General features: G+C 44.1%; 3 protein-coding genes across 3 annotated transcripts; 1 reads left to right on the top strand and 2 right to left on the bottom strand.

Moving 5' to 3' along the window:
* Nucleotides 1-68: 68 nt before the first annotated feature.
* Nucleotides 69-8722, bottom strand: LOC121486385 (pepsin B-like). The gene is made up of 9 exons (XM_041747238.1): nt 8667-8722; nt 7940-8096; nt 6467-6584; nt 5860-5978; nt 5008-5207; nt 3327-3449; nt 1386-1533; nt 449-547; nt 69-221 (listed from the first exon to the last, which is right to left on the bottom strand). The coding sequence occupies exons 1-9, from the start codon at nt 8720-8722 to the stop codon at nt 69-71; spliced, it is 1173 nt and encodes a 390-aa protein (XP_041603172.1).
* An 11084-nt stretch (nt 8723-19806) lies between these two features.
* Nucleotides 19807-29114, bottom strand: WDR77 (WD repeat domain 77). Its single transcript, XM_041748813.1, has 10 exons — nt 28853-29114; nt 28486-28671; nt 27140-27281; nt 26798-26847; nt 23557-23627; nt 23376-23430; nt 22816-22887; nt 22134-22242; nt 21526-21594; nt 19807-20945 (listed from the first exon to the last, which is right to left on the bottom strand). The coding sequence occupies exons 1-10, from the start codon at nt 28965-28967 to the stop codon at nt 20786-20788; spliced, it is 1029 nt and encodes a 342-aa protein (XP_041604747.1). The 5' UTR covers nt 28968-29114; the 3' UTR covers nt 19807-20785.
* A 107-nt stretch (nt 29115-29221) lies between these two features.
* On the top strand, nt 29222-41567 carry LOC121487278 (ATP synthase F(0) complex subunit B1, mitochondrial). Its single transcript, XM_041748814.1, has 7 exons — nt 29222-29370; nt 29624-29660; nt 33530-33675; nt 35550-35713; nt 36114-36239; nt 39888-40067; nt 41273-41567. The coding sequence occupies exons 1-7, from the start codon at nt 29331-29333 to the stop codon at nt 41348-41350; spliced, it is 771 nt and encodes a 256-aa protein (XP_041604748.1). The 5' UTR covers nt 29222-29330; the 3' UTR covers nt 41351-41567.
* Nucleotides 41568-65168: the final 23601 nt, after the last annotated feature.

Below are 65168 nucleotides of genomic sequence, written 5' to 3'. Positions count from 1 at the left end.
GCCCAGAGAAACAGTAGGGCAACCCCAGAGTCCTGCTGGGAGGGTAGAGACAGCTGCCTCTTGCTAGTCTAGGCAGAGGGGGCAAAGCCCATCTTGTTGTTGGCAAGGTCATAGATAGTATAATATTCCTTGAGGAAGACATCTCCCAGAGTCCACAGGGGTTGCCCAGTGGGGGAGGGCAGGTAAGTGGCCTCAATCCCAAGTGTGCAGTAGCCATTGTTCTGAAAATACAAAGAACATGAGGATATAACCAGGTGAATGGAAAGGCCTTTTCCCACAGGAACTTCCCACCCTATATTCCATGACACCTATAGGGTCTCTGGCCTCTTGTTCACCCTCAGCCCTGCCACTGATGACTTCCCATAGGTGCCCAGATGTGAGCTGGGACACAGAATGGAATTTTGGGTCATCCAATCCCATATTCATGGGGCCTAGAATGCATACGTACGTTGAAGACATAAGCAGAGGGAGGCAGAGGTAAAGGTGACCCGCTGATGACAAAGGTGATGGTGGGCATGCTCTGTATGGAGTTGCAGTTGACCACAAACTGAGAGAGAAGAGAAACGGAACTGTAGAATGCCATTGGACTGTGGGCCCAGACAAAGGTCCTGATTTCCCCTTTCCCAGTGAGACTATCTTCCTGACCTTCCAGCAGAGGTTGGTTGAGAGCATGGAAGGCAAAACCCAATTCACAGGCACAACACTGACCAGATGCTTCCACTTTCCTGGGCCTCCTTGGACACATCTCAGCTCCAAGATTTTGCTTGTATTTATATGGCCATAATGAGTTAGGCTCATTTCAGATTGCAGGATTCTACTGCCAGAATGTACCACTTACAGAGAAGCATGGGCACACCCTGTGGAAGTGTGCTTTTGAAAATTCATACCCACACTTGTGTGCACCTGTCAATGTACTACACACACACACACACACACACCCTGAAGAACCAAGATTTAGTCTGACTATACTAGACTCTTGCATGCAGGGGGAGCAAACTACAGAAGTGTATATAAGGGGATCTGGGGTAGACACAGGAGGCTGCTCAGAGCAAAAGCAAAGAACTCCTAAACAAGAAAAAAAAAAACCCAAGTGGAATGGACAAATGGAATATGCCTCGCTCTGTTGCATATAGTCAAATGACAGTGGCCACATCAAGGTGAGATATACTCCTAGGACCTGGAAAGGAACAGCCACCTCTCCTGACAGCCATTCAGCCCATACTCAGAATTAGAGTTGGTATTTCTACCTTTCCTTACCCCTCCTTGCCTGAAAGGCATGTTGTATCCCTACCTGATCTGTCCTACCAGAGGCTCAGGTCCCTGCCCAAATCCTGTGCTAAGGCTGTGTGGATGTACAGAGAAACCCTTGGCTTCTGGTTACTCACATCACCATTCTGAGCCTCCTGGGCTCCAGTTTCTTGCAGGAAGGAGCCCATGAACTGCTGGGGAACAGCTAGCACATAAGTCCCTGTATCCACAATGGCCTGGCAGCCCTGGGAGCACAAACCAGTGGCCTGATTATTGACGAGGAACCTGAGGGGAACACCAATAGAAGAGAATTAGGTGCCTGTGACACAAACATGTCCATATCCCCTCTAATTGCCCTAACCTTGCAGCTTCAACATTCTGCCTTTTCCAGGAAACCAGGCCACCCCACGACACAGCTGTCCATGTAATGTTTTGTGTTTTCTTGTTCTGGTAACCCCCTCAGCTCTGACTGAAAGCTCTGAAGAGGCAAGACTGTGTCTTATCTTCTTTAATCTACCTACATGAGGCCTGGCACACAGTGTCAAAAGCTGCCAGATGGTAATCACTTCATAAACACACTTTGTGCACCTACTATATGCAAGACACTCTTACAACTATTATGGTGATACAAGGAGGACTAATTACATTATCTGTTTATAAAGAGTACATTCTAATAGGCATGAGACTACACGACTAATATATTAAGTCATGACTTATCGCTGTAGCTGGTGATTGCCATAATACGGTTCTTTGTGATGCACTCCCTGATTCCTCATTCAGCTTTTTCTGCAGCTCTACCCTTCCTCTTCAGTCCATGTATGTTTTGAGTACTGTTGGTGGATCAAGGCACTTGGATATAATGGTGAACAAAAAACAGACATGGCAGTGTGGTGGAACTGTCAGACACTTAATAGAAACACCCAATCAAACACAGGGTTTGATTGTAACCATGGTGAGTTCCATGAAAAAACTAAAGAGGCCAGAGAAGGGGGAACTTGATCTACTGTGGGGGTGAGAAGTAGTCAGTCAGACAAGGATTTTTCAGAGAAGAGATGCTTAAAGGGTGAGTGCCATTGGTCCAAGTGACAAGACCCCTCTATTAGGGGCACAGAAAACGACTTGCCAGATATTCAACTGCTTATCTCCCTGTCTATTCATGCACATTGGGCTGGTGTCCCTGTGGCTACCCTGAAATGAGGAGATACAAGTTGGGATACATGCCAGTAATACTATGGGACTGAAAGATTGAGCCCCTAAGAGACCTTTTCGAGGGAGAGAGGACTTCATCTGGGCTCAGAAGGATGCACCCAGGACATGAGGGGGGCACTTCAGGTGATATAGTCAAAAGAGAAGCAGCAGGAAAGTCATGGCGAGGTGCAAGGACATGGTGAAGTCTGTGCTGCACATCAGGAAGTGGTGGGAAGGCTGTACCCGTAGGAAGTGCCCTGCTGTTATATATGGTCTTGAGTAAAGGCCAAAGAAGTGTATCTTTAATTGGCAGTGATGGAGATTTCCTGAAGGCCTGGAGTGTAGAAGTAACTGAGTCATAGTCCTGAGCTATGGGATCAGATATCCCTGGGCTCAAATTTGGAAATTTGTGAAATGTATGACTTTGGATAAGTTACTTAGCCTCTGAGTCCTGATTTCTTTATCTGTGCAATGAAATATACTACTGACCACCTTATAGTGCTGCAGTGAAATACACATACAATAATATATATAAAATATTTAGCACAGTATCTGGCACATAGAAAACATCAATGACAGCTGTTACTCTTACTTATGAAGGACTTGGTAAAGATGGTGCTACTTGAGATAATGAAGCTTCAGGGAACAAAGACATGGGTTCACAGAAGTCTAGGAATGACCAACCTGCTGGCATGACAAGGCTCAATGACAAGTCAAAAAGTTTAGTCTAGAGCCTGATGCCAGAGTCTACTGAGCTCCTGGAATAATGAGCATGAGGATTTGCTGATTCTTTATGAAGTTTGTGCCAATGCAAGAACAGGAAATATTGTCACACTGGAGGAACACCCTAGGGGTATCCACAATCCATAGGAATTTTCCTCTGTACTTACTCATCGATGGCAACCTGCCAGTACATTTCCCGAGTGACTGGAGCCCAGACGATCTCACCAGAATAAAACTGTGTGTCCACACCTCCCAGGATGAGCTCTCCACCATACTCATAGGTTGGTTGGCTGGGGAGAAAAGGAGAAGAGCACAAGTTCTTCCCATAACTCACATAGTTTCAGGCAGGTCCTCCCTCCGCTTTAACTATCCCTCTGTCTTTCAGACACAGAGGAACCACAGCACAAGGGGTATCATCCTCTGACCTGCTCTCAGACTCCACCAGGCTCAAGGCACAAGGGAGAAGAGGCTCCTCAGAGGAACACCCAGAGTATCAGAGAACTGGAAACACAGACTATTCCCATAAAAGAGGAGATGGAATTGGAAACTAGGCCTGTGAAAACAAACTATCAAAGCATTCCAGAGAAACTCTCCTGGGGTCAGAGTGAGAAAAGAAGAAATACCTCAGGGACCACCTGGGATGGGGCCTGATAGAGAGAGAGAGATATCTACTGTGCAGTCAAGAGGATGTTCCTGCCATGCTCAGGTTGGTAATTAGACAGTGTTAAAGGGATTCAGACCACTTCTGTTCCCTATCCTAGGCCTGCTGGTCATTGAAGAACTCAGGTACCCTGAGTATCATGTGATTAGGAAGAAGAATCAGTACAGTTTGCCATAAAAGCTCAAAGCCAGGGGCACCTGGGTGGCTCAGTGGCTAAGCATCTACCTTTGGCTCAGGTCGTGACCCCAGGGTCCTGGGATTGAGTTCTGCATCAGGCTCCCTGGGAGGAGCCTCCTTCTCCCTCTGCCTGTGTCTCTGCCTCTCTCTGTGTGTTTCTCATGAATAAATAAATAAAATATTTTTTAAAAAGCTCAAAGCCAGTAGAGTAGGAAAAGTGTTAGATTTGTGCTCAAGATGTTTGCATTTGAGTCATGGCTTCATACCTACCAGACCCTGCTCAATTTTGAACACCTGTTTGAGCCTGCATTTCATCTGTGGAAAAATGAAGCTAATAACAAGATTTTTGAGATGTCATGTGAAGTAATAACTACAAGACCTCTTTATAGAGCCAGACACATTATAAATATCATTTATTATAGTCCTTTTTATTGTATATTTGTAATTATTTATATTAATAAGTAATCATATACCTTGTTCTAAAGCTTTATGGCTCTGTGAATCAAATACAACAATCTCCACATTTACTAATTAAAACTTGAGGGACTGTAGTTTGTTTTTAAGGAAAGAGTCATCTTATGTCTTTGCCTGAATTGAAAATTCTTCTAGTGCAGGGACACCTGGGTGGCTCAGTCAGTTGGGTGTCTGCCTTTGGCTCAGGTCGTGATCTCAGGATCCAGGGATCAAGCCCCCTGTTGGGCTTCTCTGCTCAGTGGGGAGTCTGTTTCTCCCTCTCCCTCTGTCCCTTCTCCTGCTCATACTCTCTTTCTGTCTCTCTCTCTCTCTGTCAAATGCATAAATAAAATCTTTTTATAAAACTCCTCTAGTGAAAAAAATATAATCCCTTCAAAAATGTAATTATGAATTTTCAGAAATACATGTAATGCATGTAGCAGGTTATACTCATTGTGTCAGGATATGTTAAAACCTCAGCCTTGTCTGATGTTGACTTGCTGAAAGCCCCCACAACACCTAATTTGCTAAGACCTACCCAGGACCCGTATGCTCACCGAGAGAAGTAGAAGCTGAAGATGGGCTGAGTGAGCTGGCCCTGCTGCACCATGCTCTGCATGACTGTGGGGCTATCCCCAACGGCCAGGTTGGGGTAGGCCATTCCCAGGATACCATCAAAGTTTGCATAGTAGAAGGGGTTGCTAGGTTCAATCTCACTCAGACCAAATTCCTGGTTATTGATGACGATATTCTGAACCTGGGACAAGCAGAAAGAAAATTCAGGTGGACAGATCCTTCCCAGACTTAAGTGCCCAGGGATAGACTCTATACTTTTCTAGGGGAGGAAGTTGGCTTTTTTCATGCTTAGCTCAATCATTAGATGGGGTATGGAAGATGAAGGGACAACAGTATCAACCAACCATGTGGGTGTTGGGGAAGCAGAGGCCATTGTGTTCTGGACTTAGAATTTCCACTTCCATAGATAGTGAAAGAACAGTGGCAGGTTTTATATTGAACAATCCATGTGCACAAATGACATAGGAACTGTGGGTGATTGATGTAAAGAAAAGAAAATAGTGAAAGGAAGGTCTTCAAATACCTAGAGTGAAATCATGTGGAAGAGAAAGCAGATATACTCCATGTGGCTGCAGAGGGCACATTACAACCAAGGAGCAAAGTCACAGGGAAGCACAATGTAAAGAGTCTGCTGCGATCAGGACTGCTTCGGGGAGAGGTGGCAAATTTGTTTTGGGAGAAAGGTTTAATTAGATGGCCTTTGGCATCCTTTCCCACAATTAGCTTCTGGGAATTTGTACCTATTTAGTAATCATGAGACTCTCTGATAGATGAAGGCTCTAGAAAAGGGGAACCAAAGAGCAGACCCACAGAAGTATGAGAACAGCACTTACAGTCACAGTGTCATATCCCAGGAGCACAGTCAGGCTGCCACTTCCATAATATAGTGTATAGGTTTGTCCATTGTTTCTGTAGGTAGAGGAACTGCTGGGGTTGAATGTGTTGTGATTGGCTGTGTAAGATTAGAATGGAATGTTAATGTTAGTACACTTTCCAAAAAACTTGGAGGACATCTATCCTTGATGGCCTAAGACCATCAGACCAAGCCTGAGATTGGGCCTCAGCCTCAAGATCCTTTATGCTGAAAACAATCTGTGGCCCCACAAAAGTCTGTCCCCTTGGCAAACAGATGCTGCCCCAATCCCTTCCATTTCCTAAGGGATTGCTCAACACAAAAGTGCCAGGAATTGGGGCCAATAGGAGAAAGCTGAGGAAAAGGAACAATGTAGAAAGGAATGGAAGCCTTGGTCTATTTCTGCTGTCTCTCTCCAGAACTGTAGTACTAGTGAAATCTAGACCAAGGCAAGATTTCCAGATGGTCTGAATTTAAGGAGGATGAGATCAAGGGTATGCACCGGGAACTTGGGACTTTGATGCTGAGTTTGTGATCAATTCTGACTCTGCCCCACCCTCTTCTCCTATCTATGGTGGTATACTCACAGCAGGCCTGGCTCTGGCAGTAGGTGGAGGGCACCCACAGGTTGGAGGAGCCCGTATCAAAGAGGACCAGGAAATTTTGTGGTGGTGTCCCAATGCTGATCTCTCCAAAGTAATAGGACTGCAAAGACAAAAGATTGTCACTCGGGATCCTTGGGTGGCGCAGCAGCTTAGCACCTGCCTTTGGCCCAGAGCGCGATCCTGGAGACCCAGGATCGAATCCCACGTCGGGCTCCCGGTGCATGGAGCCTGCTTCTCCCTCTGCCTATGTCTCTGCCTCTCTCTTTCTCTCTTTCTGTGTGATTATCATAAATAAATAAAAATTAAAAAAAAAAGATTGTCACTCTCATTCAGCTGCCAAGGCTCCTCCTAAAGACGGGGGGAACAAGTTGACTCACTAGAAACCACATTTTTTCCAAATAATATTCTCCTCTTTCCAGAAGTGCTCCTTCATATCTGGAACCAGATCCCCTCAATATTCCCATTTTTGTCCCTAATTGCAAGATTTTGACTAGGTGAGAATTAGTCTGGCAGACAATATCTTCTTCCAAAGCTTTTTGTACATTGTATCATGTAATACCTCCATGGATTTATCATTCTGTGCCAGAACATGCAAAGTTGGAGAAGCAATCACTTTTTTCTTCACTCCCAGTGTCCATCCATCCTCCCCTTCTCTCTCTCTCTCTCTCTCTCTCTCTCACACACACACACACACACACACACACACACACACACACCCCTCTTTCTCTTCCAGTGTTAGATATTTCCCCACCATTCTTCTCCTTCTGGTCACGTAGTAGCTAAGGCCCCAGGAAACCTAGAATGAGACGTAGCATGGAAAGCAAAAAGATAACTTCACTGAGACGCAGTTTCAGTTCCAAGTGAATTCGGGCCAGCCACGTCACTTACCTGCCTCTTCTTCTACATCTATAGAAAGGGGAAGTCCAAGTAGGAAATCCCTAGGGTGGCTTCTAGATCTGACACGCATGTAACACCTCACTAAAGACAGCCTATAGGACACCAGTATGATGAGATGCCCTGAGCAGACACTGTAGCCTAAAGAATGTTCAAATACTTGCTCTGAGTACCGGTGTATGTTTCCAAAAGGGAAGATATATAGCAGCTGGGACCACTGGAGATTTTGCCTGGCAGCTTTGCACGTGCTCTCCTTCTTTCCCCTGCAGCTCATCACTGGGACTTCCTTCCTGGCCCTCTCAACTGACTTGAATATGTCACTGTGAATCTCTTAACCATATAAAGAGAGCTTTAGAGTGAGCCAGTAATGAGAGGAAAGAAGGAAGGAAAGGAAATACTATAGTGTCAGGTGGTACCAACTCATTACCCAGATACTTTCCATAGGAAGGTGAGACATAGGTTTAGTAAAAAGACCAAAATCAGAGCTAATGGGAGGTCTAAATAGGTATCAAGAGTGCTTATTAGCCAAAGGTTATGGACATTACCTCCCCCTTCACTTACATTCAGGTAGTTGGTGAAGGGCTCATAAGCAACAGCATCATTATTGAAAAGATACTTGGCAGCTGGGTCAACCTTTGGGTGGTTCCTCAGAAATGTCTCGAGGACACCCCGCTCTTCCATCACCTGGCGGATAGACTTGCCTTTCTTCAGGATAATTCTGTGGAGAATAGCCAAACAAAAGGAGTGAGCTTCACCTTCCCCATTATAGCAATCCCTTCAATGACCTGATCTGGAGTTTTCAAACCTCCCTAGTCCTCTTAGAAGAGCCTCTTATAAGAAATCCTCCTGGATTCTAGTGAGTTCTGACCACTGCAGTCACTCCAGCATTTCCAGCAGCATTCCTAGCCTGAAAACCCACTACAAGGTATATTTGGGGTTTCCTGCTTGCATATTGTTTCCAAGGAATAAATTTCTGTTTATCCAAAGTCCCTCCTATAAACTTGAGACATGAGCCCTGTATGCCTCTTTCTTAGCCAACAAAACATCAACGTACCTTTAAAAACATACACACACACCACACACACACACCTACATACACTCATCATCATCATCATCATCATCATCATCCATTTTAAGTCTTTGGTCCCTGTGGTTTTGGGGTTCATGTACCAAGACACAATCTGCCCGCTTTTCCATGAGATCTGCAGGGGAAGGCCTTTGCTCTACCCCAGCTTCTGGTGCTGCCTTGGGGCTGAGTATCACTGTAAAGCTGAATCCCTATACACACCTTTCCACACCCTCTGAGAGGTGTAGGCAAACCAAAACCAAGACCAGGATCTTCATGGTGCTGATTTCAGTGGCCCACAGACACACAGGACACAGTGGCACACCCAAGAGTTGGAACAGACAGAGGGAGATTGAGTCTCTCTTTTATACCCTGATCTCCCTGCACTTTCCCCCTGTTGGCATGTGGGCTTCTTAGCCTTGTACCAGCTTGTGCTCCTACACATCCATGGGTTCTGTTTGTTTTTCCTTCTGGCAAACACCTTGGCCTTTAATATCCACTCTGCAGTCAATTTAAAAAGTGATTAGTGGCTTTGCTGATGGAATCCAAAGGATATGATAACAAATGTGAAATGCACTGGGGACGAAGGATCCTGGTGCCCGCATCTACTGGGAAATAGGTGCTGGCAACTTCTGCCAGAACAATCTGTTCTTTGGCTCCAAAGTCCATGTGCTTTCTGGAGATTTACAGTAGACTCTCCACTTCGGCTTCCCCTTTTCCTTCCTGTTCCTCTCATCAGACTCATCTATAGTCTTCTGCTGTGATTCTCATAGCCCATGGCACTCTGATCTGTATTTTCTGTTTCTTAGTTCTCAATTAGCCAACGCTGATGGAAGGTCTACTCCATCTTAGTGCTTAGTGCTCACTTCTGCACTAAGCTCTGGGGGTACAAAGAAATTTCAGAAATGGTCCTGCACACTGGTTTATTCCATCTTAGTGCTTAGTGCTCACTTCTGCATGAAGCTCTGTGAGTACAAAGAAATTTCAGAAATGGTCCTGCAAACTCGTTTAGAGCATAGATGGAAGGAGAAGGCAGAGAGTTACCCCTTTGAACTCAGCCAGGAGTGTGCCCATCAGGTGACTGATGTCTGCGAATGACCAAGAAGGTGCCACAAGCATTGATTTGGAGGCTGCAAATAAGGGTAAGTAGGTGAATTCACAAACTGAGGAACATGAATAATGAGGATTGACTGCACTCGTATTAACTGTTGGAAGATGTACACACAGAATCCCACACCTGCCCACACACAGCTCTGCAGCACTAGTGAGCGTGGGTCATCCGTAAAGACAAGCACGGAGAAGGCAGAAAAGGCTGGGGCCGGGGCCCTTTCGCAGAATTCAGCTCAGCCCACAGGATCAAGGTCTGGAAAACAAAAGTTTTCTAAAGGTCAGCTCAGGTGAGCCTCGCTCTCTGGCATCTTGATAAAGCCTGAGCTATGGCCACAAGAACTGGTTCCAGCAGCAGGTAGGAGCAAGCTTGCTCTGCAAGATTTTTGACCCACCAAGCCTCCATTTCCTTGTCTTCTAAATGGGTATAAATGATCCTACATAAAGTGTTGTTCAGATCAGCACAGTGCTTGGTAAACAGTAGTCGCTGCTCTGATCATTATTACCACTATCACCCAAGCTACTCTTATTAGTACTGTCAGTGTTCATTATTATAACGATTACTACCATCATTGGCATTTACTACCCGCCAGGCATCTGGCTTCTGGTCCATGACAGTCTTTGGTGGCGGGAGCAGATCCAGGTTTTGAGGAGTGAGAGGCTTATATGACTTCAGAGGATGTCTTTAAAAAAAAACACACACACACACAAAAAAAAATTGCAAATTAAAAATTAGATCCAGGGTCCTGGAGGGGGCCTTTTGGGTGAGAACCCCAAAGTTTAAGCTCTGTTAGCTCCAAAGTGAGCCCACCTTTTGGCTCTCATACCAGTATGTAAATTAAGTCCTCCGTCATATATTCCTTTTTTTAATTAATCAATTAAAATAGTTAAACATAAAAAAAAACGAAATGGTCCTGCAAAGTCGGCATCCTGCCTAATGACTGACACACAATCTAATTACAAGATGATGTGAAAGCTCTAGCATTCAAACATGTGTTGAATGATTGAGAGTGATAAGAACAGTATTCATGAAGCAAGCACAGACAAGAAGTGATAGCTCCTGGGGGGATGGAAAAGCTTCAGGGAAGAGGTCACATTTGAGTTAGGATCTTGCAGGATGGTAGATGAGAAAGTGAGGAAAATGGAAAAGCCGCTGGAGGCAGAAGCAAAGCCTGAGCAATGGCACCCAGGAGTGCAGTGTGTGTCACAAAGTCAGAGAACACTGTGACTAGTGTGGCCAGAAGAGCAATTCCCAACATGGCCTCTGCAAGCCAAGACCTACCCACAGGACCGGCACTGGGTTTGCTCAGTCCTCCTCATGCCAATTAGCTCTGGAAATTATTTTCTTTTTTTCCTTTGGAAATTATTTTCTACTCAGGATTCCCTTGCAATGGAAAGGACTGTAAAAATAAAAGGACAAATACCCACCATTTGCTTCGACATGGATGGAACTGGAGGGTATTATGCTGAGTGAAATAAGTCAATCGGAGAAGGACAAACATTATATGGTCTCATTCATTTGGGGAATATAAAAAATAGTGAAAGGGAATAAAGGGGAAAGGAGAAAAAATAAGTGGGAAATGTCAGAAAGGGAGACAGAACATGAAAGACTCCTAACTCTGGGAAACGAACCAGGGGTGGTGGAAGGGGAGGTGGGCAGGGGGTGGGGGTGACTGGGTGACAGGCACTGAGGTGGGCACTTCACGGGATGAGCACTGGGTGTTATTCTATATGTTGGCAAATTGAACACCAATAAAAAATAAATTTATTAAAAAATAAATAAATAAATAAATAAATAAATAAATAAATGGAAAACTCTTGATTCTACAAAACTACATGAAAGCAGAATATATTCAGCATCCACAGGGTTTTAACTTCTATTCCATCAAACTATTTATTATGCCTCATACTGGTGGAGCACACCCTGGAGCACCTGTGTAAACCTTCTGGAGCACAGCACTAGGTGTTCACAGGGGCGTGACTGGATGGTGAGGTGGACCTCGTACGTCAGGCCAAGCAACATGGACTTTATTCCTTAAGCAGTAAGGAGCCATTGATTTTTTTTTTAATCCCAGAAATGACACACTCAATGCCTTCTAGATACCCTATGTACTAGTTTCTAGATTGGAGCCTTTTAGAAGATGTGGTAAAAGAGGCCAGTTTACAAAATGATTCCCTAAGTAAAGTTGTCACGGGCATGAGAGAAGTAACTGGAACTTTGTCATGAATCTACCTTGAAGCCTTTGAGCTATGCACAAATCCAGAGGGTTTCTAATTTCATATATATGATTTAATGCTTCTTTATAGAAACAAATTATTAGAGAGAAACTGGAAGATCTACAGAGGATATGCTTATACAACCCCCACTTATCACCCTTGGACCAGGCAAATATTTCATTTAACCATTGTAACCAGCTTAGAAGCTGATTTAACTTCCCAATGATCACATAATCAAAGGCAGAGCTGGGACTTCAAGCCTGGTTTGCCTGAACTGAACCTGTATCTAAGCCTGGGGTACTCATGCTCTCTCTGCCTCAATGTGCTCCAGAGTATCAGCTTTAATGATAACGACTGAAATTTATATTCTATTTAATTTTCAGTAGAAAGATATTCCTTTTTTTTTTAAGATTTATTTATTTATTCATGAGAGAGAGAGAGAGAGGCAGAGACACAGGGAGAGGGAGAAGCAGGCTCCATGCCGGAGCCCGATGTGGGACTCCATTCCGGGTCTCCAGGATTCCGCCCTGGGCCAAAGGCAGGCGCCAAACCGCAGAGCACCCTCCCACCCCCCCATTTGCTCCCATTCTCCTTGTGGTCTGCTGCCTGCATAGAAGAATGCAACCCTGTGTGCTGCTGCCTCCTGGTGGCAACATTCCTAACTTAACAAAGACGGTGTTTGAGAAGCTTTCAGGTGACTCTTAAAAAAACAAGTAAGAAAGCTCCTAACATCGTGTCCACAGCTCACTTTCCCATGTGGAGATGACTGGTGCCTGCTCATTAGTCATACCCATTGAGCCTGTGTCCTGTCCCTGTCCACGCACATCCAACCTGCCAACCGTTCCTGGGATTTTTCCATCACCCATCTGTGCCTCTGACCTCTTGTCAATCCCTTAACACTGCAGGCTCTCTGACTGTATTTACCAAGTCTTCTTTGCAGCAACACATTGTTAGCACATAAGCTCTCTGAATCTGCTTCCTCAGCATGAGATGAGATGCTTGTGACTCACAATCGCTGGATTCTCTCAGAAGTGTATGATTTGACTACTTGTCTTCTCCCTCCCACTAGCATTTAAGGTCTTGTAGAAGCCTGGGTCCTGAAATATCACTCACTGTCCTCTGCACAGCAGCTTCCACTCAGAATTATCTACCAGTAAAGGAAAGAGGGAGCAGGAAACATAGGCTTCTATCCTCAGTTAGTCAAGGGGGTGCTCAGGGACCTTCTCTTCAAGGTACTGGTTCTGTTAGGATGTTATTACTCTAGCTCTTTCCAGTAGTGAAAGCAGGGAATATATTTATAGGTGCACATATTTCTATATCTACTGATTCATATATATTTTTACTTTTTATGAATAGTGATTAAACTCATTTAAATTTTTTGTGGGTTTTTTGTATATTTTTTTTATTGGAATTCGATTTGTCAACATATAGGATAACACCCAGTGCTCATCCTGTCAAGTGCCCTCTCCATGCCGGTCACCCAGTCACCCATCCCCCTGCCCGCCTCCCCTTCTACTACCCCTTGTTTCCCAGAGTTAGGAGTCTCTCTGCTTTGTCACCCTCTCTGATTTTTCGCACTCATTTTCATATATATTTTTGAAATCATGATTCCTTTCTAATACCTTTGAATCTGACACCACAGGGTTCATTCTAGCCTTTCCTTGTTTCCTATTTGTAACTGTTTCTTTGACTGTGAGAAGCATGGCTCTTCTTACCACCATATGTTTCCTTATGTGTTTAATTCTGGAATATACATAGAGCAGTTTCAGAATTGCTAGCTTATATACCTATAGACAGCAAACTTGGTAAGACTACCGTATTTGTCCATAGAGGCAAATGCTATTTTCCAAAGTTACTAAGGTTAGTTCTTCCCATCCCTAATTCCTTCAATGTGATTATGTTGTTGTATTTTCAGTACAGTTCATATATTTGTTACTCATTATATTTCAGTTTTGGCTTGATTTTATTTATTTTTGTGGACCATGTGAAGCATTTTCATGGTTCTAAAAGTCAGAATTAAGCAAATATGAGCATTCAGGTAAGTGTCAACCCCCTCCTTCCCTTGTACCTTCTCCCCAGTCTCCCATTCCTTTGACCCCATCCCCATTCAACTCCTACAGGTACCAATCTCATTATTTCCATGTTTATCCTTTCTGTATTACTCTGTGCATAAATGAGCAGGCACGCGTATTTTCTTATATCCTCTTTCTTCTTGCATGAAAGATAGCATGTTATAGATGTTCTTTTGTTCTCTTGACAATATTATTGCTGCTGTTTAAGTGATGTGCTTAGATGACATCACCAAGAGTATGAATATAAATATAGAAGAAAAGAGACCTAGAGGAAGACTTAGAGCTCCCCTACATTAAGCGATCAGGAATAAGAGGAGAAGTCAGTATGGAACACTGTGAACAAAACCTAGAAACACAGTGAAGAAGGTGTGTCAAGGAGGACAAAGTAACCAAGTGTGTCAATATTGCTCCTGCCTCAAGGAAGCAAGGAAGGTTGGAACTGAGACTTCGCCACTGCAATTAACAGCATGGGCATCACCAGTGACCTTGGTAACAGTAGTTCTGATATATTCATGGGAGCAGATGTTACACAGGAGTGAAATAAGAGGATTGTGGGAACTTCCCTGGAAGAGATTCTGGCTCTGACCACCACTGAGGGGAGTAGGTATTCAAGGCAGAGACGGAAGTACATAATCCACACTGGAAAACATCAGCATGGGCTAGACACACTCCCTCCTTCCAAAAAAACAGTAGGGGAAAGTGAACTTGAAAGGCAGACACTGACATTTACATTGCACAGTCATTTCAAGAAAAGAACTCCAGAGAACTCAGACGGATTATTGTGTTTTCAGTTTATTCAACAGAAAAGAGGTGAACTCACTAGGTTGGGGGCCTGCTCGTACCCATGAATGGTTTATGCATGTCTGGGTAAAAGCAGCTCCTATCAGGGACCTGCAAGAAAAGACAAGGGCTTTCCCCAGCTTCTGCCTTCGACAGACCTTAGGCTCCTGGACCCACAGCAGAGTTTTCTGGGTTTTTCTTTCTTTAGAGAGCACTTGTTGGGTCATTGAGTTGATAGAGAAATCGTTTCCTTTAATGGGAACACAGGGTTGTAAAAAAGCAGGAGGAATGTGTCCTGGGGCTAGATGACAAGGCCAGAGAATGGCCTCTTGCTTTTGGCTTCTCTCTAAAGATCAACGTAACCCAACAGGGGGTCAGTGTTCACCTTAGAAGTCAAATTCTCTCTTTTAAAAGTCTTGGTCTGCCTATCAGGAGTGACTTTCATCTTTCCAGAGGGGATAGTCATCATTTCAGGGGCTACTGCCCTCTTTACAAAGGTCTCATTCTTTACTGAGGTCAATAATTGCATGGAAATCATAGTCATTTTTCCAAGGGTCACAGTCTCTCCAACAGTCTGTCTTTCCTTCCAGAGCCACAGTGTGCTTTACAAAGGATGCAGTTTTGCTCGTAGGGACATAGTGGGTGTCTGCCAAGGGCCATGGCAAGGGCAGGGCAGTGCTCAGCCCTATTCCTGGGATTTGCCCCCCAGGGACTGAGTATGAAGAGTAAACACCGTATGGAGGCAGTAATTCCACTGTTAACCAGATTATTGGTTAGGGAAGCAGTGTAATATAAAGGATAAAAGTCAGCTTTGGACCTAGGCAGGCCAAGGTTTGAATTTCAGTGTCATCAGTTAGAAGTTTTATGGGATCCCTGGGTGGCGCCGCGGTTTGGCGCCTGCCTCTGGCCCAGGGCGCAATCCTGGAGACCCGGGATCGAATCCCACGTCGGGCTCCCGGTGCATGGAGCCTGCTTCTCCCTCTGCCTATGTCTCTGCCTCTCTCTCTCTCTGTGACTATCATAAAAAAAAAAAAAAAAAAAAAAAATTTTTTTTTAAAATATTAAAAAAAAAAGTAGTTTTATAATTGTGGGCACTACTTATATCTTTGAGTTGCAGCTTCCATGCTTATAAAATGGAGATAACAGTTCATATTCATTTCATAAGGTTTTATAGGAATTAGTAAGATAATGTGTGAAAAACTGTTAGTTCAGGACTTTGTGTGTCATAGGGTTCAGTAAATAGCTGTTACTAAGGATGCTAAAAGAGTTGCCCTGCAGAGTGGGGTTCTCAAACTCACGTGCTGACACTTTCCAGGGAGGTAATGTTTAGGTAATATAAATGGGTGAAGTGGACACAGTGGAGTAGCTCACTCTCCATTTCATTAGAACAATAGTTCAAGCCCAGTGATACACACCAATTAACATGAAGTCTCCTGGTCAGGAGACAGCAGAGCAGGGACTGTACTCCGAGTAGCCACTTAATGGTGGCCATGTAGTAGAATAGACCCCATGTTGGAAGATTCAACTTCTCAAGAAAAGACAAAAATCTAATTTTTTGTGAGTCGAGGATGTTTGAGTCAGTATATGAGCCAGGACTGAGAATGTGTTAGGAACCTAAGGAACATGAGGAGTATAATTCTGGATACCTGAGTCAATATTTTAAAAATAAAGCAACAATATGAAGAATAAACAAAATAGACCTGTAGCCAGATGCTTTTATGTGCCATCGGTGTTTTTCTGCTACAGAGGATCTCAGATCATGAGGAGGTCCCACATTTCATGGTTTGAGTCTCAATCGTGAAGGCTGGATGCCCATCTTCTCAGGAGACTGAGAGCTCACCTAGTCCACATGTCACTGAGAGACTAACCAGATGTCAATATAATAAATGACACAAGGAAATATAATGACTAGTGGTTGAATATGCATCACTTCCAGTATGAAGAAATCAGAAAAATCAGTTTTTTAAACAGACTGCTTGCATATCATGGGATAAGAGCACTAAATGGTATAGAATGGTTACACAAAGGATATTTCAGTAAAACCCTAGGCAAGCCTGATGGAATACCTCACCTAAAAGAGACTGTTTCCATTTGTTCATCCATCTTTGCTTCCTTTAAGTACTAAATGAATATTTTTTTTTAGCATATGCCAGGCCCTACTAGACACTCTAGATACAACGGTGAGCAAGACATAGTTTCTGCTCTCAAGCTTCCAGTGAACAGACTGATCATACACCCAAGAGCTAGTGTATGCGTCTCTTGTGGAGAAGTATGTCTCTCTCATCTCTCTTGGATAGGATAGGGGCAGTGGGGAAAACATGAGTTTTGTTGCTAACAGACTTGAGATCCAGCTTACTGTGCACCATCCACAGGGCCACTTGAGTCCCACTTGCATGCCCAGGGCCACGTTCCATTCCTTGGGCTGAGCACCTTGCATCAGGAGATGATCAAGCCTCTCGAGAGCAACAGTGGTTGGTCAGGCTGGGCAACAACTTGTACCACTGGTTACATTTCCCCTGGTATGGTTTCTAACACTAATGACCATGCTCTTACTGGGGTTTCCCCATTCCTAGCCTGAGTCACCTAATTCTTGTTAAATGAGTCTCTGCATTAATTTCCCTTCCTGTTCTGTAAAACATAGACACTACAGTTGTTCCCCACAGCCTGGGTCCTGACTCAGTCTTGCCAGGCACCTGGAGCCCTTGCTGCCTATTTTTAAGACCCCCTTGAAGTGAATGCCTGCCTCTCATAAGCTTACCCTCATGCTGCTTCCTGTCCCCCAAATTTCATATCGCTGAGATTTCCCACTAGGTTTGCACCCTTCCATCCCAACTCCTGCCAGCACTAGTTCTTACTGCTGTCCCCAGCACAGAGCTAAAGTTGCTTGCCAGTCTGAACCCTCATCTGCACCTGGGTCAGTTTTCTGGGATCCTACTCTGCTGCACTGGGTAAGGCTGGATCTCAGACCTAACCATTCCATGCCCTGGGATGATGAAGATAAAGAGAACACCACAATGTAACAATGGATGCCTAGGAGTGACCTCTACTTCGGTCAGCAATGACCATGCCAAGGATGGCAACTGTGATTCCATGTGTAAAGCAGATGAATAGTAAATGCTGAATGACGGTCATGTTCAAAGTCCTTTGCCAGATCACTCTGCTCTCAACCCTTGAGTTCTGTCAGAACCCACCCGGATACTTGAAAATACTCCTCCCTAGTGCTTAGCCTGTTCTCATGAGAAGACATTTACAAAGGTCTTTTATTTGGCTTCCTGAAGAAATGGCCTACAGCAGTGCACTCCCTGCCGCATTTCACAATACCCAACTAGATGGCAAGATCAGAGTTGAAATATTTTGGTTTTAACAAAGCATTTGGCCAAATCTTTCATGACACTCCTATGTAAATTGGACAAGTATGACCTGAGCAAAATCAATTGGTTGAATCTAGAGTCCAAAGACAGTTGACTATAGATTGGTAAAACTTGAAAGATCTTTACCATTTTACATCTTTAAAATGAATAGGATAGGGGCACCTGGCTGGCCCAATAGGTAGAATGTGAAACTCTTGGCCTCAGGGTTCTAAACTCAAGCCCCACATGTGATGTGCAAGTTATTTAAAATAAAAAAAATCTTTTAAAAAACCAAATGGGATAGATTTGGCAGTTTCCAATATTTGACATGAGACAATTTTTGGTTGTGCATGAGGATTTAAAAATTATTGTATATTAAAAAGTGTATATTATCCCTACATCCCTAACTTCATATTGCTTAAAAATTGAGGCAACTCAAAAAAGGATTATTTTAATAAATTAATATAGGTAGTACTATTTGGTTATTTTGCTGCTATGATGTGATGGTGAATCAGCAAGTAATGCCCATGTAGCTATTAATGACCTGGCCTCCTGCTGTTCTATGGGGCAGGAGACACCTTGGGAATCAGAGCAATGTCTGGTGCCACCTGAAACCATACAGAGCCTTCGTCAGCATTTGGTTCCAGGCACTACCCAAAAGTTGAGCCTCCTGTAACTGTGGTGACTGCAGACCAGCAGTGGACTAGTGGGTCAGGATGGTGGTCTTTAGAATAAGAACGATGAAGTTAGGGAAATGGATTTACTCCAGCATTAGACATTTGAACCAGTGAAATTAAATGCAGTATGAATGCCTGTAGTTTTAAGCAAAGTAAAATGAGTCCATTCCCAACTGTCACCACTAAGTTCATGCTCACACTACTCAAACTAGCGTCATCCCCAGGACTCACTGAACCACCCTACATGGGATACCTATTGCATTTCTCTCATTGAGAAGTCACTTTCTATTCTAAACCAACTTTTTTGCTCACTGTAACATACACATTCAACCCAAACTGGGATGGTCATTGCTACCTGGTATGGTGATTTTGATCAGATTTGCAAATGTCTTGGTGGCAATCATTAAACAATGTGATTATTCTCATTGGCAGAGATCTGAATCCAAACCAACTCTTTTTTTTTTTTTTTTAACAGTAAGAGAATTTTTCTAAAACTAAAATTTCCCTCTTTGCTGTCATTTTAACCACCTGGATACAAACATTTCCTTGGGTTCTCAACTTCACTGCTTTCCTCTCCATCGCTCAAGTGGAAGAAAAGAACTGCGTAAATTTAGTTCCTACCCACTTCATCCCTCCTCATTTTCTCTAAGCCTAAGAAGGCTAAGAAGTTTATCTAAGAAGCTTATCTCTGTGAAGAACTTAAGCATTTCTACCCACCCACTCTATTACCTTCCAAGAAGTTATTGTTAAGAATAGTGAAGGCTTTCTTCCCATCTTAACCCAAACCTAGTGACCACATGACTACAAATTCCAATGTTTTTACTTGGGGTCATTGTGACAACAGACCTTATGTTTGGCAAGGGTGAAACATGGAAGCTTTACTTAAAATATTGTCCGTATTCCTTCAAACTGCCCCGTTTCATGCAACTGTAGCTGAGCTAAACTTGCAAAGCACCAAAGTACATAACTGATTATATTTAGTTTCATAATCAGTAATTAACCAGGACTTCTGGCAGTAGCCAGTCCACCAACCCAAGTAACCCAATATTTAAATTCCAACTAGCTACTCTTAAGGGGCTAGGGAAGCACACACACAAATCCTGGGTCATGATATCCTGATGCCTCACATAGTGATATGTCTAACTTCCAAAGACAGGCCAACGAAGCCAACACTTTTTATTTCACCAACTGGTATTTCTGATTTTCTGATGCTGCACTTTAAAATCTTCGGAGTCCACAAAAACAGCATTCAGACCTCCTATGTCCAGAGAATGGGATCCAGAGGCCAGGAGAGATCAGGCCTCAAGCTGTTTTTCAGTGGGAATCATGGCAGACATTTTTCTCCAAGTCTGTGTCAGTTTTTAACTTAACTGAAATGCCTTTAAGCTCTCCATCATCCCAACTTTTTTCCATGGGATCTATGACAGGAAAACATTCATCTTTCACATATACAATTCCATGGGCCGGGGTTGGAGGTGTGTGTGGGGTGGGGGAGGCAGAGGGGAGCATAATATAGGCACCAGCCAAAAAATGCATTTTTTACTCCGTTTAATGGCAAAGAGATGTGCAAAACTATGATGAGTGTCCTGGCTCTTCCTGGAGATGAGCTGGGCGGGATTTTTGTGAATGAAGCACTGCCGTGAAAAAGGCAGACTAAGTTCTATAAAAAATAAAGTTGCTCCCATCTCCATGAGTAGTATATAAGCTGCTTCCAAGAATCCAGGGATGCCCCACATCCCGTACCTCATCTAGTCATGGCCACTTCCTCATGCACAGCTACATAGGAAGCATAAAACCCTTTTGTGAACTTTGTGGGGTTTTTTTTTTTTTTTTTTTTTTCTGGTGGGGGGAGAGCTTGGAAAGACATTAAGATGGACTTAATTCCCTCCCACCACCAATAACCATGTATCTACAGACACACACTCAGACATACCTACATATCCAATTTTAAGAACGCTGGTCTTCCCTATGACTACAGGATCCCAGAATCCAGCGTCCCTCAGGCAAAGAGACAATGCCTATTAACTGCCCAGATCTGGTGTAGAGCATACTGTAAGGCTCCTGTGTGGTCTCACAGGCTGAGAGGGCAGGGGCAAAGGGATACTCATGGGGGATTCGCTTTTTGTCTTAAATCCAATCTACTCGGCAACACTCTTAGGTCCAAGGGCTGGGAGAGGCTCTGTGGGCAGGATATGGTGGATGACCTGATGGTCCCAGCCTACTGTGGTAAGGAGGGAGTGATTGAGCGGGGACCACGTAGCGTCTCTCACAAAGTCTCTGTGGGCTCGGCTTCTAAACCTAAAAGAGAAAAAAGGAAAGTTTGGGCATGGTGAGAGACAAGAGGAAAATGCAAAGGTGGAGAAGAGAGAGAATCCAACACAACCAGGACACCTTTCTGGATGTGTTACATAAACTTCACCATATGTGTGGCAATGCGGTTATCCATAGAGAACCTCATCTATCACTCGATCCCGCGCCCTAATTCCATATAAAAGTGGTGGCTAAAGAAGGGTAGTAACATGGGCCAGGATCAGAAAGTAAATCCTGGCAAAGAAGAAAGTATAATTCCAGTACTCTGCTGCCTTTCACCCCACAGCAGGCCCATTTCATGTACGTGCCTTGTATGTGAAGAGTGCAGACTGCCCCTTTCTGGGGGACAGCTGGAACACCAGGCTGGGAAATCCCACCTGCCACCACACCCCTCCTTGACCAGGGATGGAGCTGGCTGTGAGTCAGCCCCAGGAAGAGGGAGACAGTCGTGTCAGCCGGTTGCCATTACCTAGTCCCCTTGAGTGAGACAGCGTACTCAGTGCACTTTAATGAAAACAGAAAGGACCCAGCCAACCACAGCTCTTCTCCCCGATTCCTGATGACTTACACCTCAGAAAGGCCAGAGTCCAGCACAGCGAGTGAGCAGTCCTCACTGACAGCAGCCAGGAAGGGAACACTAGGAGAGCAAGGGGAGGGTTATGACAGGTAAAGCCATGGTTCCAAGATGAATCCTGCCCAGTCTAGTTCCCAGCCCCCACCCTAAAGGGACCCAGAGGAGGTGGCTTGATCCTCACTTTGGGTTAAGGTCTGGCTACCACTCAACTCCACGTTACAAGTTCCCGGGAAAGATGAGGGAAATGGAACAAGCCAGGTTTACAATTATCCTGGCAACTAACTATCCCATCTGGTCCCTCCCTGCAGCTTTAGCAATAATCCAAAAACACAGTTTTCCCACCCAACAGTCTCAGAAGCCCACAATACTCATCATCTTGGGTGTTTAGCAGGAACAAGACCAGCTTTCAGCCATGTGCAGACAGACACTACATCACCCAAAAAAAGACTACAGTCTTAAGAGATCTTTAGCATTCTGAAACCTCAGCTAGGGCACTGTCTGCTTTAAGGAATGACCTAATTGGCTAATGCTCTGCAAACATAAGCATGCCCCTGCACTGTCCCATTCATACCCAGCAAGCCCCTGGGGACAAAGGACAGTACCTGTGTGGGGAGAACACCAGCCCAGTGACACACTGGGAGTGCACGGCTGAGCTGAGGGCACAACTTGCACTCTTGGTGTCCACCAGGGAGACGGTCCCATTCTCATCACCTAGAGAAAGCAGGGAGCCCATCACAGTGGGTAAGAGCATGGGCCCTGGAGTCAGCCAGACCTGGATTTGAATGTTAGTCCCTCAGCCTTACACAAGCTAACCACTCTGTGCATCAGTTTCTTCTTTTGCAAAGTGGGGATAATTAGTCACTGGTGGTTGTGAAAATTAATGAACGAGGTAGTTATTATTTTAACCACAAACTATGTCATCACAGGTACAGCCTCATCGCTGTGAGAGCATGAGAGCTACCCCAACTCTACAACAGAATTCTCTACATAGCAATCCACTTGTTCTGTTGTGATCCACTGACTTCTGGCTGCACCCAAAACATAGGAGCTGAAGCACATACTCAGGAATCCAATCTACCAGGAAAAAAGTCATCATATTTTGCAAAGTCAAACTAAAATCACTTTTGGATCATTCCACCTTCCCACCTCACCACTGGCAGAATTTACATAATGCTCAGGTGTGCTGGTGAGACTGAGCGGCCAGAGCTTTGTGCTTTACAGGGTCAGCGTGCTCTCATCCTCCCCCTTACCAGAGTCAAAACGCTGTGTGACAGGCCACCTTACCAAAAACAAAGACTTCATTCTGCTGAGGATGCCAAGCCAGGGAGGTAGGAAGGTAGCCAGAGGCAGTGCAGCCTGCAAAGAGAGAAGAGGGATCTGAAACAAGACTTAGAGCCCAGCTCTGGGAAGGAGCTTCTCAAACAAAATTCACTCCAAATCCCAGAAGCACCTTAATTTGCCTTCTCAAACCCTGCTAAAGCAGTTGTGTCCTTGCCCTCGATCCTCATACCTTCATTTATCCTTCAGCCTCTCCCCTGTCCTTTCTGGACACTAGTCACAGGCAGGTTTCAGGTATAAAACATGAAGGCAACAATTCTGGCCCCTTTATCTACCCATCCCAGAAACGTAAAGTATATCAGCCACCCACAAACCAACCCATCATCTTGGTACCCACTGCACACAATGGAATCAACAGAGCTTCAATGGGAAAGAGAGTAAGTGATTATGTCTCTTATGCCACAATGACTGAGCATTTTGGTGACCTTGCCTTTGTCTCTGGCCCAGGAAGCCTCTTCCAGGTGGGTTCCTACTACCACCCTCCCACCACCGGCTCTCAGACTCACCCATCTGTGATGCTGGCTTGGGACAGCGGGTATCCCAGAGTAAAATTCTGTTGTCCTAGAAGAAGGAACAGGAAAAGAGCTTCACAATCCAAAAAGCAGCTGCAGGCCTCCACACTAGACTTGTGGCCAGAGGGTTCGAGTGTGGTTAGAAGTGAGGAGGGAAGGAAAGGCTGTATCTCACCTCACTGCATGAAAGGAACACGGAATCCTTGTGGGGAGAGGCTGCGACACAGGTGACCTGCCCAGAGTGAGCTGTGAAGGAGAGAGAGGCAAGCATGACAGAAAAGCTGCAGGCATCACTACCAAGCAGCCCAGATACCACCAAGGGACCCCTTATCTCATGATGCAATCTAACACATTTTGTGAGAGATTTTGGGTCAGACAAAACCTAAGAGAAAATGTTGATGGAGTTCTAAAGCTAAAAAGGAAAAAATAAATAAATAAATAAAAATAAAGCTAAAAAGGCATGGGGAAGCCAATGAATTAGTAAAGACAAGGGAAGAAAGATCAGGGGCTGGGCAAGAAGAGTGAAGGAATTTACATCCCAGAATAGCAATTTTCAGATTTTAGTACACACACCTCCAGACAACATACAGAAACTTTCAAGGGAGGTCCGGACACTGACACATTTAGGGAAATAAACTTTCCCAAAGTTCTGTTTCCTAAAACTGAACTGAGAAGCTTCCAGTCTCCCAGTGCCCCTTTCCTTCCTCCTCTTTTACATTGCCCTCCTCCCAGTTTTAGAAGAGACACGCACTTCTCAGCCACCCCACATCTCACCATGGTACAATGCCCAGGTGTCTGAAACCCTAAGGTATTAAACAAAAGGGGCTTTTCCCTGAGAGCCAAAGAGCATCTTGGCAAAATTCAGTGCAGGAGCTGGCCCTGTTTCAGCTACCACAAACCACAACACACCAAGAGCAACTAGAGTATTCTGGGACTCTATTTCTGCCTAACTATGAAAATTTTGAGAACTATGACAGATGATGTCCTGAGGACACATCTAACAAATTTAACTGAACTTAAAAATGAAGTCAGACCTTTTCTGATAGAAAGTTGAGTCTAGGGGCTCCTGGGTGGCTCAGTGGTTGAGTGTCGGCCTTTGGTTCAGGGTGTGATCCTGGGGACCCAGGATTGAGTCCCACATTGGGCTCCCTGCATGGAGCCTGCTTCTCCCTCTGCCTATGTCTCTGCCTCTCTGTGTCTCTCATGAATAAAGAAATAAAATCTTAAAAAAAAAAAAAATCACTGTAAAAATCAAAACCAAACTGACGCTATGGTTGCACGCCGGCACCATCAGTATCATTTGGGAGCTTCTTAGGAAATAGTCTCAGGGCCACTCCAGAGTTGCAGTTATGCAAGAGCCTCGGGTAATCCTTTGGTACATTAAAGTTTGAGATGTGGGAATTCCTGGATGGCTCAGCGGTTTGGTGCCTGCCTTCGGCCCAGGACGTGATCCCAGAGTCCCGGGATCGAGTCCCACATCAGGCTCCCTGCATGGAACCTGCTTCTCCCTCTGGCCTGTGTCTCTGCTTCTCTGCCTCTCTCTCATGAATAAACAAAATCTTAAAAAAAGGAAAAGAAAAAAAGAAGGTTGAGTCTAATTTGGCCAGCTGGCCTAACAAAACAGGTTGGTTTTTAGCCAGTTAGGTTATTTGGTAAACATTTGGCAGAAGTTACAGGGACTTAAACTGCAAATCCAAAATCTTGACCAACACGTGCTTGAAACCAGCGCACAATAAATGATATGGCCAGAAAGTACGTCCTTTGCAACTATTTAAATTTAAATTAGATGCCAATTTAAAAACGTGAGGGTAGTTTTTCAAAAAATTTTCAGGAGGGCTACATGCTAAAAACTTTAAAGATCACTGCTCTATGATGCATACAGGCTGTGGAAACCACCTACTCTGAAGGCATTTACCAGGCTACTGGAGATAGTCTGAATATGGCTCTGCCCAAGACAGGAGGATGTAATCCAACCACCTTTCATAGTTCTTTCCTAGCCCTTGAATCCATAAAAAGCCAACACAATGAAAAGGAATTGACCGCTCACTTGAAAGCAAAGTTCAGAGACAAGCACCATGGAAAAATACAAAAGATAAAGAGTTCCTCTGCCCTCAAGGGATTTGCAATTCAGTGGGGGGAGTAAGACAGAAATACAAAGAACTGATGAAATACGATGAATGGAAAAAGTGCTGAAGGAGTTAGTGCAGACCAGGAAAATCCCTCATAGACCTAAAAAACAAAAGGCATCAGTGTTTTATTTTTTTTTATTTATTTTTTTTAAAGATTTTATTTATCCATAGAGACAGAGAGACAGAGAGAGAGAGAATGAGAGAGAGAGGCAGAGACACAGGCAGAGGGAGAAGCAGGCACCACACAGAGAACCTGACATGGGACTCGATCCCGGGTCTCCAGGACCACGCCCCTGCAGGCGGTGCTAAACCCCTGCGCCACCGGGGCTGCCCGGCATCAGTGTTTTAACATTGACTATTTATAAATCTTGGACTCCCACTAGAGTCTAAGATTTATAAATAGTGAAGGTCCAGGATATGTAGGAGTTTCTAGTTTTTTGCTTTGGCACATATATGAATCATACACTTTGCAATTAGAATTGGCAGGGAATGGCACTTAGCTATTGAGTGAACCAGGTAACTACCTGTCATCTATATCTCTTAACCACACACACATTAATGCTCTAGGCATCATCTCCATAGAGAATGGCTCTCAGAATAAAGTCAGCTGCTACTGCTATTGATGAAAGTAAAAAAAAAAAAAAAAAGTAACATTAATAGAAAGTGATGGTTATCATTAGGAAAACAAATTTTATGGAAGTGAATATTCAAAAGTGCAAGATTCACAAGTTTCAGAGTGTATACGTGGAAAATGTCAAGGCTCTACTATGGCTGGGTTTGATTAGACCAGTTTTTATTTACAGGGCAAGAGACAGAAGGGCTCCACTGCCATAACAAGAAAATGAGATATTAATCCACAAGCCACGCAAATCATGAAAGGTGAAGGACTGCAGACGGAGAGATGAGGTGAGTGCCACTATCAGTGCGAAGTAAAACTTGGAAGCAAAAGGGAGCATCAGAAATGGAAAGGGAGATCACTGACCAGGTGGAAAAAAATGCCAAAGGACTTGGGAACCCACTGATGGTGAGGAAGCAGGAGGGGTGGAAAAGTTTGCCTTCGAGCTGAAGTCTCATGTGGCCAAAAGATGGGGAGGCCAGTACTAGAAACAGGAAAATTATTAAGAAAAAGCATGGAACAGATACTGGGGCCTGATATACTTTTTTGAAAAAAACTATAAAGCAGAAAGGGCAAGGAACTGCTGCCCCTAACACCCAAAGTTCAAAGAGCCCAAGGGGAGAATACAAACAAAACAGCTAAGGCCAGGATTAAAAAGAATGTGCACTTACCCCGGTATGAACTCAGTACCATCTGCTGGGCAAGGTCCCAAACCTTGATGCTAACAAGCAAAAGGAAACAGATCCTTAATTTTGACCTACAGTATCTACAAAAACACACGTGTTCAAACAAGAGCTTCCTTTAACTGACATTTCCTATGTCACTGCCTACTGGGCTTCTGGAAAGGCCCATTCACAATGAATTTCAGTATCTCTAAGGAAATGTTACAGACGTGTCATAATAAATCACTGTGTTCTTACAGTAAGCCCAAAACATTACTTGGTGAGGCTAATAGGATAGTAAAGACACCCAAAGGACGTCTCATTGCAGGAGCAATGAGCACAAGGACCCACCAGAAGTCTTTGCTACCGCTGACAGCCTGCATGCCAGAGCTCAGGACACTGACTGTAGACACGATGTCATCATGCTCATACTTGCAGAACTTGCTGACAATGAGTGTCTCGTTCTCGTCCAGCTCCCACAATTCAACAGCACCTGTTGGGAGTGGGGAGAAGGTTGAGGGAAATGAGTGTGGATATCACCAAGACAGTAATTCACTTTCAGGATTCAAGTGAGTCCACTGTCACTAAACTAACAAAGTAAGCTATCGCTATAAAAGCAAACTCCGGGGATCCCTGGGTGGCTCACCAGTTTAGCGCCTGCCTTCAGCCCAGGGTGTGATCCTGGAGATCCGGGATCGAGTCCCGCATCAGTCTCCCTGCATGGAGCCTGATTCTCCCTCTGCCTGCGTCTCTGCCTCTCTCTCTCTCTTTCTCTCTGTGTCTCATGAATAAATAAATAAAATCTTAAAAAAAAAAAAAAAAGCAAAATCCACTGTCACAAGAGGATTCAGCTAATTACCAAGCCAACTGGTTTTATTCTGGCATTACTGTTTTCTTAATAATAGTTCAATTTGGTGAGGAAAGCTTCCAGAAAGACAAGGAAAGATGGAATGGCTGGTAAAATCTGTTATCTGGCTTCCAGTGAGAAAACTCTAGAGAGTAAGTGCGAGGAGACATGGATAAAGTGTCAGCAATCTGTGTAGCACACAGTCCAGTGTGGTCAAATCTTCCCAATTACTTGGACATTAGTATTCGTTAAACAATTTGAATAAACACCTTATAACTCCTTTAAAAATATTGTGAATAACTGAACGTCTTGCACTGTGACAGAGTAAGTACAGAGAACCCCCCAAGTTATCTTGGATATGTGGTGCTCAAGCTCAATTGTCCAAGGCTCCATCTGTAATGTCCCACTTTTATCCTTCCATGCAACGCCTGCCAATCTTCAAATTCTGATTTTTTTCATTCCAAAGACTCTATTGCTGAACTTGACTTTCAAAGCAAACAAAGCAGAATAAAGACATTTAAAGAGAAGAAAATGGGAAGAAATGGAAAGAGCACAGACTGCTTACGCATGCATCATCTTTAAGACCAAGATTATCCTTGGTCTGGGTTGAGAGGCGATGCCGGGAAGTTTACCGGGAAGAAAAATGGTTCTGATCCACTTCTTAATTTTGTTAGAAATTCCCACCAGGCAATTCAAAATCTCGGAAAAGCATTTTTCTGCTACACAAGACGTCTCCTTCGGGGCAGCACCCTGAAGGTCCCCGAAGCACGAGGTGGGACGGCAAAGGCTGCGCCGGTGCAGCCGCGTCCCGTCCGTCACCGCACCCGCGGGGCTGGGGAGAGTCACTCACCCGAGTCGGAGGCCACCAGGATACCTCTGTCCCCAACCCACGCGAGGTCGGCCACTCCGGCCTCCGTCTGCACTCCGGCGGAGCAGAAGCCTTCGTTGGGGGCGGCGCAGGGGTCCTTGAAGAGCCAGAGGGAGCCGGCCCAGCAGCGGCCGCTGAGGCTGGAGGCGCCGAGCAGGAGCGCCCCGTCTAGGGAAGCACGAGCCGTCAGCGCGGGAGGCAGCCCCGCTCGTCTCCACGGCGACCGCAGGCTGCGGCGGCCGGGGGGGGGGGGGGGGGGGACGGAAGGGGGGAACGGGCGGGGGCCGGGCTCGCGGACGGCGGGGCGGAGCGGGCGCACGGGGAGGGCCGGGCCCGGGGGGCGGCTCACCCGACCGGTAGCGCGCAGCCTCCAACTGCCGTTCCATGCAGGCGGGCGCGTTAGGGGGAAGGCTCCACTCGCGGGCCGCGGGGGGCACCAGGGGGGGCGGCGTTTCCTTCCGCATCGCCACCGCTCCGACTACAACCGAGACCCCAAACCGCACGCCCGCCTAAGCTCGGCGCCGGCAGCCCCCACGTGGTGCCCCTGCGGGCCTCCGCCCCTCTCCGCAGGCTCGGGCCGCTCTACATCTCGCGAGAAGTGCTTCTACGCTCGCCCTCCGCCGTCGGCAGCGCCCTCTGGCCAAAGGTTCATCGGGCTCCACGCCTCGTATCGCGAGAAAAAAAAAGTCGAAGCGAAGTTAATGGACAGAGGGCGCAATGCTCTCGTCTCGCGAGACTTGTGAGCGGCCATCTTGCTCCCGCTTCTGACGGAGCGCCGGGTCCGGGTCATTGGGACGCAGAGGCCCCTGCGTGGACCCTCGTTGAACATGCTGCGACGGGTGGTGCTTTCTGCGGCCGCCGCAGCGGGTGAGAGGCCTACACCCTGGTCCAGACTGTCAGGGTGATTGCAAGGGGGCGCGTCTAGGGTTATTGGAAGCGGTGGGAGGAGCGGGCGTGCAGAAGGGCGCAGCGGACTCGGGCCTCAGTGGCGTGGGAATCCCCCCCGCCGGGGTGGCGCGGGGGCCTCGGGCGGGCCCCGCGGGGGCGGGGACGGGGGACGGGGGCGCGGACGGGGCAGTTCGGACCTTGACTTTGCTGACCGCGCTTTGTTTACGTGCAGCGCCCTGTCTGAGGAACGCAGCCCTCCTTGGCCCGGGGTAAGTGAGGGCAGAGCGCCTCCCTCCGCCCTGTCCTGCGCCGCACTGCACCTCTCTGGGACCCCTCTGAGCTGCAGGCCCGCAGTCGCCCTTCGTTAGGTGATTTAGAAAGGCCTAAAGCTCATCCCGGCAGTGCTGCTCCGTGGCCGCCTGCAGCGTTGTCGTGTCGTCCCCCGGCAAAGACTAAGGGGATAAGCGCTGTGTTGTCACCAAACTATAGAAGCCAGGCTTGGGGTCCTCGAAGCTCCGCCCTTGACCTTCAGCTAGGCTTACGTGCTACAGCGGGATTCCGGAGCTTCTAAAACAAGTTTCCTTAAGTAAAACCAGAAAGCATATTATTTTTAGTCTCTCTCTCAGATTCCAACTTTTACAGAGAAATCATTCACGGATTCTGTAAATATTTATCTTGCCACCTACATAACCAGATAGAAAAATGAGTGAGGCTGACGTGCGTATGTGGAGCTCACCTCCAGGGGTCGCAGCTCCAGCGTAGCGGGTTCGAGCAAGGGCCGAAGCTACAGTAAGGCCCGGTTTCTCCCCTGAACAAGCTGCGGGACCTCGATCTCCTCTGCAAGATGGAGATAATCGTACGTTATGGGTTAGAACTGAGAGGATTGAATTCCTGTAAAATTCTGAAAACAGTGCTCAGTATATACCGTGTGCTTAGTGTTGGTATCTGTTATTAATGTTCCATAAATCCTATTAATTTCTTTTGGAATTCTTTTTCTGCTTCCAGACTTAGATTTAAATCTTGCCAAACATAATGACTTTATGCCTTGAAAAAATGGCTTTTAATTCAACTGATTAATTTTTGTGTGCACAATAAAGTGAGGCTACAATTGCTCCCAACATATCAGAGAAAAAAGAATCCATACAGACAGGTAAACAATTTTAATATAAGTCACAAATAAAATGATTACAGTGTAAGATAAAAGGAATGTACTCAATTTCTCCTTGTTTTCACATTCTATAATATGTCAGCAAGGCTGTTTCCTCCAAATTATATCTGGACTCTAACCATTCTTCCACTGCCACTGCTATGAACGCCCATCAGTTTTCACCTGGTCTATTTCAGTAGTCTCTTAACTAGTCTTCTTACATGTCTATTCTTGTCCCGTAACAGCCCGTTCTTCTACTAGCCTTAGGGATTACATAAGCCCCGGCCCCAACAAAACCCTTCAGAGCTCCTCTTTCCACAACTTCAGTACAATGTGAATCCTGGGACCTTCACTGCTCATTGCTATACGCCTAGCACCTGACATACAGGTGAATGAATGTAAGATTGGAAAGGGCTTTATAAAGGATACGCTTGAGATGTTCTGAAGGCTGGGTGGGCTTGGCAGCCATTTAGTGAAAGACACACCAGGCAGAAAGAGCAGCATGAGGCATGTTTTTGGGGTTTTTTTGGCGGGGGGGAGCTATACATTTATAGCCGTGTGTGTGTAAATATATATATATATATATATATATATATATATATATATATATATATTATTTACGTATAGTTTCATATGGCTAGAGGATAGGAGAATGAAGGAAGATGAGGATATAAAATCTGACAGGTGTTGAATCATGTACGCCATGTTAAATATTTTGTTTTCTGTAGGCAGGAGAGCCTGTTGAGTTTTTTGTTTTTTAAGATTTTGCTTATTCATGAGAGACACAGAAAGGCAGAATCAGGCTCCCACGGTGAGTCCATGCAGGACCTGATCCCGGGATCATGACCTGAGCCAAAGATAGACGCTCAACCACTGAGCCACCTGGATGTCTGGAGCCTGTTAAGGTTTTTTGGGTTTTGGGTTTGTTTTTGTTTTTGTTTTTTAAGATTTTATTTATTTATTCATGAGAGATACAGAGAGAGAGGCAGAGACACAGGCAGAGGGAGAAGCAGGCTCCATGCAGGGAGCCTGGCAACCACTGAACGACTCAGGTGCCTGAGCCTGTTGAGTTTTAAAGTCAAATTTGCATTTTAAAAACCTTGGCAGTAGTGTGGAGGAGCTAAGTTTTTTTTTTAATTTTTATTTATTTATAATAGAGAGAGAGAGAGAGGCAGAGACACAGGCAGAGGGAGAAGCAGGCTCCATGCACCGGGAGCCGGATGCAGGACTCGATTCTGGGTTGGAGGAGGTAAGTTTAAAGGGGTATTTGTTGAGAAGCAGAGAGAAACCAGGGTTTGGATTATTAAGTAGTTTAGGCCAGAGATGATGAGGGCTTAAATTAAGATAGCTAGTTCAAGAGAAGATTTGAGTTGGCCTGAAATATTTATTTTATTTGTTTATTTGTTTATTTTGGCCTGAACTCTTTAAATACGTGGTTCTGGGTGGTTCAGTGGTTGAGTGCCTACCTTTGGCTCAGAGCGTGATTCCAGAGTGGGGGGATCGGGTCCCATATCGAGCTCATTGCATGGAGCCTGCTTCTCCTGCCTATGTTTCTGCCTCTCTCTCTCTCTGTCTCTGTCTCTCATGAATAAATAAATAAATAATTTAAAAATAAATGAAAGAACCTCGAGCATGATTCTCAAATTACAAAAGTTGGTGGGCTAGCTAAAACATAGGGAAGCAGAAAGAACCTTCAAACGATAAGCAGCTAACCAAAATCAATTAAATCATATAAGCCCTTACCTTGCAAAGGGATAGAGGTTGAGTGGGTAGGTGAGGGATAAAAAACATAGAGAATTTAAAGGAGACTGAGGTTGACAGCGTGTATAAAAAGACAAGGACTTTATTTCATCGTAATTTTAATGAAATGGTAATATGTTGTAACTGCTAAAAATGCAGTCCTGGGCTGTTGGAATATGAGAGTAGTTTACAAATCTATGATAATACAATAATTCAAGGTGAGTTCTGTAGACCTCACTGTAGTAAACAAAACCGGGCAGCTTCTTGTGAACTGTCAGGATTGTGAGAGAACGGAGATGTTTAACCCAGATACATGGAAATTCTGTGTGTTACACAGAAAAATGAAATTGGAATTAACGAATAGAGATTTCAAGTATGTACACAGCAGTTCCATTTAAAGATGAACATAATTAGAGCTACCCCACATCGAAAAGGCCTGTTTCACACAATGGTTAGTTAGCACCCCATCACAGAGAATACTCAAGTCAAAGTTCCTGCCATCAAGATGCTCACAAGGCAGTGAATATATAATAGCTATTCGCTTACATGTTCTACTGTATGCTTCGCACCATTTGAAGCTCTTTACCTAAAATCTTCAGAGCAACCCTGTAAACTCATTCTTTATTCCCACGCTACCTAGAGAAATCCGTGATTACAAAAGATTAATCTACTTGCTCAAAGTCAAGTGGCAGGTCTAGGATTTAAAGCCAGATAATCAGGCAGCCTGGGTGGCTCTGCAGTTTAGTGCCACCTTCAGCCCAGGGTGTGATCCTGGAGACCTGGGATCGAGTCTCACGTCAGGCTCCCTGCATGGAGCCTGTTTCTTTCTCTGCCTGTGTCTCTGCGCATCTCTCTCTCTCTCTCTCATACATCTTTTAAAAAAAAATAAGGGGATCCCTGGGTGGCGCAGCGGTTTGGCGCCTGCCTTTGGCCCGGGGCGCGATCCTGGAGACCCGGGATCAAATCCCACGTCGGGCTCCCGGTGCATGGAGCCTGCTTCTCCCTCTGCCTGTGTCTCTGCCTCTCTCTCTCTCTCTGTGTGACTATCATAAATAAATAAAATCTTTAAAAAAAAAAAAAAACAACTTTGTTTGCCTGCCACAGCTAATTATTAGACCCTAACTTTCCCATTCCTGGTCTATTCTCTTTGCATTATGACAGTAGCAAACTGCCTCAGTCCTCATCCCCATTCTTTCTACTAATTGTGCATACGTTATGTTCTCTTTAAATTTGTGTGATTGCTACCCCTAGGGCATTGCAGGCGACAAGGATCTTCCACACAGGGCAGCCGAGTCATGCACCTGTACCTCCTCTTCCTGAATATGGAGGGAAAGTTCGTTTGGGCCTGATCCCCGAAGAATTCTTCCAGTTCCTTTATCCCAAAACTGGGGTAACAGGTGAGCATTTGCCCAGTGTTTGATAGTACATTTAGGTGGTATAGTTTGTTTATCTAGGATTTGGTGGTCTCTTACCTCTTCTGCGTATGCACAAAAATGAAGTCAAAGGTAAATTGTGGAAGTAGTTCAATGTAACAGTTGTGATTTGGTTGCCCTGATTTGTCTGTGGTAAATGTGGTTGGGATTTTCACTTGATTTTATACCATTGTCTCCATTTGTTGATAAATCAGTTACTGAATGCCTGCTCTGTGCCAAGTACTCTTCTAGGCATAGACCGTGAGCTGAGGTGCCTGCCTTCCAAGGAACACACATTCTATTATAGGATAAGCAGGAAAGAAATGAGTAACTGTATAATATATCGTCAGGTGGTGGAAAGAGCTGTGTATTAAAGTAGGGTTTATTAAATTGTATAAGTAAAAACAGAAGTTGGGCAATATGTATCAGGTTCCCCCCCCCCCTTTTTTTTTTTAAAGATTTTATTTATTTATTCATGAGAGGCAGAGACACAGGCAGAGGGAGAAGCAGGCTCCATGCAGGAAGCCTGATGTGAGACCCGATTCTGGGTCTCCAGGATCACATCCCGGGCCAAAGACAGTGCTAAACCACTGAGCCACCCGGGCTGCCCGTTTTTTTTGTTTTGTTTTGTTTTGTTTGTTTTTTCCTTTTAATAAAGTATATACTCTTCTGAAATCTTACATTTTCATAGTGCAGTCTGCTTTCACTTAAATTATTTAATCCTCATAGCAGTCCTGTAAGATTTTTGTTACCAAGAAGAACTAGAAACTAAAGTATGGGCTGAGATTTATTCTTTCTAGTTTATGGGTTGGCCTTAAACCCAAGTTCCTACTTCCGAATTCTTGTGCCACCTACTGCTGTGAGGAGGGGATTCTGGAAGCGAAGGGTTGTTTGTTTTTTTAAACCTCCAGAAGGTGACCGAAAATAGGGTTTCTGCAACTGAAATTGCAAGAAACATTAGGGTCCTCAGATCCCCACAGGTGATTAAAATATTACCAGCAATAGGCTTTTTTGCAAATTCACATTTAAAGTTTTGAATTTACGTTCAGCTTTAAGATTTATATATTAGAGACAAATTTTTAAAAGAGCTATTGAAACTTTTTATGGGAAACTGGATAAAATACATTTGAGACCCTTATTCTTGTGTTACATCCTTTGGTATTCATTTTGCTCAGAAACACTGTAAAATGCTGCCTTAAGGAGGCAGTTTTGTCCTTCCCTAGCTCTTCTGAGGCACAACAGAAAATCCTAAAGAAATGTACATCATGGTTTTATGTCCTTTCAGAACTCAACAGCTTGGTTAAAGAAAAAGATAGCTATATTTGAAGCATTATAACTAGGTGTTACAGGAATTGAGAATCCTGATTCATCCTAATAGATAAATACTACTTTCTTTGGGGTGATTTTTGTTTGCTTGCTTGCTTGCTTATTTCTAGTGTCAGGTTCCTCCTATTCAGTAAAAATAGGCAGGACCGGATAAATTTTATCCTTACCAGTGTTCCCATTCAATAAATAGTATATCTTGCACAAATTACTTAAGCAGTTGTACTAGGCACTTTACATACATTATTTCTCAGTGTCATCCACCCTGTGAAGAAAGTATTGTTCCCATCTTACAGATGAGGAAACTAAACTGAAAGATTATTTATATCATTCAGTTTCTTCTGTGTTGCAGAGTCAGATTCCCTGATCTAGATCCTTTTTTTCAGCGCTACCACACTGCTCCTCAGTACAGGGTTATTTTTAATCCAGTTGCTTTAAATCATTACATAACACCTTCAACTAATCAGATGTAGAACTTTTTGTCATTCCTTTCAGATGTAGTATATCCATCATAAAATAACTTTTCCTTCTTTTAGGACCCTACGTGCTTGGAACTGGACTTATCTTATATTCTCTGTCCAAAGAAATATATGTGATTACTGCAGAGACCTTCTCTGCCATATCAACAATAGGGTTGCTTATCTATGTAGTTAAAAAATATGGTGCCTCTATTGGAGAATTTGCTGATAAACTCAGTGAGGTAAGAACTGTAAACCTTATTTCTCATTATAGACTATTAAAAGCATCCATACCATCAAGTGATGTTTCTGATGTTCATGTTAGGGGACAAGCATATAGAAATGAATCTAATTACGATGATTAAAATTATAAGTGTTAATTTTGGTTATTAATTTGAGATAAATACTTTTAAATCTACCAAACTGTCCAGTTTTTTCATAGTTCTGCTCATTCGACAAGTTACTTCATAGTTATTGTGAGCAATTAATTATCTTTAAGGATTTGTGCATGTCTCCCAGTGTATGTTTCTTCATGAGTGATTTTCACAAATGAGGAATATAACTTTGAGGAAGCATAGAATGAAGCTATTTTTGTTACTCTCTCTGTTTTCACTGATCTTTGTTGTAAAATCATAATTGCAGCAAAAAATTGCCCAACTAGAAGAGGTGAAACAGGCTTCCATTCAACAGATCCAGGATGCAATTGATACAGAGAAGTCACAGCAGGCACTGGTTCAAAAGCGCCATTACCTTTTTGATGTCCAGAGGGTAGGTTTCAGAACCTTCTAAGGAAAATAAAGTTAAACCGTTTGTGTGCATTTAAAACAAAAATCAAATTTTATGAGAATTGGTTGAGCGTATAGTATTTAGAAAAGAGGTGGGGTTTGGCAATTACAAGTATTTAGATATTTAATATCTATCAAGTGGATAAATAGTTACTCTAAAATTAGAGTAAAGGTTATAAAAACATATTTTTGGATCTACACAGGACAGTAGTCATTAAATTATAGCTGACTAAAAAATGGTATTCACTATCTAAGGCCATAGGTGGAATACATGCTGTGCATTTCATATGTGCTCGCTATGAGGAACTCTTACTTGACATACTTACTTACAGTGAGGAAATCTGATACTTTAGATTCCAATTCACAAACCAAATTCAGATAGCTGTAAAGCTTTTTTACTGTGGTCAAGGCATCATTAGATTCTAAAATATACTTCATCTCTGAAACATTTCTAGGAATATGCTCAAGTATTTTTGTTTAAACAATCACATTGTTACCTACTTTGAGCCCTTGCTTTATTTTATGCCTTTTATAGTGAGATGCCCTATAATTGAAATTTTATGCTAAAGAAGCACATATGAAATGAAAAATGAGGTGCTAAGGTAAAGTATATGAAGTATTAAGGATCTAGGCCAGTATTTCTTAGTGTGGTTTGTAGTACCACATGTATCAATCCTCTTTGGTGCAGGTTTACGAATCCAGCCCAAGACTTTGTAGATTCAGAACCTGTATTAGGAACTAAGAATCTAGATTTTAAAAAACTGACCCCTAAAGATTCTTAAGCACGTAAATGTTTAAAAAATCTCAGGAAACTTTAAAACCTCTTTCTGTATATACTTAGGTTTCAACCAGAGAATCCTTCCTACCTCATACATGATATGTACACCACAAAATTTGACTTTTGAAGATGTAGCCCTTTCATAAGAATCAGATGGTAGTCTTTATATTTTTACTTATTTTTGAAATATTTAGTGACTACTGATAGAGCTCTTCCTGTGTGAGACTCTGGCAGGTATTTGGGAATAAAAGAAAGTCTGCTTTTATGGAGTCTGCTTTCGAGCCAGGGGTTGAGGGGACAGAAAAAAAAAATAACTGAGCAGATAAAGAATATCAACTGGTCCTAAGTGCTATGTAGAACAACAAACTAGGAAAGGAAATGAGAGGGAGTTAGTTTTATTGGGCAGTCTAGAGAGGCCTCTAATATGATGCTTGAACAGACACCTGAAGAAATGTTGGTGCAAGCTGTGTGGACTTCTGGGGAAATAGTATTACAGCAGAGCGAAGAAAAATTGCAAGGGCCCAAAACCTGGAAGCTTATTTGGTATGGTCAAGGAATAGTAAGGAGACCAGAATAGTTGAAGCAAATGGATGAGGAGGAGAAAAAGCAGAGAGTGGTCAGGGGCTAATTGGGTCAAGTCTTGTAGGCTTCTCTGTGGACTCTTACCTGTCCTCTGAATAAGAAAGTCATTGAAGCTTTTAAGCAGAGGAGTAACACCATCTCACTTGTCTTTTGAAGGGTCACTCTGATTGCCTTGTTGGAAATAGCCTTCGGTCTGGTAGCATTGGTTTGAAATGCCTGCCAATTAGCCAAGTAGAGTTATGTGGTATAGACCATTACATAGTATATGAGTCAGGAATTTATGGGGAGAATTCCAGGCTGAAAATTTGGGAGTCACGAGCTGACAGGTGGCACTTAAAAGTTATAAGACAAGAACATGGTGAGGGAAAACCGGTGACAAGGACAGTTCCAGTGTGTAGTCATCCTAGTTGTTATGGTCAAGAAAGAAAGGGCCTAAAATTTGCCATGGATTTAGCAACATGGAGGTTGTTGGTGACCTTGTAAGGGCTATTTTTAGTAAAGTGGTGGGAGTTGCTTGAAGAAAAAGTAGAAGGGAAGAAATTGAAGTCAGAGTATAGACAACTGTCAAAATTGTCAAGGAGTTTTATTGTAATGGGAGGCAAAGAAATTAGTTGCTAAGCAGAATAATTCAGAGAAAGTCAAATACCATATGATTCCACTTGTGGGATTTAAGAAACAAAACAAATGAACATGGGAGGAGAAAGGCAAACCAAGAGGTAGACTCTTAGCTGTAGAGAACAAACTGATGGTTATTTGGCTGGTGGGGGAGTGAAGTAGGTGATGGGGATCCAGGAGTACACTTTGCTGCGATGAGCACAAGGTGATGTATGGAAGTGTCGAATCGTTATACTGCACTCCTGAAACTATTACTACATTGTATGTTAACTAATTGGAATTTAAATAAAAACTTGAAAGAGAAAAAAACTAAAAATTAAAAAAAAATAAAAATAAAAATTTAAAAAATTCAGAAACTATAAGGGGAAAATTTGTTAAATTGACTTCACAAAAATTTTTCATATAAAAATTAGCATAAACAAAGTTAAATGACAAACTGGGAAGAATGTGTGGGTTCCATATGACCCAAAAGGGTAGTTCTTTTAGGAGAGACCAATATCCCAGTAGAAAACTAGGCCTAGGCACAGACCATTCATAAATACGTGTAAATGATTTCTAAATATGTCAATGTTCTTAGATAATGACAGTTAAAATTTGTATTTTTTCTGCTTATGAGAATAGAGAGTAAAAGGTTTTATAGTTATCATTGGTCAAGGAGTGATAGGCATTTGTGTTGCTGGTAGGACAATGATGTAGCACAATTTTATGTGGAATGTGACGGTGTTAATTAAAGAGCATCGGCTTTATAGCCTGGCTCCTTGTATTCAGATCTTGGCTTGCTTCACAATTTATTAGCTCTGTACAAATAGAACAACCTTGGACAAATTCCATAGCTTCTGCCTCAATTTCTTTACTGGAAGTTGGATATAATAATAACTATGCCATGGTATGATTATGAGACTAAATTGACACATAGTTTGTAGAACATAGTAGATAATCAACATGTTATTAGAGCAAGTATTTACACATAAGTGCAAAGACAACAGATGTAGCATTATTTCTAGTAGAAAAAATTTTGAAGCAGTCTAATGTATTAATAGAGCTTGGTTAAATAAACTCTGGATTACGGGACACCAGTATAGTAGAATTCAATGTAACTTAAAATTGTGGTGGGTCTTTATGTCATAATTCGTAAAAGTGATGTGTGTGTACATGTGCATACCTGCCTATGCCTGTATTTTGTTTATTGAAAATTTCTGTGAGGGAGTTATAGGACGTACAGGAAGATGGTGGCCTTGGGTGGGCTGGAAGAAACTTACTGTATATACTTTTTTATTTTTTTAAGATTTTATTTATTTATTCATGAGAGACCCTGAGAGAGAGAAAGACAGGCAGAAACACAGGCAGAGGGAGAAGCAGGCTCCCTGCAGGGAGCCTGACGGATTCGATCCCGGGTCTCCAGGATCAGGCCCTGGGCTGAAGGCAGGCGCTAAACTGCTGAGCCACCCAGGGATCCCACTGTGTATACTTTTAAATATATTTTTACCACATCCTAGCAGTTTGTTTAGCACATGTATCTCTTACCCATTCACATTAAATAAAACCATTTTGCATAAAGTACAAGAAAGTGGTGGGGTATTCTAACCGATGGAATCGCAGATGGAAGTGACCCTTCAACGATGCAGACTTTTTCATCAATTCTTAATTTTGCTTCAGAATAACATTGCTATGGCACTGGAGCTCACTTACCGGGAACGGCTGCATAGAGTGTACAGGGAAGTGAAGAATCGCCTAGACTATCACATCTCTGTGCAGAATATGATGCGTCGAAAGGAACAAGAACACATGATAAACTGGGTGGAGAAGCATGTGGTGCAGAGCATATCTGCCCAGCAGGTACATGGTGTCCTGAAGTTTCTGGAATTGTATTGACTTCTCACAAAGCTCTGCTGATGCTCTGGTACAATAGGAATAGCTGGCAAGGAGTCATTAGCCTAGAGACGATGGGGTCGCCCTGCTTCATTGTTCTGGGAAGACACTGCACAGCTACCTTGGTGGCCTTCCTCTTCCTCAGAATTTGGTCACCAAAGGGTCTCTTGCTGTCAGAGACAGTGACAGTTGAGAACACTGTGGCACACTTATATTCAAGTTCTGTCACTTAGGAAATGCTAACCAACATAGTTCATTTCTCTGTACAATAGGCTGGATAAAGCTATTTCTGAGTCCCTTTCATTTCCTAATTCCATGATCTCTATTCCATTTCCTCTTCCCAGCCACTTACATCATTGGTCTTGAACAGAAAGGAAATGTTTATTACTCACCTAAATTTGTTTTCCTTTTCTAAAGTTTATATATTTTTTTTATTATGACTTGATTTCTCTCCCAAATATAGAGAGTACGTAGGTATTTATGACCATTTTCTGTTATAATCATCAGGGATTAGAAGTGTTTTAATTGTCTACCAACAATTAAAGGATTTTTTTTCCAGTAAATTCTTTTTTTTTTTTTTTTTTTTTTTTAATGATAGTCACACAGAGAGAGAGAGGCAGAGACATAGGCAGAGGGAGAAGCAGGCTCCATGCACTGGGAGCCTGACATGGGATTCGATCCCGGGTCTCCAGGATCGCGCCCTGGGCCAAAGGCAGGCGCTAAACCACTGCGCCACCCAGGGATCCCTCCAGTAAATTCTTTTGCATAAAAGTAACATACTTAGGAATTGACGAAAACACAAAAAAAATAAGAGACAAAATTTTTATTCTTGACATTTCTGTGATTGTTGTTAGGCTGCTGTTTTTCAAGCATCTGTTAGCTATGCAAGCTAACACCATTGGCACGTGGTTATAGCAGCATCTGGCTTCCGGTTCTTTATAGATTTCACTCATAAAAGCTGTGAGCCAGGGGATTTTTAACTAATTCCCTGGATTTGCTTAGAATAAATTGCATCCCTCTGTGGTACATAAAATATTCCTAGTAATCTGTCGTGTCATCTTGAGATTGTGTAGGAATCAAGATCTTCTAGGAGGTATCCTTTAGAATTACAGTGTTTTGTGCCCTTCTGTGATTTGGAGACGTCTAAACAGATTTCTCTTTCCTTGTCACAGGAAAAGGAGACAATTGCCAAGTGTATTGCAGATCTAAAGCTGCTTGCAAAGAAGGCTCAATCACAGCCAGTTCTCTAAATGCATCTATCCCGGTGGAGAGAGCTAGAAGCAATTAACTAGCCTGTGACATCTTTCTGTTAACCTTTCCTAAAATGAAAAGTTTGCTTCATATAGTGAGAAAATTAAAATGATCTATTTGCCAATGAGAGGTTTTTCATCCTTGCTTGTATTTTGAGTTCCATGATCACTTTTGAAAGACCAGTTTGCTTTTAATAAAATTTGTTGGCTAAGATTACCAAGTTATAGCTTAAACTTGTAATTAATTCTACTATCTTGAGCTTTATAAGTGACAGTTAAAACTAGGTTTTTCAAGTTGCATAATGTTCTGAACTATTTTAACATATGGCTAAAAATTAAACATGGCATTGAACTGATAATTCAGTGGTAAACTATTTCTGGCTAATAGGTAATAGGAAATTTAAAGCTTTTTATTAATTTTAAAGTAACTAAAGAAAATGTGTATCAAGTCACATTATTGGCTTTATTGTTTTAGTAATATGTCATAGAAAATATTATGAACCTGATGTGTCATAAAATTATCGTAAAGAGTCTAGCATTAAAGTCAGAAAATTCTGCCTTTCCATAGGTTTGTCTGCATTTCTATAAGGATATGCTTATACACAAAGGACGACTTTAATAGGAAATATTTGGAAATGTGTACCATTTGGATAACTGCTATTTTCACTGACTTCCTAGGATTTTAATTTATGTAACAGTCGATTTCGGGTCAGTATTTATTGATAGCTAATGTATTCCTTTGCTATAGAAGTCAGATTGACATCTTTATTGTTACTTTAATAGAGGTGTTCCAAATTATTTGTTTCACAAAGGATTTATAAATGCCTAATTTGTGCTAAGTACCATTCTGCACTGGTCATATGGAGATAAAATTTCCTCCTAGAAAGTCAGAATTCTAGAAAGGCATAAGAATATGCGAACAATAGAGACTCTAGCACAGGTGCTTTGAGATTATAATGACAAGTACCATTTCACAAGCCTCGTTTTTCTTGTATGAAACTGTCAGCATTCAGTCAGAGAAGCAGAACTACTAGGGTATAGTAATTTAAGTAGGCTTATATGGGATTGGACTTGATGCTGTTGTGGGAGCTGGTCAAGCATGGCCCTGCAAAGCTGTTAACCTTTGTTTCTGATGTAACAGCTTGAAGTCCACAGGGCAGGCTGTAAAGAGGGAAGATGGATGTAAAGTGGGAGACATGGGAACAAGTAGAAATCACAAGCACAGACTGAAACCCTTGTCATTTTTATTACCTCTGGCTTTGATGGTATGACTCCTGGAAAAGTCTCAGTCCTTTTTCACACATACCTTGTCCAAAGTTTAGAAAAGCTGAAGAATGATTCAGGGAAAGGTTGAGAAGTTGCAAGCTCAGCTACAGCTGGTGAGCCCCACATCAGCATTAACATGTATGAGCTACTAAATAGCTGTGGTTTCACATCGGCCCTCTAAAGTTGCTCAAGAATTGAATGCTTACTCTAACCAAAACATTCAGGGACAAGAATTCTGGAAAGTTCAGCCTAACACACTTGACACATTACAAACCACCACGATAATTAGCGTATTAATAAATGTTAACCTGAATGAATAATACTAAAGACTAATCTCAAGAAGTCCTTGAACATCAGTAAAACATGGAGAGAGCAGAAAGGTGACAGGTCAGAAAAGAAAGGCTGAGCTGGCATTTGAAAGAGGAGGTTCACCAAGAGTGAGAGGTGGGTCCAGAAAGGAGTGGCATTCGTGATTGTAGAAAAGCTAATGTAGGAGAGTAGCATTTTTGAAACTCAAGAAGTTATTTGTGAAATATAAATAGGACATATATTGGGGTCCTTAAATGCTGTGCTTTGAAGTTGGGTTTTGTTCTGAGGAAGGGAGCCAGTGAACAGGTTTTAGCACAAGAATGACTAGATTTTTCAGAAAAGTAATTCAACAGTGGAGGACAGTTTACAGAGAGGCAAAGCTAGTTTGGCTCTGGGATCATTCAAGCCAAAAGACCTTGAAGACCTTAACTAAAGGCAGCATTAGTGAGACTTGACTGTGCCTATGGAAGAAGGGAACCATCAATATGAGTCACAGCTTTCTTAGAAGAGAACAGGTGGTAGTATTGTTCCTGTGATTTGGGGTACAGGACTAACTATGATTCAGGAAGGAAAATGAGGCTGAGTATAGAGCCATGAAGGAACGAACATCAGTGTTTGAGAAATGGCAGAGGATTCAGCAAAAGAAGGAATGGCCAGTTATTGAGGAAAACCAGAAAAGAACAGTGTCATAAACTCAAGACAGCAGAGAGTTCTGTATCAGAAGAGCCACTTTTTCAGGGGCATTAAGAGGACTTCATAGCTCAAAAGTCTTTGGTGGCCCCTCTTAGAGTAGTACTTGTGAACAGCAGGGACAGAAGGTAAATTACAGTCGTGATAAAGGATTTAAAGACTGTGAGGAAATAGACCTACATAGAGTAATTTCCAGAACACTACTCACCCTCACTTGTACTGTCTGCACGTGTATTGGATACCTTACAGGCATCTCAAATGTAAGTTCAAATATCCCTTAGTCTCCACCCCCCCACCCCCCGCCTGCTTTTCTCTGTCTTCTCTATCTCAGATAATGGCACCACCATTTACCCAAGTTGGTCAGCCCAAAAAACCAGGACCATAATCCCTTTACCTTTCTATCAGTCCATCAGCAAGTCTTGTTACCTCTACTCTCAAAATTTGTCACAAATCTGTCCACTCCTACCACTGCCTAATCCAAGCTGCCATGTTTCACTTGGGCTACTGTGATTTTCTGTTGTCACCCTTGCACCCCTTTTAACAATCCTCTGAAGCCAAAGTGAGCTTTATAAAATAAAAGTCGAGTCCTTTCACTCCCCTGCATTAAAAGTTGTAATGCCCTATCACATTTAGAACAGAATCTAATCCTTACTGTTATTTATAAGATGCTATATGATCTGATCCCCAACAATCTGACCTCACCTATCACTCTCCCTGTACTGCTCTGACCGCCCTTTCCTTGCTATTCCTCAAACGTCTAAACTTGTCCAGTTTGCAGCCTTTGCACAAACTTAGAGCTTCTCAGACAGGTTGCCACAGATGGCAAATATATACTGCTTCTCAATATGTGGGACAGCCAAGCTGTTAGAGTCCTCGGGCCAATGATTCCAGGCTAAGAACAGCTTCATCTAGGGCTTCTCATCAGGCCACTTGGTTGCAGCAGAGTCTGAGGAGAGCCCCACGGTCCCCAAAACCAGAGGACCGGATGAGTGATGTCCTCTGCTCAGCAACACTGAAACCTCACCAAGAGAGTGCTATGCCACCTGGACATAAGAAATGGCGGCCAGTTGTAGGGCACATGCTGCTTCTGTTGGGCAAGGGGCCACAGATACATATGCTGGGGGAATTTGTGTACCTATGGCCAAGGAGTATGGGACCCAAAGTGAAGCCAGTCAGTAGTGATAGGAGGGGATAAGCCAAGCAGGGTTTCTAGAGACAAAACTCCAATGCCCGGTCTAAATCTCTATCTTCAAATCAGAAATTTATTTCTATGTGCTAGATGTAGCTTAGTACTTAACAAACTGGCTGCATGGTGCTTGGCTGTGCAATCTGCATATTAGAGTATCATGCTTTTCTAAATACATGATATGAAGAAGTCCAATTGAAGTATTTTTGTATTAGCAATAGAAATAGTTTATAATGTCAATGAAAAAAGGAAAATATTACATTCTTTTGTTATAAGTTTTAGAGTGAGCATAAAAAATTTATTATCGATGATAATTAATCATCTGAAGACGATTCTAGTCAATCCAATCCCCTAATTCAGTGGAGGGGGTTCGTATTTTTTTATTGGGGTTCAATTTGCTAACATAACATCGAGTGCTCATTCCTCAGTGCCCGTCACCCAGTCACCCCATGCACCCGCCCACCTCCCCTTCACCACCCCTTGTTCATTTCCCAGAGTTAGGTGTCTCTTGTATTCTGTCTCCCGCACTGTTATTTCCCACTCATTTTCTCTCCTTTCCCCTTTATTCCCTTTCACTATTTTTTATATTCCCCAAATGAATGAGACCATATAATGTTTGTCCTCCGATTGACTTATTTCACTCAACATAATACCCTCCAGTTCCATTCAGGTTGAAGCAAATGGTGGGTATTCGTCGTTTCTAATGGCTGAGTAATATTACACTGTATACATAGACCACGTAGTCTTTATCCATTCATCTTTCAATGGACACCGAGGCTCCTTCCACAGTTGGCTACTGTGGACATTGCTGCTAGAAACATCAGGGTGCAGGTGTCCCGGCGTCTCACTGCATCTGTATCTTTGGGGTAAATCCCCAGCAGTGCAATTGCTGGTCATAGGGCACATCTATTTTTAACTCTGAGGAACCTCCACACAGTTTTCCGGAGTGGCTGCACCATTTCAAATTCCCACCAACAGTGCAAGAGGGTTCCCTTTTCTCCGCATCCTCTCCAACATTTGTGGTTTCCTGCCTTGTTAATTTTCCCCATTCTCACTGGTGTGAGGTGGGATCTCATTGTGGTTTTGTTTTATATTTCCCTGATGACAAGTGATGTGGAGCATTTTCTAATGTGCTTGTTGGCCATGTCTATGTCTTCCTTTCCTATGAAATTTCTGTTCATATCTTTTGCCTATTTCATGATTGGATTGTTTGTTTCTTTGTTGTTGAGTTTACTAAGTTCTTTACAGATCTTGGAAACTGGCCCTTTATCTGATAGGTCATTTGCAAATATCTTCTCCCATTCTGTAGGTTGTCTTTTAGTTTTGTTGACTGTTTCTTTTGCTGTGCAGGAGCTTTTTATCTTGATGGAAGTCCCAATAATTCATTTTTGCTTTTGTTTCCCTTGCCTTCATGCAAGAAGTTGCTGTGGCCAAGTTCAAAAAGTGAACTTTGTGGCCTGTGTTCTCCTCTAGGATTTGGATGGATTCTTTTTGTTTGTTTGTTTTAATTATTTTTTTAATGGAGTTCAATTTGCAGACATACAGCATAACACCCAGTGCTCATCCCATCAAGTGCCCCCCTCAGTGCCCGTCACCCAGTCACCCCATCCCCTGCCCACCTCCCTTCCTCCTGCATTTTCTCCCCTTTCCCCTTTATTCCCTTTCACTGATTTTTATATTCCCCAAATGAATGGATTCTTGACTCACATTTAGATCTTACATCCATTTTGAGTTTATCTTTGTGTCTGGTGTAAGAGAATGGTCTAGTTTCATTCTTCTGTACGTGGCTGTCCAATTTTCCCAGCACCATTACTGAAGAGATGGTCCTTTTTCCGGTGGATAATCTTTCCTGCTTTGTCAAATATTAGTTGACCATAGAGTGGAAGGCACATTTCTGGATTCTCTATTCTGTTCCATGGATCTATGTGTCTATTTTTGTGCCAGTACCACACTGTTTTGATGACCACAGCTTTGTAGTACAACCTGAAATCTGGCATTGTGATGCCCCTGGCTCTGGTTTTCTTTTTTAATATTCCCCTGACTATTCGGGGACTTTTCTGATTCCACAAATCTTAAGATGATTTGTTCCAACTCTCTGAAGAAAGTCCATGGTATTTTGATAAGGATTGCATTAAATGTGTACATTGCCCTGGGTAGCATTGACATTTTCACAGTATTAATTCTTCCAATCCATGAGCATGGAATATTTTTCCAACTCTTTGTGTCTTCCTCAATTTCTTTCAGAAGTGTTCTGTAGTCTTTAGGGTATAGATCCTTTACATCTTTGGTTAGGTTTATTCCTAGGTATCTTATGCTTTTGGGTGCAGTTATAAATGGGATTGACTCCTTGATTTCTCTTACTTCAGTCTCAGTGTATAGAAATACCACTGACTTCTGGGCATTGATTTTGTATCCTGCCACACTGCCAAATTGCTGGATGACTTCTAGCAATCTTGGGGTGGAGTCTTTCGGTTTTCTATGTACAGTATCATGTCATCGGCAAAGAGGGAGAGTTTGAGTTCTTCTTTGCCAATTTGAATGCCTTTTATTTCTTTTTGTTGTCTTATTGCTGAGGCTAGGACTTCTAGTACTATGTTGAATAGCAGTGGTGAGAGTGGACATCCCTGTCATGTTCCTCATCTTAGGGGAAGGGCTCCCAGTGTTTCCCCATTGAGAATGATATTTGTTGTGGGCTTTTCATAGATGGCTTTTAAGATGCTGAGGAGGGGCGGGGCAAGATGGCAGAAGAGTAGGGTCCCCCAAGTCACCTGTCCCCACCAAATTACCAAGATAACCTTCAAATCATCCTGAAAATCTATGAATTCGGCCTGAGATTTAAAGAGAGAACACCTGGAATGCTACAGTGAGAAGAGTTTATGCTTCTATCAAGGTAGGAAGATGGGAAAAAAGAAATAAACAAAAGGCCTCCAAGGTGGGAGGGGGGCGAGGAGCCAGGCTAATAAGGCCTGGGCGAGTGTCCCCAGGACAGGAAAGCCCCGCCTAGAGAAGTGGGAGTTTCACCAATCTTCCTGGAGGGAAAGGTGCTCGCAGGGAGTTAGAGCAGGACCCCAGGAGGGCGGGGATGCTTTCAGGCTCCCTGGGACACTAACAGAGCACCTGCGCCCCAGGGAAGAGTGCCCACACCCCACGGCCCGGCTCCCTAAAGCGCTGCAGCTTGCGCCCCACGGCCCCTGGAGCAGCTCCGAGGGGCTCTGGCAGAGGCTATGCGGGGAGGGGGCTCCCGGGCGGGGAGCGCGATTCCAGCAGCGCAGGCTGGGGAGCACAGTGTGTAGGGGACACAGCCCAGGATCCGGCCTCCCCCCGGGACACGCAGAGGTCAGGAGGGCCCAGGACAGCAAGGACGCTCCTGCCCCGAGATGAGCAGATCAGCGGCCCCGCCCCCCGGAGCATCCAGGCCCTGCAGACAGAGAGCTCCGCAGTCACTGCAGGAGCTGAGTCCAGGGTATCAGAGCTGGCCACGGCCAGCTCACGGGGTAAACAACCCCCACTGAGCCTCACAGTGGCCTCACCGGATAAAAAGCTTAAACATCTTTCACTGACCCTGCAGCAGGCAGGGGCAAAGCAGCTCCCCCAAGTGCTAACACCTGAAAATCAGCACAACAGGCCCCTCACCCAGAAGACCAGCTAGACCAGTAGGGGGAAAACAAATTATTGATCAAGCAGCACTGGAAAGTTCCAGGGGGAAGTGGAGGGACTTAAAATATACAGAATCAGAGGATACTCCCCCCCCCCTTTTTTTTGTTTGTTTGTTTTGATTTCTGTTTGCTTCCTCACCCTTTTTTTCTTTTTTTTTCTTTTTTTCCTCCTTTTTTTTTTTTTTTTTCTTTTTTTTATTTATGATAGTCACAGAGAGAGAGAGAGAGAGAGAGAGAGAGAGAGAGAGAGGCAGAGACACAGGCAGAGGGAGAAGCAGGCTCCATGCACCGGGAGCCCGATGTGGGATTCGATCCCGGGTCTCCAGGATCGCGCCCTGGGCCAAAGACAGGCGCCAAACCGCTGCGCCACCCAGGGATCCCTCTTTTTTTCTTTTTCTTCTTTCTCTTCTCTCTTTTTCTCCTTTTCCCAATACAACTTGTTTTTGGCCACTCTGCACTGAGAAAAACGACTAGAAGGAAAACCTCACCTCAAAAGAAATAATCAGAAACAGTCCTCTTTCCCACAGAGTTACAAAATCTGGATTACAATTCAGTGTCAGAAAGCCAATTCAGAAGCACTATTATAAAGCTACTGGTGGCTCTAGTAAAAAGCATAAAGGACTCAAGCAAGAGACTTCATGACTGCAGAATCTAGATCTAATCAGGCAGAAATCAAAAATCAGTTTAATGAGATGCAATCCAAACTAGAGGTCCTAACGACGAGGGTTAATGAGATGGAAGAACGAGTGAGTGACATAGAAGACAAGTTGATGGCAAAGAGGGAAACTGAGGAAAAAAGACAAACAGTTAAAAGATCATGAGGATAGATTAAGGGAAATAAATGACAGCCTGAGGAACAAAAATCTATGTTTAATTGTGGTTCCCGAGGGCGCCGAAAGGGACAGAGGTCCAGAATATGTATTTGAAGAAATCATAGCTGAAAACTTCCCTAATCTGGGAAGGGAAACAGGCATTCAGATCCAGGAAATAGAGAGATCCCCCCCTAAAATCAATAAAAACCGTTCAACACCTCGACATTTAATAGTGAAGCTTGCAAATTCCAAAGATAAAGAGAAGATCCTTAAGGAAGCAAGAGACAAGAAATCCCTGATTTTTATGGGGAGGAGTATTAGGGTAACAGCAGACCTCTCCACAGAGACCTGGCAGGCCAGAAAGCGCTGGCAGGGTATATTCAGGGTCCTAAATGAGAAGAACATACAGCCAAGAATACTCTATCCGGCAAGGCTCTCATTCAGAATGGAAGAAGAGAGAAAGAGCTTCCAAGACAGGCAGGAACTGAAAGAATATGTGACCTCCAAACCAGCTCTGCAAGAAATATTAAGGGGGACTCTTCAAATTCCTCTTTAAGAAGAAGTACAATGGAACAATCCACAAAAACAGGGACTGAATAGGTATCATGATGACACTAAACTCATGTGTTCTATGTATACAATGGAATATCACTCAGCCATTAGAAATGACAAATACCCACCATTTGCTTCAACGTGGATGGAACTGGAGGGTATTATGCTGAGTGAAATAAGTCAATCGGAGAAGGACAAACATTATTTCATCTCATTCATTTGGGGAATATAAAAAACAGTGAAAGGGAATAAAGGGGAAAGGAGAAAAAATGAGTGGGAAATATCAGAAAGGGAGACAGAACATGAAAGACTCCTAACTCTGGGAAATGAACTAAGGGTGGTGGAAGGGGAGGAGAACGGGGGGTGGCGGTGACTGGGTGGTGGGCACTGAGGTGGGCACTTGACGGGATGAGCACTGGGTGTTATTCTGTATTTTGGCAAATTGAACAACAATAAAAAAATAAATTAAAAAAAAGATGTTGAGGAATGTTCCTTCTATCCCTACACTCTGAAGAGTTTTGATCAAGAATGGCTGCTGTATTTTGTCAAATGCTTTCTCTGCATCTCTTAAGAGGATCATATGGTTCTTGTTTTTGTGATATGTATGATCTATCACAACATTGCTTTACGAGTGTTGAACCAGCCTTGCAACCCGGGGATAAATCCCACTTGGTCATGGTCAATAATCTTCTTAATGTATTGTTGGATCCTATTGGCTAGTATCTTGTTGAGAATTTTTGCATCTGTGTTCATCTGGGATATTGGTCTATAATTCTCCTTTTTGGTGGAGTCTTTGTCTCCACCTCCTCCAAACTTTGTCTGGTTTTGGAATTAAGGTGATGCTGGCCTCATAGATTGAGTTTGGAAGTATTCCATCTCTTTCTATCTTTTTGAAACAGCTTTAGTAGAATAGGTATGGTTTTTTTCTATAAACCTTTGATAGAATTCCCGTGGGAAGCCATCTGGTCCTGGACTTTGATGTCTTGGGAGGTTTTTGATGACTGCTTCAATATTCTCCCTGGTTATCCGCCTGTTCAGGTTTTCTAGTTCTTCCTGTTCCAGTTTTGGTAATTTGTGGTTTTCCAGAAATGCATCCATTTCTTCTAGATTACTTAATTTATTGGCGTATAGCTGTTCATATGTTTTTAAAATCGTTTGTATTTCCTTGGTATTGGTGGTGATCTCTCCATTTTCATTCGTAATTTTATTAATTTGAGCCTTTTTTGTTTTTAATAAGGCTGGCTAATGGTTTACCTATCTTATTAATTCTTTCAAAAAACCAACTCCTGGTTTTGTTGATCTGTTCCACAGTTCTGGTTTCTATTTCATTGAGTTCTGCTCGAAACTTTATTAACTCTCTTCTGGTGCTGGCTGAAGGTTTTATTTGCTGTTCCTTCTCTAGCTCCTTTAGGTGCAAGATTAGCATTTGTATTTGAGTTCTTTCCAGCTTTTGGATGATGCTTGTATTGCGATGTATTTTCCTCTCAGGACTACTTTTGTTGTACCCCAAAGATTTTGAACAGTTGTATCTTCATTCTCATTAGTTTCCATGAATCTTTTTAATTCTTCTCTAATTTACTGGTTGACCCTTTCATCCTTTAACAGGATGCTCTTTAACCTCCACGTGTTTGAATTTCTTCCAAATTTCTTCTTGTGATTTAGTTCTAGTTTCTTTTTTTTTTTTTTTTTTTTTTTTTTTTTTTTAGTTCTAGTTTCAAAGCATTATGGTCTGAATATATGCAGGGGACAATCCCAGTCTTTTGGTATCGGTTCAGACCTGATTTGTGACCCAATATGTGGTCTGTTCTGGAGAAAGTTCCATGTGCACTTGAGAAGAATGTGTATTCAGTTGCATTTGGATGTAAACTTCTGTAAATGTCTGTGAAAACCATCTGGTCCAGTGTATCATTTAAAGCTCTTGTTTCCTTGGAGATGTTGTGCTTAGAAGATCTGTCATTTACACAAAGCACTATGTTGGCCAGTCTGGGTGGCTCAGTGGTTTGGCGCCACCTTCAGTCCAGGGCATCATCCTGGAGACCCAGGATCGAGTCCCACTTTGGGCTCCCTGCGTGGAGCCTGCTTCTCCCTCTGCCTGTGTCTCTGACTCTCTCTCTGTGTCTCTCATGAATAAATAAATAAAATTCTAAAAAAGAAAGCGCTGCATTGAAGTCTCCCAGTATAAGTGTATTATTATCTGTGTATGTCTTAACTTTGGTTATTGATATACTTGGCAGCTCCCACATTAGGCACATAAATATTGATGATTTTTAGGTCCTCTTGTTGGATAGACCCTTTAAGTATGATATAGTGTCCCTCTTCATCTCTTACTACAGTCTTACTGCTTTCCTTTGAGGACCATTTGAATGGTAAATGGTTCTCCAACCTTTAATCTTCAGGCTGTAGTTGTCCTTATGTCTAGAATTAGTCTCTTGTAGACAGCAAATAGATAGATCTTGCATTTTTATCCAGTCTGAAACCCTGCGTCTTTTGATGGGATCATTAAGCCCATTCACTAGTTCTGTTCAGAGTTACTACTGAAAGATATGAATTTAGTGTCATCATAATACCTATTCATCCTGTTTTTGTGGACTGTTTCTTCGGATTTCCTCTTTCTTTTACAGAGTCCCCCTTAATATTTCTTGCAGAGCTAGTTTGGAGGTCACATATTCTTTCAGTTTCTGCCTATCTTGGAAGATCTTTATCTCTCCTTCTATTCTGAATGAGAGCCTTGCTGGATAGAGTATTCTCAGCTGCATGTTCTTCTCATTTAGGACCCTGAATATATCCTGCCAGCCCTTTCTGGCTGCCAGGGTCTGTGGAGAGGTCTGCTGTTAACCGAATGCTTCTCCCATATAAGCTAAGGATCTCTTGTCTCTTGCTACTTTAAGGATCTTCTCTTTATCTTTGGAATTTGCAAGTTTCACTATTAAATGTCGGGGTGTTGAACGGTTTTTACTGATTTTAGGGGGGATCTCCCTATTTCCTGGATATGAATGCCAATCTCCATTGGGAAGGGAGCTAGTTGAAAGCTGGCTGCAAGACATACTTCTAAGTGTTGAGAAAAGTGCCCATCCCTCTTGGGGCCACACTGTATGTGTACTTAGCTACAAACTGCCTTCTCTTACGTGACTGTCAGAAGTTGTGTGACAGGCAAGTGGCAAGTTGGACAAAACAAAGGCTCATTTCTCCTCCTTTGATACGGCGCTTTCCATTGAGACTTCTCACCTTGTGAAGGGCTTCTTGGTAATTCTCATAGGAGAGAGGCTACTAGAAAGCTGGCTTCCAGGCCTACTTACATCAGAGAGGGGTCACACGGCAGGACCCTCCTGCATACTGACTGCCTGTGGACTTAGCTCTCAACATCCTTAGGTTCAATGCTGGCAGATGTTGTGTGCAAAGCATGTGGAAGCTGTAGGGCCAGACGCCTGGTGTATCCGATTCAATACAGCGGTTTCCTAGTAGCGTGCTCAATTAGAATGGAGGTAGGTTCTAACTGCCAGACGTGAGAGCCTAGTTGAAAACTGGTTTTGAGGCCTATTTACTTCGGAGAGATGAGCACACGTGCTATCCCTCGCAGTACCACATGGCCTGTGGATTTACTCTGTAACATGCTCATCTTAGATGCTTCTCAGAAGCTGTGCGTGAGGCAAGCAGCACGCTGCAGGCATGGAGGCCTACTGTCTCCTGAGCTCAGTACACCTTTTGCACTGGTAATTCCTGCAGGAGAATGACATCTGCTTGTAACTCCCTTGGGAGCAAGTATAGTCATCAGCAGGCTACAAGATGTACTTACTCCCGAGGTGTGAACACAGGTGCTGTCCCTGGCGCTTTCATGCTGCCTGTGCATATAATTTCTGACATCCTATCTTGGACGATTGTCAGAAGCTGTGAGTGAGCAAAGCAGCAAGTTGCAGGCCTGGAAGGCTTGTGTCTCCAAGTACGGTACAAGCACTGGAAAGGAGCCTCCTCACCGAGAAGGGTACCAAGTTCTAACCCCTATCAGAACGAAGCTAGTTGAAAGCTCACTTCAAGACCTCCTTACTTCTAAGAGTTGAGCTCACTGCAGGACCGTCCCGCATCCTAACCGCCTCTCAACGTCGCTCCCAAGATCCTCATGTTAGATGCTGGCAGAAGTTGGGTGCAAAGCCTGTGGAAGCTGCAGGCCCAGACGCCCGGTGTATCCGAGTCAGTGCAGCCATTTCCTAGTAACATGCTCAGTTACATTGGAGCTAGGTTCGAACATGCATAAATGAGAAGCTAGCAGAAATCTGGCTTGAAGGCATACTTTCTTCAGAGTTGAGACGGAGTACTGTCCCTCACAGTCCCACACTGCCTGGGGATTTAGGTTCCAACACTCTCGATCAGATAACTGACAGAAGCATGAAAGGCCAATGGCAAGCCACAGGCCTGGAAGGCTTGTGTCTCCGTGTTCTATACAGCTTTGGTCTCGGTCAGTCCTACCGCACAATGAAGTTAGCCACTAACTCTCCTAGGAGCGAGTCTAGCTATAAGCCGGATAGAAGGCATCCTTTCTTCTCAGAGTTGAGCTGATGCCTTGTATCTCCCCCATCCCGACTGCCTGGAAACTTAGCTTCTAACATCCTTCTGTTCGATGCCTGACAGAAGCTGTGTGAGAGACAAGTGAATGTTACAGGCCCAGACTTCTGGTGTCTCCCTGTTGCATACAGTGATTTCCAAGGAACATCCTCCCTGAGAATGGAGCTAGAATCGAAGTGCTCTCTATGAGAGGCTAGTTAAAAACTGGCGTCAAGGACTACATACTATGGAGAGGTGAACACACAGGCTGTCCCTCACAGGACCACACCGCCCCCTCCTTGTGGAGGATTTACTTTCTTTCTTTCTTTTTTTGATTTAAATTATTTTTTATTGGTGTTCAATTTGCCAACATATAGAATAACACCCAGTGCTCATCCCATCAAGTGTCCACATCAGTGCCCGTCACTCAGTCACCCCCACCCCCCGCCCACCTCCCCTTCCACCACCCCGAGTTCGTCTCTCAGAGTTAGGAGTCTTTCATGTTCTGTCTGCCTTTCTGATATTTCCCACTCATTTTTTCTCCTTTCCCCTTTATTCCCTTTCACTGTTTTTTATATTCCCCAAATGAATGAGATGAAATAATGTTTGTCCTTCTCCGATTGACTTATTTCACTCAGCATAATACCCTCCAGTTCCATCCACGTCGAAGCAAATGGTGGGTATTTGTCATTTCTATTGGCTGAGGAATATTCCATTGTTTACATAAACCACAACTTCTTTATCCATTCATCTTTCGATGGACACCGAGGCTCCTTCCACAGGTTGGCTATCGTGGACACTGCTGCTAGAAACATCGGGGTGCAGGTGTCCCGGAGTTTCATTGCATCTGCATCTTTGGGGTAAATCCCCAACAGTGCAATTGCTGGGTCGTAGGGCAGGTCTATTTTTAACTCTTTGAGGAACCTCCACACAGTTTTCCAGAGTGGCTGCACCAGTTCACATTCCCACCAACAGTGTAAGAGGGTTCCCTTTTCTCCGCATCCTCTCCAACATTTGTGGTTTCCTGCCTTGTTAATTTCCCCCATTTTCACTGGTGTGAGGTGGTATCTCATTGTGGTTTTGATTTATATTTCCCTGAAGGCAAGTGATGCAGAGCATTTTCTCATGTGCATGTTGGCCATGTCTATGTCTTCCTCGGTGAGATTTCTGTTCATGTCTTTTGCCCATTTCATGATTGGATTGTTTGTTTCTTTGGTGTTGCATTTAATAAGTTCCTCATAGATCTTGGAAACTAGCCCTTTGTCTGATAGGTCATTTGCAAATATCTTCTCCCATTCTGTAGGTTGTCTTTTACATTTGTTGACTGTATCCTTTGCTGTGCAAAAACTTCTTATTTTGATGAAGTCCCAATAGTTCATTTTTGCTTTTGTTTCTTTTGCCTTCGTGGATGTATCTTGCAAGAAGTTACTGTGGCTGAGTTCAAAAAGGGTGTTGCCTGTGTTCTCCTCTAGGATTTTGATGGATTCTTGTCTCACATTTAGATCTTTCATCCATTTTGAGTTTATCTTTGTGTATGGTGCAAGGGAGTGGTCTAGTTTCATTCTTCTGCATGTGGATGTCCAATTTTCCCAGCACCATTTATTGAAGAGACTGTCTTTCTTCCAGTGGATAGTCTTTCCTCCTTTATTGAATATTAGTTGACCATAAAGTTGAGGGTCCACTTCTGGATTCTCTATTCTGTTCCATTGATCTATGTGTCTGTTTTTGTGCCAGTACCCCACTGTCTTGATGACCACAGCTTTGTAGTACAACCTGAAATCTGGCATTGTGATGCCCCCGGCTATGGTTTTCTTTTTTAAAATTCCCCTGGCTATTCGGGGTCTTTTCTGATTCCACACAAATCTTAAAATAATTTGTTCTAACTCTCTGAAGAAAGTCCATGGTATTTTGATAGGGATTGCATTAAACATGTACATGGCCCGGGGTAACATTGACATTTTCACAATATTGATTCTGCCAATCCATGAGCATGGAATATTTTCCCATCTCTTTGTGTCTTCCTCAACTTCTTTCAGAAGTGTTCTATAGTTTTTAGGGTATAGATCCTTTACCTCTTTGGTTAGGTTTATTCCTAGGTATCTCATGCTTTTGGGTGCAATTGTAAATGGAATTGACTCCTTAATTTCTCTTTCTTCAGCCTCATTGTTAGTGTATAGAAATGCCACTGACTTCTGGGCATTGATTTTGTATCCTGCCACGCTGCCAAATTGCTGTATGAGTTCTAGCAATCTTGGACTGGAGGCTTTTGGGTTTTCTATGTAGAGTATCATGTCATCAGCGAAGAGGGAGAATTTGACTTCTTCTTTGCCAATTCGAATGCTTTTAATGTCTTTTTGTTGTCTGATTGCTAAGGCGAGGACTTCCAGAACTATGTTGAACAGCAGTGGTGAGAGTGGACATCCCTGTCTTGTTCCTGATCTTAGGGGAAAGGCTCCCAGTGCTTCCCCGTTGAGAATGATATTTGCTGTGGGCTTTTCGTAAATGGCTTTTAAGATGTCGAGGAAAGTTCCCTCTATCCCAACACTCTGAAGGGTTTTGATCAGGAATGGATGCTGTATTTTGTCAAATGCTTTCTCTGCATCTAATGAGAGTATCATATGGTTCTTGGTTTTTCTCTTGCTGATATGATGAATCACATTGATGGTTTTACGAGTGTTGAACCAGCCTTGTGTCCCGGGGATAAATCCTACTTGGTCATGGTGAATAATTTTCTTAAGGTGTTGTTGGATCCTATTGGCTAGTATCTTGTTGAGAATTTTTGCATCCATGTTCATCAGGGATATTGGTCTGTAATTCTCTTTTTTGGTGGGATCTTTGTCTGGTTTTGGAATTAAGGTGGTGCTGGCCTCATAGAATGAATTTGGAAGTACTTCATCTCTTTCTATCTTTCCAAACAGCTTTAGTAGAATAGGTATGGTTTCTTCTTTAAACGTTTGATAGAATTCCCCTGGGAAGCCATCTGGTCCTGGACTTTTGTGTCCTGGGAGGTTTTTGATGACTGCTTCCATTTCCTCCCTGCTTAATGTCCTGTTCAGGTTTTCTATTTCTTCCTGTTCCAGTTTTGGTAGTCTGTGGCTTTCCAGAAATATGTCCATTTCTTCTAGATTGCCTAATTTATTGGCGTATAGCTGTTCATAATATATTTTTGAAATCGTTTGTATTTCCTTGGTGTTGGTAGTGATCTCTCCTTTCTCCTTCATGATTTTATTAATTTGATTCCTAATTTGAGTCTTCTCTCTCTTCTATTTAATAAGGCTGGCTAATTATTTATCTATCTTATTAATTCTTTCAAAGAACCAATTCCTGGTTTTGTTGATCTGTTTCACAGTTCTTCTGGTCTCGATTTCGTTGAGTTCTGCTCGAATCTTTATTAACTCTCTTCCTCTGCTGTGTGTAAGATCTATTTGCAGTTTTTTCTCTAGCTCCTTTAGGTGTAAGGTTATCTTTTGTATTTGAGTTCTTTCCAGTTTTTGAATGGATGCTGTATTGCGATGTATTTCCCTCTCAGGACTGCTTTTGCTGCATCCAAGATATTTTGAATGGTTGTATCTTCATTCTTGTTAGTTTCCATGAATCTTTTTAATTCTTCCTTAATTTCCTGGTTGACCCTTTCATCTTTTAGCAGGATGGTTAACCTCCACGTGTTTGAGGTCCTTCCAAACTTCTTGTTGTGATTTAGTTCTAATTTCAAGGCATCATGGTCTGAGAATATACAGGGGACTATCCTGATCTTTTGGTATCGGTTCAGACCCGATTTGTGACCCAGTATGTGGTCTATTCTGGAGAAAGTTCCATGTGCACTTGAGAAGAATGTGTATTCAGTTGAGTTTGGATGTAAAGTTCTGTAGATATCTGTGAAATCCATCTGGTCCAGTGTATCATTTAAAGCTCTCGTTTCAAAAAAATAAATAAATAAATAAAGCTCTCGTTTCTTTGGAGATGTTGGTTTAGAAGACCTATCGAGGCTAGAAAGCGCTAGATTGAAGTCACCAAGTATAAGTGTATTATTATCTAAGTATATCTTAACATTGGTTATTAAATGATTGATATATTTGGCAGCTCCCACATTTGGGGCATATATATTGAGGATTGTTAAGTCCTCTTGTTGGATAGATCCTTTAAGTATGATATAGTGTCCCTCTTCATCTCTCACTACAGTTGACAGGGTAAATTTTAGTTGATCTGATATAAGGATGGCTACCCCTGCTTTCTTTTGAGGACCCTTTGAATGGTAAATGGTTCTCCAACCTTTTATTTTCAGGCTGTAGGTGTCCTTCTGTCTAAAACGAGTCTCTTGTAGACAGCAAATAGATGGGTCCTGCTTTTTTATCCAGTCTGAAGCCCTGCGCCTTTTGATGGGGTCATTAAGCCCATTCACGTTCAGAGTTACTAATGAAAGATATGAGTTTAGTGTCACCATGATATCTATTCAGTCCTTGTTTTTGTGGATTGTTCCACTGGACTTCTTCTTAAAGGGGAATTTTAAGAGTCCACCTTAATATGTCTTGCAGAGCTGGTTTGGAGGTCACACATTCTTTCAGTTCCTGCCTGTCTTGGAAGCTCTTTATCTCTCCTTCCATTCTGAATGAGAGCCTTGCTGGATAAAGTATTCTTGACTGTATGTTTTTCTCATTTAGGACCCTGAATATATCCTGCCAGCCCTTTCTGGCGTGCCAGGTCTCTCTGGAGAGGTCTGCTCTTCCCCTAATACTCCTCCCCATAAAAGTCAGGGATTTCTTGTCTCTTGCTGCTTTAAGGATCTTCTCTTTATCTTTGGAATTTGCAAGCTTCACTATTAAATATTGAGGTGTTGAATGGTTTTTATTGATTTTAGGGGGGGATCTCTCTATTTCCTGGATCTGAATGCCTGTTTCCCTTCCCAGAATAGGAAACTTTTCAGCTATGATTTCTTCAAATACATATTCTGGCCCTCTCTCCCTTTCGGCGCCATCGGGAACCCCAATTAAACATAGGTTTTTCTTCCTCAGTCTGTCATTTATTTCCCTTAATCCATCCTCATGGTCTTTTTTGTCTCTTTTTTCTTCAGTTTCCTTCTTTACCATCAACTTGTCTTCCATGTCACTCACTCCTTCTTCCACCTCGTTAACCCTCGTCATTAGGACTTCTAGTTTGGATTGCATCTCATTTAATTGATTTTTAATCTCTGCCTGATTGGATCTAAATTCTGCAGTCATGAAGTCTATTGAGTCCTTTATGCTTTTTTCTAGAGCCACCAGTAGGTTTATAATAGTGCTTCTGAATTGGCTTTCTGACATAGAATTGTAATCCAGATTTTGTAACTCTGTGGGAGAGAGGACTGTTTCTGATTCTTTCTTTTGAGATGAGGTTTTCCTTCTAGTCATTTTGCTCAGTGCAGAGTGGCCAAAAACAAGTTGTATTGGGAAAAAGGAGAGAGAGAAGGAAAGAAAAGAGAAAAAGAAAAAAGAAAAAAAGAGAAAGAAAAAGAAAGAAATGGATAAAAGGGGTGGGGAAGCAAACAGAAATCAAAAAGAAAAAAGAAAACACGGGGGAGTATCTTCTGATTCTGTATACTTTAAGTCCCTTGACTTCCCCTGGAACTTGTCCGTCTAGCTGGTCTTCTGTGGCAGGGGCGTGTTGTGCTGATTTTCAGGTGTTAGCACTTGGGGCAGCTGCTCTGCCCCCTGTCTGGTGCCAGGCTTAGTGGGGGTTTTTTACCCCATGAGGCCCCAAGAGGAACAACCACAGTGGCGGCGGCGAGCTCTGGAGCCCTGGATTCAGCTCCCGCAGTAACTACAAAGCTCTCAGTCTGCAGGTGCCTGGATGCTCCGGGGCGGGGCCGCTGATCTGCTCAGCTCGGGGCAGGAGCGTCCTTGCTGTCCTGGGCCCTCCCGGCCTCTGCCTGTCCCGGGGGGAGGTCGGATCCTGGGCTGTGTCCCCAGCGCCCTGTGCTCCTGGACCTGCACTGTTGGATTCGCCCTCCCGGCCGGCCAGCCCCTCTCTGCGGAGCCTCTGCCGAGCCCCTCCGAGCCGCTCCTGTAGCCACGCAGCCACTAGCTGCGTTCTTACTGCAGTGATAAAGTAGCAGCCTTTTAAGGGAGGAGTTTCCATGAATACTGCTCTACTGCACCTGTAGATACAACCTTCCAAGTCTGTAGTTTTCCACTTGCGTCCCACGGGCTTCAGACAAACATCTCGAGTGAGGATGGTCGAAACTAATTCTGCAGGTAGTGTGGAACTGTGAGGGACTGTGTGTGAGCTCAACTCTCAGAAGCAAGTTCCCCTTGGACACTGCATTCAACTAGTTTCTCATGTATGGAAGTTAGTATGTAGCACCAATCTAAGAGGGGAATTCCTCAGAAATCGCGGGTTTGAAATGGAGACACCAGTCTTCTGGGCCTGCACCTTCCACTTACCTCTCAGCCACTTCTCTCACGCATCGAACCTAGGCCTGTTAGAAGCGAAGTGTACTTGCAGTCAGGATTGTGGGAGGTACAGGCCATAAGCTCAACTCTCCGAAGTGCGTATGCCTTGGAGGCAGATGTCTGCTAGCCCCTCATTTATGGGAGTTAGAACCTAGGTACACTCTAATTGAACAAGGCCGTTGGCAATCGCTGTATTGAACTCAGATACATGTGAGTACAGGCCTGACACTTCCACATGCTTTTATACAACCCCTTCCAGGATGTAACATAAGGATGTTAGGAGCTATGTCTACAGGCAGTCAGGATGCGGGAGGGTCCTGCTCTGGGCTCAGCTCTCACAAGCAAGCAAGTCTAGAAGCCAGCTTTCAACTAGCTGCTCTCCCGTGGAGTGAGAATGCAGCAGCATTCCAAGTGAGGATTTTTCAAGAATACCCCTCTCCTGGACTCGGAGACACAAAGCTTCCAAGCCCACAGCTTGCCACTTGAATCCCACCAGCTTCTGACCATCATCTCTACTGAGGATGTTCGAAACTCCATCTGTAGGCATGTGCAACTGGGAAGGATCGCGTGTGTGCTCAACTCGCAGAAGGAAGTTCACCAGGGAGACAGCTTTCAACTAGCTTCTCAGGTATGGAAGCTTGTATGTAGTTCCAATCTAAGGGAGGAATTCCTCGGAAGTCGCTGGATTGAGCTTGGAGACACTTGCTGCTCACACCACTTCTGTCCTGCATGAACGAAATCCAGTGGAAGTGAAGCATACAGGCAGTCAGTATGTGGGAGGTACAGGCCATAAGCTCAACTCTCAGGAGTGTGTATGCCTTGGAGGCAGCTGTCCGCTGGGAGCTCATTTATGGGAGTTAGCCCCTAGCTCCACTCTAATTGAAGACGGTGTTTGGAAATCGCTGTAGTGAACTCGGATACACTTGACTACAGGCCTGACACTTCCACATGCTTTTCACCCAACCTCTGCCAACACCGAACCTAAGGATGTTAGGAGCTAAGCCCACAGGGTGTCAGGATGCCGGAGGGTCCTGCCCTGAGCTCAGCTCTCACAAGCAAGCATGCCTAGAAGCCAGCTTTCAACTAGCTGCATTCTCCTTTGAGTGAGAACGCAGCAGCATTTTAAGTGAGGAGGTTCCGTGAATACCGCTCTCCTGGACCGGAGGCACAAGCCTTCCAAGGCTGCAGCCTGCCTTTTGCTCCCACTATCTTCTGACCAACATCCCTAGTGAGGATGTTCAAAAGTCCATCTGTTGGCAGTGTGGAACTGGGAGGGACCGCGTGAGAGCTCAACTCGCAGAAGGAGTTCCCCTGGGAGACAGCTTTCAACTAGCTTCTCAGGTATGGAAGTTAGCATGTAGCTCCAATCTAAGGGAGGAATTCCTCGGAAGTCGTTGAATGGAGCTTGGCAGCACAAGTCTTGTGGGCCTGCACCTTCCCCTTGCCTCTCACACCATCACCTCGAACTCCGGAATCTGGTCTCAACCTGGGCCTCACTCCTATGTGATGACCATGGTACCCACCTGGGCCTCATCAGTATATGGTTACTCTGTTTCTCACCTGGGCCTTACTGGGACCTGGTGACTCTGATTCCCACATGGCCCTCACCTGGAGCTGGTGACTGTGGTATCCATCTAGCCTCACCTGTACCTGGTAACTCCGGTCCCCACCTGGGCCGCACCTGGACATGTTTTCTCTGGTCCTCAGCCTGGCCTCACGTGGACCTGGTGACTGTGGTCCCCACCTGGGCCCCACCCATGCCTTGTGACTCTGATCCCCACCTTGTCCTCCCCGGTGGATCTTGTTCCCACCTGGGCATCATCTGTACCTGGTGATTGTGGTTCCCACATGGAATTCACCTGGACCTGATGACTGTGGTGTCCTAACCTAAACTATACTTGGTCACTCCAGTCCCCAACTGGGCCTCAGCTGGACCTGGTGCCTCTGGTACTTAGCTTGGCCTCACCTGGACCGGGTGACTGTGTTCCCACCTGGGCCTCAACTGGACTTATGACTTTTGTCCCCACCTGGGCCTCACCCAGACCAGGTGACTGTTCCACCTGGGCCTCACCTGGACCTGGTGAATCTGGTCCCCTCCTGGGTATCACCTGGACCTGGTGACTGTGGTCCTCACGTGTGCCTCACCTGGACCTCGTGACTCTTGTACCCACCTGGGCATCATGGGGATATGGATACTCTGTTTCTCAACTGAGACTCTGGAACATTTAACTTTGGTCCTCACCTGGGCCTCACCTGGACCTGGTGTCTCTGCTGTTCTTCTAGCCTCACCTGTACCTGGTGACTCCAGTCCCCCCCACCCTGGGCCTCACCTGGATTTGGTGACTCTGATCCTCAGCTTGGTTTCACCTGGACCTGGTGACTGTGGTCTCCACCTGGGCCTCACCTGGACCTGGTGAATCTAGTCCCCACTTGGTCCTCAAGTGGACCTGGTGACTCTGGTCCCGAGGTGGGCAACATTGGGACATGGTTATTGTGTTCCCCACCTGGGCCTCCCCTGGACCTGGTGATTCTGGTCTGCACCTGAGACTCACCTGGATCTGGTGACTGTGGTCCCCACCTGGGCCTCACTTGGACCTAGTGACTCTGATCCCCATCTGGGCCTCACCTGGCCCTGTTGACTCTGGTCCTCGACTGGGCATAATTGGGACCCAGTTACTGTGTTCCACAACTGGGCCTCACCTGAACCAGGTGACTCTGGTTCCCCTCTAGGTCTCACCCTGACCTGGTGACTGTGAACCCCACTTTGGCCTGATTTGGACCTTCTGACTCTGGTTGCCACCTGCGCCTCACCTCGAACTGTTGACTCTGGTTCTTTCAAGGGCCTCCCCTGTACCTGGTGATTCTGGTCCCCACCTGGGCCTCACCTGGACCTGGTTACTGTGTTCCACACCTGGGCCTCACATAGACCTGGTGACCATGGTCCCCACCTGGCCTTACACGGACCTGTTGCCTCTGGTCCCCACCTGGGCCTCACGTGTACCTGGTGACTCTGGTCCTCACCTGGGCCCCATCTGGACCTGGTGACTCTGGTCCCCACCTGGGCCTCACCTGGATCTGGTGACTCTGGTCCCCACCTGGACCTCTCCTGGACCTGGTGACTCTCTTTCCAACATGGACCTCACCTGGATCTGGTGACTCTAGTCCTCAGTTTGGCCTCACCTGGACCTGGTGACCCTGGTCCCCACTTTGACCTAACTCAGACCTGGTGAATCTCGTCCCCACCTAGGCCTCACCCAGACCTGGTGACTCTTGTCCCCAGCTATGCCTCAACTCAACCTGATGAATCTGGTCCTCACGTGGGCCTCACATGGACCTGGGACTCAGCTGGATATAGTGGCTCTGGTTCCCACATGGGGCTCACCTGATACTGGTGACTGTGGTTTCCTTCTATGCCTTACCAGGACCTGGTGATTCTGATCCCCATCTGGGCCTCGTATGGCCCTAGTGACTCTGATCCTGACCTAGGCATCATTGGGACCTGGATACTCTATTCCACACCTGGGCCTCACTTTGACTGGGGACCTCTGGTCCCCCTCTGGGCCTCACCCTTACCTGGTGACTCTGGTCCCCACCTGGGCTTCACTTGGACCTGGTGAATCTGGTCCTTACCTGGTCCTCACCCGGACCTGTTGACTCTGGTCAACACCTGGGGCTCACCTGGACTTGGTGAATCTTCTTGCTACCTGGGCCTCACCTGGACCTCGTGACTGTGGTCCCCACCTGGGCCTCACCTGGATCTGGTGGCTCTGGTTCCCATAAGGGGCTCTCCTGGACTTGGTTCCTGTGGTCTCCTTCTTGGCTTCACCTGGAACTCGTGACTCTGATCCATATTTGGACCTCACCTAGACCTGGTGACTCTGGTCCTTACCTGGGCATTATTGGGACCTGGTTACTCTCTTCCACACCTGGGCCTCACCTGGACCTGGTGACTCTTGTCTCCCTCTGGACCTCACCCTGACCTGGTGACTGTGGTCCCACCTAGGCCTCACCTGGACCAGGTGACTGGTTCCCACATGGACCTCACCTGGACCTGGTGAATCTGGTCCTCACATGGGCATCATGGGACCTGGTTACTCAGTTCCACATCGGGGCCTCACCTGGACCTAGTGACTCTGGGCCTCACCCTGACGTGGTGACTCTGGTCCTCACCTGGATGTCACCTAGACCAGGTGACTCTGGTCCCCCTCTGGGCCTCACCTGGAGCTGGGGACTCTGGTCCTCAACTGGGCCTCAACTGGACCTGGTGAATCTACTCCCCACTTGGGCCTCATCTGGACCTTGTGACTCTGGTCCCACCTGGGCATCATTGGGACATGGGTACTCTGTTCTCCACCTGGGACTCACCTGGACCTGATAACTCTGATC

This window comes from Vulpes lagopus, chromosome 3 (genome assembly GCF_018345385.1).
Source record: "Vulpes lagopus strain Blue_001 chromosome 3, ASM1834538v1, whole genome shotgun sequence".
NCBI lineage: Eukaryota > Metazoa > Chordata > Mammalia > Carnivora > Canidae > Vulpes > Vulpes lagopus.
This window is presented reverse-complemented; position numbering and strand designations above follow the sequence as displayed.

Coding starts and splice junctions, on each gene's coding strand:
- LOC121486385 (XM_041747238.1), bottom strand. CDS start 8,722: ATGAAGATCCTGGTCTTGGTTTTGGTTTGCCTACACCTCTCAGAGGGT. Junction 3,450..5,007: donor TTCAGCTTCTACTTCTCTCG/GTGAGCATACGG, acceptor TTTTCTCCCCAG/CCAACCAACCTATGAGTATG. Junction 548..1,385: donor AGGAGGCTCAGAATGGTGAT/GTGAGTAACCAG, acceptor CTTCTCTCTCAG/TTTGTGGTCAACTGCAACTC.
- WDR77 (XM_041748813.1), bottom strand. CDS start 28,967: ATGCGGAAGGAAACGCCGCCCCCCCTGGTGCCCCCCGCGGCCCGCGAG. Junction 23,431..23,556: donor TGTTCCTTTCATGCAGTGAG/GTGAGATACAGC, acceptor TCCTTCTTCTAG/GACAACAGAATTTTACTCTG. Junction 22,888..23,375: donor CAAGCCAGCATCACAGATGG/GTGAGTCTGAGA, acceptor CTCTCTTTGCAG/GCTGCACTGCCTCTGGCTAC.
- LOC121487278 (XM_041748814.1), top strand. CDS start 29,331: ATGCTGCGACGGGTGGTGCTTTCTGCGGCCGCCGCAGCGG. Junction 33,676..35,549: donor TCCCAAAACTGGGGTAACAG/GTGAGCATTTGC, acceptor TCCTTCTTTTAG/GACCCTACGTGCTTGGAACT. Junction 36,240..39,887: donor ACCTTTTTGATGTCCAGAGG/GTAGGTTTCAGA, acceptor ATTTTGCTTCAG/AATAACATTGCTATGGCACT.